The sequence below is a fragment of the Quercus suber genome, unplaced genomic scaffold (genome assembly GCF_002906115.3).
Source record: "Quercus suber isolate HL8 unplaced genomic scaffold, Cork oak 2.0 scaffold_78, whole genome shotgun sequence".
Taxonomy (NCBI): domain Eukaryota; kingdom Viridiplantae; phylum Streptophyta; class Magnoliopsida; order Fagales; family Fagaceae; genus Quercus; species Quercus suber.
In genome coordinates this window covers 1,666,013-1,737,398 of record NW_027069543.1, presented here as the reverse complement: position 1 = coordinate 1,737,398, position 71,386 = coordinate 1,666,013, and the positions used below count along the sequence as shown (strand labels likewise).

Sequence of the window (71,386 nt, the reverse complement as noted above, 5' to 3'; positions counted from 1 at the left end):
ACTCCAATTTCACTTATGCCCAAGAAGTGTGGTTTCTCAATCAGTTTATATGTATATGTTCAAGGAAAAATAAGAGAGTGGCTTACACTCACATACACACCATTTCATTCTCTTACAAAATTCTATATATTTCTCTCCTTATAACTAATTATCTAATTATGCTAGTCTTTGGGGCCATTCTAATTGGATTTTAGTATGTGACTTGGAATGGGACCAAAATAGAACAATAAGACACTAGCTCTAATGGGTTTTGGCTTTTTCTGTCAACTCTTGACAAGCTCAAAGTTACCATTAATTATATTTAATACCACTATATAAATATAATTGCACTCTAGACCTTCTTAATAAATTATATCCTAAGACTTTATTATACATTCAACCCCTTCATTAAAATATTCATAGTAATACAAAGTCATGAATGTTGACTGTCACTTTGAAGATTACTACATCTTAATCCTTGAGTACCCGGTTTAATCCTTTAAGTTATTTATCATATATTTATGAAATCCAATTTCATAAATATATACTTTTGTAACTCCTTACTAAAGTGGTTAGGCCTAACACTTTAAATAACCGAACCCATTAAACTTCTCTCAAAGGTTTATATCTTCGTTAAGAGATTATGAATTCTATCTTGAGAATATATGTTCCTTCAACACTAAATGTGGCTTCTCAACATACTAAGGTTTTGATCGTGAATTTAGATCTCACTCATGATATATCAAAGCAACCCACACCTCATGATTAGGTTCATTATTCTCTTAGGATTAAGAGTTGATGTAAATAGAAGTCGTGAGATTTATTATTCATTTGACAGTCGTTAGTAGAATAATAAATCTTACAGCGGTCTAGTTCAATATGTCTTAGCATTTAAAACATATCAACATATCAACTAGAAGTCTCCACTTCTATGATCAAGACAAATCATCTTAGTTGATATGTTATAGTCTTCGTAGATAAAATGCCTAATTTCATCACTGACTACGAACTAAAATTCTGAGTTTACAAATAATTTGTGACTTATATATTCTGTAACTAAATCACATACTATGCATTTCATGGACTATATGATAATGTCCAAATATTCATGTTACCATCATTTTAGATAATAATAAAACAACTCTATTAACCACAATATATAGTATACATAGCATCATACAATAGGATTGAAGGGCATATATCCTAACACATAGTTGGCACTTGGTGGTTATATCTCAGACAACTTCGTTCAATTAAGCGAAAACACTCCTTTATCTATCAATTTAGTCTTGACTCTTTCACAAAAATAGGAAAACAAAAAATAAATTCTTTTTGGGTGTGATTGACCCATTGTTTAATTGGGAAGTATATGTGGAAGTCATGGGTGGATTTAGTTGTAAATATAGCATTTGATTTGGATCAAATTTCATGTTTAGAACTATCAAGGTGAAAAGAAAAGATTTATTTTTTAGCAATTTGGCTTGAGATGGGGATTGATAGTACAAAATGGGCCAATTTGTTTCTTGTTTGAAAGGAAAATTTGATTTGTTAAACTACTGTAGAATAAGTCAAGTTTTGCCGGTCCTAAAGAATGTATATTATGAGTTGCAGAGAGTTTTTAGGATGCCCAAAAAGTAGTTTCTTTTTTTGGGAAGCATGGAGATGAAGAATTCATTGTTTCTTTTGTTTCATTTGTTGTAAACCTTTAGCTTTAGTTTTATATGTGGAACTCTCTCCTTGGTTATCAATTTGTTACATTGTTGCTAGTCACAACTGTCGAGCCACGCTATTATGGAATGTATTATTTTGATCGGCTACAAATGACAGTGGGATTAATATTTAAATGCTCAGAAGGATGACATATTTGAGTAATAAACCTCTGCTTCCTTATAAAGCTCTAAATCTTATTTTGTCCCTTTGCAAATATAAAAAATGGTCTTAGTTGTTGTTGGTTGTAATTTTTTATGTGGTCCACTTAGTAATTGGATTTGTGTCTTGTGGATGCACATTGAGTCACAAGTTATCTTTCTCCATTTTTTTTTTTTTATTTTAAAGAGAATACAACAAAATGGTGAGAGAATGACTTAGTTGAGCCGAGCTCATTGGTGTTGCCAAGGGATGGCAGCAACAAAAAAGAGTGGTGGAGTGAGAGAGAGAAAGGGGCTGGATTGGCTAAAATAGAGATGGTTGGGGTTTCGTTTTACTTGGGTTGGTTAAGAGAGAGAGAGAGAGAGAGAGAGAGAGAGAGAGAGAAGCTGGTGGTTAAATGCTGATTGTGGTTAACTAAATTTGGTGACTGTTCATTTTTAGAGCCCTTAACACAAGTTATTTAACCTAATATTAAGCCAAGTTGATTAACAAGTTCATTAATAAGATCTAGGTTGAACCAAAATGTGTAAAACAGATGTAATGTAGAAAAATATAGAACACAAACATATGATGACCTAAGAAACTAGACTAGTAAAAAACTTGGAGAGGATTTAACCTAACTATTTTCAAGGTAAAAAGCAAATCTACCATAGAGAATAGAAGTTTACAATAAGACTTAGACCATTAACATCCTATTAATATCACATGTAGAACTTACTGACACAACCAAGTGCAAGTTTCGAATCTACAGACTCCTTCTCTATTAGGCATTTGTAACAACACAAGCTCACCTGCTTGTGACTTTGAGATTCCACTCAAAGGTTTTGGATCTCCTTAGATGTTGATCTTGTATGCAATAACTTCTATAACATTGGATCTTGAGATTCTTTAAGGAATAACACCGATAGAAGACTTTAGAGAGTTTTTGGGTACAAAACCCTAGATCTACAAAAGAGGTACAAGATGCACTCTAATCTCTCTCTAAAAAGCCTTATAAAAACGTGCTTAGGGTTTCCTTTATATACTAGTAGTGTTTTACTTGAAACCCAATATGTTTAAGTAGAGTTTGGGCTGAAGTAGAATTCTGCAGATAGACTCTCGATCGATCGAGTCTAGCTGAAATAGAATTTTGAAATCTTCTTTTTGCAGCGTACTTGTTCTTGAATCTTGACTTGAATTACCTTGAGTATTGTCTAATAATACCTATAGACTCTAGAATTTATATTTAGACAAGTTTGTGTTCACAATTTGTCAATTGTTCTAAACTTTTAGAACGTAATAGTGACTTTGGCTAGTCATGTGACATGCACATGGCCCAAGACACATGTTAACTTCAAAAGTTGCAACATAACACTATTTGCAGCAAATCCTTACCCAAAATTTTTTATACCATTTCATATTTGCATACGCAATTATTAGATCCCCTCTGCTTTATTGTCTAGCATACAGCAAAGATTTTTTTTTTTGGATGAACCAGAAATTTTATTAAAGAAGGGAAAAATAGAGCTACAAGGCCCTCTGGACTCTTCCAAAATGATGGAAGAGAAACAAGCAGGGCAATTCCCAAAATAAAAAAGACCAAAGAAATTACAAGAAAGAGACCATTTTGCTAAAGTGTGGGCTGCTGTATTACACTGCCTAGGCACCCACTTCACAAAAACCTTATCTAAGACAGACAAAGACAACCTCAATTCAGAGCATACAGCAGAGATGAACAAAAGAAATTTATACCATTTCATATTTGCATACACAATCAAAGACAATAGAGATAAATGTACGCTTAAGTGTGCTTAAAGATATTCAAAACTCAAAACGTCAAGGTCTAAACTCCGTTTCAAACAATTTATCATCACTAAAGAACCACCGATAATAATAGATTTTATTCGTAGCTAAAACTTCTTAAGCATTATGATATACTGATGTTTTTTCCTAATTGCCAATATAGATGAATGTTGTGCGACAATTTTATATAGAAAACTGCTATATGTGTTATTTCACATTTATACCTATATACTTGTAGTAACAATATCAAAAACAAAAAAAAAAAAAACAAAAAAGTTTAGGAAGGGGAGAGTGGCAAACCTTAAACTTTTATTTCTAAGAAAATATCCCACGAACTCTCTATATAAAGCAATGAAAAACCTAGGAGTAATGACGGACTCTTAACCCAATCCACAAACTAATTAATTGGGGACGCCAAATTCAAAGTACTGTAACTAACACATTTATTTCATATCACTAAATAAGTAAATACCAAAGACATTCGTAGTTCACCACCACAGTCCAATTACAACTCAATGTCTTCATAACATGACAAACCAACAACATTAACTTAGCTCTGATTTATGAAATCAGCCATGGCTTTTAACAGTGGCCCAACCCTGTCGCTGCTAGGATTGAACATAAAAAACCCATGTCCCTCTTCTTCACTCTCAAAATATCCCACAGAACCATTCCAACCACTCCTTCTCAAAGTTTCACAATAACCCACACCTCTATCTTTCAGCCAATCCTTCTCCGCCACGCAAACCAGCACTTTCTTACCAACCATCTTCGACAACCCAACCCTGTCGCTGCTAGGATTGAACATAAAAAACCCATGTCCCTCTTCTTCACTCTCAAAATATCCCACAGAACCATTCCAACCACTCCTTCTCAAAGTTTCACAATAACCCACACCTCTATCTTTCAGCCAATCCTTCTCCGCCACGCAAACCAGCACTTTCTTACCAACCATCTTCGACAAATTCGGATCCAATTCCGGGTACAGTATCCGATCCTTAGTCGGGTACATATAATCAATCATTTTATCAGGCTCTTTACCCCCAAAATATGGGTGCACTATGATTGACCCAATAACATTGGGACCAGCCAATCCTGTAGCACCAGCTTGGACTGCAACGTAATGGGCTATATTAGCCCCAGCACTCTCACCTGCCAAAAAAACCCGCCCGAAATCCGCATACTGGTTCAACCACGGTTCGGGGCCTTGTCCATTTGAGTGGGCTGAAATCCATTGCATCGCGGCCCAAGAATCTTCATAAGCAACTGGTAGAGCATGATCTGGGGCTAGCCTATAATCAACGGAAATAACGAACACATTAGCCTCTGAGGCTAAGGAAACAAGAAAGTCATGAAAGATTTTCATGAAAGGTGATCCAGTACAGAAGCCACCACCGTGGTAGTGAACGACTAGAGGAAACTTCTGATCTGGGCCGTTGATTTTGGGGATGAAGAGTCTGGCTGATACGCCTGATTCAGGTGAAACGACGACGTCTTTTGTTTGGACCCCGGTTTTGGAATCTAGGCCTGTGGGTACAACAAGGTCTAGACCTCCGCTGCCAAAACGGTCTGGGTACCTTTCTATGCGCCCATCTTTGTAGACTTTGAAGTATGGTGGGAATTCCTGGGTTGTTTCATTGTTGCTTGAATCCATTTCAAGAAATATGTGGTGGTTGACTTTTTTTTTGATAACAGTTGTGGGTGAGTGTTTGAGAGAGAGAGAATGAGATATGGGTTTTGCAAATTGCAATTATTGGGTCTGATCAAAATTAATATAATACTAAGGAGATATAAAATCACCAAACAACCATGTGGATATTAAGGAGAAGAGTAGCATGAAATGGGTAATAATGTAATATTATTAAAAAGTGAGGAAACTCAGGAAAGTTAAAAAGTTGAAGATGAAAAAGAGAGGAAGAAGAAAAGAAGTGGATGACGAGTTTTTGGGACATTCTGGCATTTTACCCCTTTTTATGTTTTTAATTGGCAAAATGCCCCTATTTCGAAACTATATAGGGATATGTCCCTGTTTCAATACTCGATTACCCTAAAATCGAGTTTTAATGAAATACTCGATTTGTAGGAAATCGAGTTATGCCCGATCAAACTTAAAAAAAAATAAAATAAAATAAAAAAAAAAAAAAAAAAAACTCCTTCTCAAAGTTTCACAATAACCCACACCTCTATCTTTCAGCCAATCCTTCTCCGCCACGCAAACCAGCACTTTCTTACCAACCATCTTCGACAAATTCGGATCCAATTCCGGGTACAGTATCCGATCCTTAGTCGGGTACATATAATCAATCATTTTATCAGGCTCTTTACCCCCAAAATATGGGTGCACTATGATTGACCCAATAACATTGGGACCAGCCAATCCTGTAGCACCAGCTTGGACTGCAACGTAATGGGCTATATTAGCCCCAGCACTCTCACCTGCCACAAAAACCCGCCCGAAATCCGCATACTGGTTCAACCACGGTTCGGGGCCTTGTCCATTTGAGTGGGCTGAAATCCATTGCATCGCGGCCCAAGAATCTTCATGAGCAACTGGTAGAGCATGATCTGGGGCTAGCCTATAATCAACGGAAATAACGAACACATTAGCCTCTGAGGCTAAGGAAACAAGAAAGTCGTGAAAGATTTTCATGAAAGGTGATCCAGTACAGAAGCCACCACCGTGGTAGTGAACGACTAGAGGAAATTTCTGATCTGGGCCGTTGATTTTGGGGATGAAGAGTCTGGCTGATACGCCTGATTCAGGTGAAACGACGACGTCTTTTGTTTGGACCCCGGTTTTGGAGTCTAGGCCTGTGGGTACAACAAGGTCTAGACCTCCGCTGCCAAAACGGTCTGGGTACCTTTCTATGCGCCCATCTTTGTAGACTTTGAAGTATGGTGGGAATTCCTGGGTTGTTTCATTGATGCTTGAATCCATTTCAAGAAATATGTGGTGGTTGACTTTTTTTTTGATAACAGTTGTGGGTGAGTGTTTGAGAGAGAGAGAATGAGATATGGGTTTTGCAAATTGCAATTATTGGGTCTGATCAAAATTAATATAATACTAAGGAGATATAAAATCACCAAACAACCATGTGGATATTAAGGAGAAGAGTAGCATGAAACGGGTAATAATGTAATATTATTAAAAAGTGAGGAAACTCAGGAAAGTTAAAAAGTTGAAGATGAAAAAGAGAGGAAGAAGACAAGAAGTGGATGACGAGTTTTTGTAGAGATTTGTTTGAAAGGTGCGGAGCAGATTAAACTTTCGAAAAAGAAAAAAAAGACAAGGTACAGTTAGTGGCGGCCCCATTTAGTAGAGCAGGCCTACCAGGAAAAAAAAAAAGGAATGCCTAACACCAACCCTAAACAATAAATAATAAAACAAACTCAATTTAAAGAAAAAAATAATAAATGGTAAAGCAAACTCAATAGATGGTAAAGCAAATCCACATATTTTCATAAAAAAAAAAAAAAAAAACCCAATAAACACGTTTGTCAATTTATCAAGTAAAGCAAAAACTAAAATAAAAAACAAACTTGACGTAAAGAAAAAAACCTCTTCAGTCATCAACAACGACCAACGGACAGCACCTCTACCTCAAACTCGAGCAACACTGCAGTAGCCAACAGAGCACTCAAACAAATTAAATTATGTTAGGCTAAATAACAGTTAAGAATTTTATAATTAATGAAACAACAATATAACAAATTATAGTTTATAAAAGACAAACAAATTAATGAAACAACTAAACAGTAATAATTAATAATTTTATTTATATTTCAAATGAACTATAGTTTATTGTTTATTCTTTTGATAGAATTATGGACAAATATTTGATAAGAAAACCACGTATCCAAGATTCATCTCTTGTGCAAGATTCATCTTCATTTTCTAAGCGAATTCATGTTGATTTTAACTTAGAAAATCTTCCTTCAGGAACACCATGAGAAAAATTCCTGGAGCCGCCAATGAGTATAGTTGATTTGTTGATGTTGTGATGAGACCTGATGATGGCAGGTGAAGCAAGGAAATAAAAAGGACAAAGTTTAGATGGAAAATGGAAAATTGTCTTATTTAATACATTTTTATTAGAGGTGAATTTTGACAAATCCACCATTAGATTATATCTTCTTCTTAAATCCTCCATGCTTACAAAATTTTTAGAAAATTAAAAATTAATAGCTATGTTATCAATAAATTGTTTAAATTTCAAGTTTTTGTAGTTTAAAATTATACATAAAATATAAGCTTATATATCATATAATAAATAATATTCGATTGACATAAAATTTGACATGTGTATTAAAAGCGTAAATAATATGCAATTCAACAGGTAGATTTTCAAAATATATAGAAAATTTTATTTTATTGAGTAAGGTTGTAGTCTTAGGCTATAACCAATTTTGTAGCTAAACTTTACTTTAAAAAGAAAAAGTTTTAAATTTGTATTGGGTTAGTGCATTCACATCAATGTTTCTAAGAGCATCTTCAGCGGACTCTTTAAATTTTTGTACTATTTAAAGAATGAACAATACATTTTACTTACTTACATTTTTAAATACACTTTCCAACAGACTCTCTATCATTTCTCTATTCTATTTAAATATTATTTCTTCATTCTTTCTTTAATATTTCTTTATTCCCCTTTCAATTTTCCTTCATTCATTCCTAAAAGCTACCTTCATAATATTTTTACAACACTTTCATAAAAAATTATTTGTGATAAGTTGATTTGATTTTAATTTGAACATACTATTGTTGATGCTCATTTTGGGAAGCCCAGTAGAAGGAAGAAGCCCAGCAACATGGGCAAAAATGAGTTAGTAATTGGATAGAAAAGCTATTAAGCTCAAGCAGCAGGAATAATGGATCATAGGCCTCTAAAATAAATAAATGGGCTTTGAGGAAGCAAACTGGCCTAAAGGAGCCCGAAAAGAGAGAAGTAGCAAACCCATGGGCAGCATGTGATGTAGAAAAGTGAGAATGGGCCACAACAAGCCCAAAGAAATGCAAATAAAGAAAGTAAGGGGTTGATGAAAAATCCATAGGCCCCAAGAATGAAGGATAAAGTAATTGGGTCATGGAAGCCTAAAGGAGTTAGTAAAAGCCCATGGGAACACATAATTAGAAAGAGTCGAGGATACTCAAGGAAAGTAAATGGGCTAAGGACGCCCAAGAGGAAATGGGACACAAGAGCCCGCAAGCAATGTAACAAAAAGCCTAATGAATAAGCAGCAGGCCCAAAGAACCTAGTAGGCTTGTGTCCGATAACATCATAGTAGCGATGGCAGAATGGTGCAGCAGGAAATGCAAAAACTGCAGAAAAGAGCAAAAGAATGGGCTGAAGGAGGAAAAGCCCACAATCAAGTAAAACCCAGCCCTTGAAGGGAGTGGGCCATAGAGAATGAGGAATAGAAAGTAGCTCACGCCATAAGAAGTCAAGGACGGGTGGTAGAATGTGTAGAGGAGTCTCTAGACCATGGCAAACACAGCGGGCAAGTTTTGGACACATGCAGAAGTTGAGCACGCATAAAGCCCCGGTTTACCAACTGTACACAGCCAATATAGGAGGTGGTGGGTCATGGGTCAGAGGTAAGAGGTAATGGTATGGCGGTGGGGAGAAGAGAAAGCCTATTCTAGGGTTCTTGCTCAAGCTTTTTTGGGGGAGATGTCCTGCTGGGATGACATACCACCTAAAAGAAGCAAGGATGAGCTGGAACCACTAGGTGCATGCCGTAAGGGATAGGAAGAGATAGAGCACCCACACCATAGCAGGTAAGAGTGGCACGGCAAACAAACAAACAAAATAGTCTTCTTTGTCTAGTGGTACAACCAGCATAGGTAAGTAGTGGTGGCTGGGCGACTNTATTCCAAACGAATACTTAGAATAAACATTGATAACAATTTTTCAAAATGGGACATAACGTGTACTACATAATAAATTGGATTTGAGGTATCTCCTCCGATACCCATGACTTTACAGTTGCAAAGCCCAAGCCTAAAGGGCCCCTAAACAAGCACCAAGGCCCACATCTAGCCCACAAAAGTTTGACTCAAAACCACTTCCATGTGGCAATCTCACTTCAACACTTGTATGAAAAATTGATCAGCAACCCCTATTCCAAAAACCTATGAATATACGCACTATGGACTTTATTACTTTTCGGTTTTCCAGTGAAGTTCATTCATTGATTTAACCTTCCCAAGCTTTCCCAAGCTTAGAACTTAGAGGTTGTTCAATTCTTGTAGGATTTGACTTGGTGAATTTCAGCTTGTTCGCCACCCTCCTGCCTGATGGGGATCCTTGGTGTGGTTTAATAAGCACTGTTGGATTCAAAAAATAAAATTTACTACCATATATTATATATACCTTTAATATAGGAAAGCATATCACTTCCATACTCTTGATTCAATAAGCAGTGTTGAATCTTTTTTTTTTATTTAGAGGGAAAGTTTCAACTTATAACGTTTACTCTAGATGTTTGTCATATATTATCAAACCAAAACACTAATTAATTTATAGTATAAGCAGAGAAAGATAGGACCCCGGATCTTTTATTTGATCGCAAGTGACTTTTTCTTATAAAGAAGATTGAATAATGTCACTAAATTATGAGACTCTTAACTGCTTTTTTTTTTTTTTTTTTACTTAACACCATAGTTACATTTAATTAAAACTATGAATTATCCATCTATTTCGCCCTTGGAAGCATTATCTCCATAAGAGATTTATACAACATTGGTAGAAATCTTGTGATTTCTCACCGTTATTATTTTTCAAGAGTGATTAATGACATTCTTCAAGTGGCTTTGATAGTGTTTTGATATTGACATTCCTTTGTGGGTAAAATTTCAATATAGTTTTTCTATTACCCAAAAAATGATACAATTCTTCAATTACAAATTAATTTAAATACATGATTGTATTGACTAATGAAACATGAACATAATTATCTTTTTTTTTTTTTTTTTTTGAAATGTATTTGAATTTAATTAAATAATCAAATGTATTGCACTGAAAGAATTACACCTAAATTTTACCATTTCTTATCTTAATTAAGCTTCCCTTGAAATATGTTGGCTAAAAATGCTGATATTTAGGGTTGTCCAAATTGATTAGGTAACCTGACCCACCCGAAGAACTGACCGAACTCGACCTAAATCCAGCCTACTTGATTGCTCCGACAAGTCTTAACCATTAGAAACCAATTCCAACAGGTCGATTTCAGTTTTCCTCCCATAAAACTCGAAAATCCCAAATCAACCGAAAGATTTTCAAATTCCGGCCAAAATTTCCAAATCCCAGCCAAATTTTCCAGATTTCGGCGATAGTTTTCCAAAATCTGGTGATAATTTTCTAGAATCTGACGAAGAAACCCAGATTCCGGTGATATTTCCCTTAGATCCAGTGAGATTTTGACCGAATCTAGCGAAATCTCATCAAATCCGATGAGATTTTCGCCGAATCTGGCTAAATTTAATCGAATTTAAGGGAAATATCGCCGAAATCTGGAAAATTATTGCCGGAATCTGGGTTTTTTCACCAATTCTATGTTTTTTTCACCGTTTTCTGCCATCTTCTCAAATCTATGACTTCGACCGACTCACCCGCCACCCGTTGATGGTCTGAATCGCCCGACCCAATTACTCTAATGGGTCAGCGGTAGGTGCATTTTTTTCCCACTCGATTCCGGCGGGTTGATTCTAGGTTAGGCATAAACCTGACCTGGACCGACCTATGGACAGCCCTACTGATATTCATATCTAGATTCAGGTGGCTTTGAACATAGGTTTGACCTCGTTTAGAAATTGTAAATTTAAACCCATGATATGACCCTAAGGTGGGTGTTGATACTCATTTTGGGAAGCCCAGTAGAAGGAAGAAGCCCAGCAACATGGGCAGAAATGAGTTAATAATTGAATAGAAAAGTCATTAAGCCCAAGCGGTAGAAATAATGGATCATAGGCCTGTAAAATAAACGAATGGGTCTTAAGGAAGCAAACAGGCCTAAAGGAGCCCGAAAAGAGAGAAGTAGTAAACTCATGGGCAGCATGTGATGTAGAAAAGTAAAAATGGGCTACAGCAAGCCCAAAGTAATGCAAGTAAAGAAAGTAAGGGGTTGATGGAAAATCCATGGGCCCTAGGGATGAAAGATAAAGTAATTGGGTTAGGAAAGCCCAAAGGAGTTAGTAAAACCCTATGGAAATGTAGAATTAGAAAGGGCTGAGGATGCTCAAGGAAAGTAAATGGGCCAAGGATGCTTAAGAGGAAATAAATGGGACACAGGAGCCTGCAAGCAATGTAACAAAAAGCCCAATGATCATCCTGAGTCATTGAGAGAAGAATAAGCAGTAGGCCTAAAGAATCCTATCAGGCTTGGGTCCAATAACATCACAGTAGGAATGACAGAATAGTGTAGTAGGAAATGCAAAGACTACAGAAAATAGCAAAAGAATTGGTTGAAGGAGGAAAAGCCCACAATCAAGTAAAACTTAGCCCCCAAAAGGGAGCGGGCCATAGAGAATGAGGAATCAGAAAGTAGCTCACACCATAAGAAGTCAAGGGTGGGCGGCAGAATGTGAAGAGGAGTCTCCAGACCATGGCAAACGCAGCGGACAAGTTTTGGACACACACAGAAGTTGAGCACGCATAAGGCTCAGGCTTCACCAACTTGTACCCAACCAACACAGGAGGTAGTGGGTCATGGGTCAGAGGTAAGAGGGTATGGTCTGGCAGTGGGGAGAGGGAAAAGCCTATTTGGGGTTCCTGCTCAGGTTCTTTTGGGGGAAATGTCCTATTGGGATGACATACCACCCAAAAGAAGTAAAGATGAGCTAGAATCACTAAGTGCATACCATGAGGGATAGAAAGAGAGAGAGCACCCACACCGTAGCAAGTAAGAGTGCCACAGCAAACAAACAAACAAAATAGTCTTCTTTGTTTGATGGTACGGCCAGCACAAGTAAGTGGTGGTGGTTGGGCAACTGATAAATCAATGGTGATCGGCAAGGACACTCAGACCAGATAAAGGTAGTTAAAGGCTAAAATAGTAAAATCCGGTCACGACATGCATTATATAAAGGACATTTGTCGTGCATAGGAAGGAGGGCGGTAATAGTAACCTTTGGAAAAAAAATCACGAAACAGAAACAAGTATTGAGAAAAGAAGAGAAAAAGAAAGAGAAAAGGAAAATTAGAAAATAAGGAAAGAAAACAGAGCAGACATGCACCAATAGGTTGATCCCCTCTCTCCCTCTAAAGGTCCTGCTCTCTACCAAAAGCAAGGTGATTCTTTTGGGCACAAGCCATTCAGGTCTGTTTCCCTCAAAGTGATTAATTTCAATGGTAGGATTTTTCCTCGGAGATTATTCACATTGAGGAAAATGGTTCCCTCCTTGATCTTGGTCCTGTGATACAACTTGGCATAACAGATTGACCTTTTTCTTTCTTTAGATAACTCATGTCTTACTTATTTATCTCCACCATTTTCTTTATAAGATGTTTCTAATCATTGTGATTATCATTTTAATTGGGGATTATTTATTCACTTTGTCTAAAGGCAAAAGTACTTTCTTTTATTATTATTATCATGTCTACTTACCATGACTCATCCGAAGTAGCTTTGCCTGCCATGGGCATGCGAACGAAGTTTTTGACAAACGAGACATAGTTTGTGCATAAGCTGAACCAAAGTGTATTATAGTTGGACCAGTCTCAACTCCCTTACTCAAAAAACTTGGGCCCAATACGGCAGGAAGTAGCCCAACCCAACATTACAAAAAGGCCCACCACAGTGGGTATACAACTATACTGTATACTTTCTTCAGTTAACCCCCCCTCCCCTAAAAAAGAAAAAAAAGCCCACTAACATATTTATATTTAGACTTGGCCTTAAAAAGATTTAACGAGCTTTGCAAAATTGAAATCACAAAAGTCTTGATCAAGCTCAACTAGCTGAGTCTTTTGGCTAAATATTGCTAAAATTAAAACAAATTTGCGTTATAGGTACTGTTTGAAGTTATTTGTGGAAATAAGGAGAGAGATTGAATTTCGGCAACAGTGTTGTCGAAATTCAACAAAAAGTAGGAGAGAGAATGAGAAAAAGGAGGAAAGAGAAAAGCCTAATGTTAGGAACAGTAAATCTTGAATTTTAGCAACAGTATTGCCGAAATTCATCTGCCCAAATTTCCTACGCTGCCCGGACGTGTGAGAAGTGCAATAATGAGTGGGTGCCCAAAAAAAAAAAAAAGTAATTGTGGCAATGGTATTGCCAAAAATGGTAGGGGAAAAAAAAGTGAATGCGGAAGAATTAAAGAAAAATATATAAAGTGTTATGTACACAATATTTTCACAACAAATCACAGGTAACTGGTTATTATTAATTCAAATTTAAATTTAACATTGAGATTACTATTTTAATTCAACAATAACAATAAGTAATAACCTGACACTTAGAATTTGTTGTAAAAATATTGTAAAAATTGTGTGCATTTCATTTCTAAAAAAATATTTTTTTTTTTTCAATTGTGGCAATGGTACTGTCGAAATACCATTGCCACATTGTGGCAATTTTATTTATTTATTAGAAATGAAGTGCACACAATTTTTACAATATTTTTACAACAAATTCTAAGTGTCAGGTTATTACTTATTGTTATTGTTGGATTAAAATAGTAATCTCAATGTTAAATTTAAATTTGAATTAATAATAACCAGTTACCTGTAATTTGTTGTGAAAATATTGTAAAAATATTGTGTACGTAACACTTTATATATTTTTCTTTAATTCTTCCGCTTTTACTTTTTTTCCCCCTACCATTTTCGACAATACCATTGCCACAATTACCATTTTTTTTTGGGCACCCACTCATTATTGCACTTCTCACACGTCCGGGCAGCATAGGAAATTTGGGCAGATGAATTTTGGCAACACTGTTGCCGAAATTCAAGATTTACTGTTCCTGACATTAGGTTTTTTTCTTTCCTCATTTTTCTCATTCTCTCTCCTACTTCTTGTTGAATTTCGACAACACTGTTGCCGAAATTCAATCTCTCTCCTCATTTTCACAAATAACTTCAAACAGTACATATAAAGCAAATATGTTCTAATTTTGACAATATTTAGCCAAAAGACTCCAACTAGCTTGTTCTTTTTGTAAAAGAATAGGTGTAATTTTTTTTTTTTTTTTTTTTGCTGAGAATAGGTATAATAGTTAAGTTGTTATAAAATAATTTATATATTCTTTTTTTTGAAAAAACTCACAAATAAAGTTATATACATTCAATTTTGTTTCAACTATTTTTCTTTTAGAACTTCTAAAGATGCTAGTTTAATTTCATTCATTCTACTCAATTCCATTCCATTCTATTGTATTTCATTCAATTCTTTATATTTATTTCATTTTATTAAATTTCTTTATAATTTACTCATTCTGTTATATTAAGTTTCTTTATAAATCTTCTAAAAAATTAAAAAAAAGGTTTCCTTATAAAATCCTAAAGGAAACTAAGGACCAATGCACACTTTCTTTGTGGATCATTGGGCCATTCCAGTCGTATGATTGGGTGTGGGAAGCTACACTAACAATTATGTAAAAGGTAAAAGGTCCCAAAAAAAAAAAAAAAACAACTACGTAAAAGGTAACACAACTATTTATCTATTTCAAAGTTTTGGTAATCAAATAAATTTTTTTTTTTTAATTCTTCTCACATGCTCTTCCTCGACTCCCACCGTTCTTATCCAAATCCCTACCACCGTGTGTCAGTGAGGGCACTTTTGGGCACTAAAAACAAAACCAAAAGGCAAATCCATAAAGATTTCATATAAAATTATTATCTGATATATCTCAGTGAAAAGTGAAAACCTATTAACATATTTCTTAAAATAACAAAAAAATTCATTATTAAACTAGTTCTTTAGATTTTACGGCATTTGTACTTTTTTTTTTTGAGATCCCATTTATTAATGATAGTCAAAGCTAAAATTATTTTAAAAATTTTAGACTATTATTTTAAAATTTTTAGACTCTTAGGAAAATGATTATCCTAAAATGGATCTATTTAGTTCAAATCAAACTTTAGCAACATGAGGATGATGTTAGTTACATATGTGTTTGCACTTCAAAGGGAACTTATAAAACCAAGATGTACTTAGTAATGTATATGATGTGAGATTTAACACAAGTTTGCACAACACACATTTTAACAATCTAATCTAATCTTTTTTTTTTTTTTTTTTTTTGAGAAACCAATCCAATCTAATCAAATTCAGATAATTCAGAATATCACAATTTATATCTAATCTTAACCATATAATGAATGAAATAGAGAAGACTTGAAATAGAGATGATTGTTCTCCAAAATCTTAATCACACGAGACACATATCCTTTCCATTTGAAATAAATTCATAATTTATTTCATGGTTTAAATTAAATATTATAAATTTAAATATACATTTAATGTGATGTGGTATCATGTACACAAAAAAAAAAAAAAAAAAAAAAAAAGCCACAGCCCATCACCACCACAGCCACCTCCACCACAAGCCATAGACACCACTGTGGCATCCACCAAATCTTAGCCACACACTTACCAATACCATTCCTATCCACCACCGAATCACAATCAAGCACTCACCAGTGCCCAATCTAACCCACTGTAGGAAGAAATAAAAAAACAAAAAAACAAAACAAAGCAAAACCACAACCATCCACCAAAGACAACTAGCCACCAAAACAAAATTGTAATCGAATGATCCAACTGACGCACTAATTGATCTCACCACAATGCCTTATGACCGATCTCACTACCATTTCTCCAAATCAGATCCATATACCACCACCACCTTGACCCACTGCTGAAACTCACTAAAACGAATGGGAAGCCATAAAAAATCGAGATCAGAAAGAGAGTGGATACAAGGAAAAAAAGAGAGGAGAGAAACGGCAAGTGTGAAGAGAGAAGAAGATAGAAAAAAAAAATTAAAGGGAAGAAGACAGAGAAAGTAGTAAAATATTATTATTATTTTTAAGTTATAACTATAGTAAGCTGTCAAAGATGGCAGTTTACTGTGGCTAAGTTGTTATTTTTTTTAGCTGTAGCATTTTTGTTGTAACCCACATTTTAGTGTTTAAGTTACTAAAATAACATTTTAACATTTATATCACCCTTAATGTGAGTGCTCTTAGGAATTAATGTAATGTTACTTTTCCACAATATTTTCACAATATTTTTTACAACAAATTCTTGTACTGAAGTAGTATTTAAAGTAATGTTACTTCTACAATTTCAGGTGAAAATATATTCATTTGCAAAATAAATTTCTATATATCTTTCAATTATTTTAGTCAAATTTTAAATTTTTACTAATTTATATTTTAAATAATTATGACATTATCATGGTTCAATCTCAGTAGAACCACATTTTATCATCTTCCATACCCCCAAAATATGGGTGCACCAAAGCCACCCCAATTAATTTAACCCTAGGTAAATTAGTTAACCCAATATAAATTGCTACATTATGTGAAATATTTTCCCTGACACTATCACCCGCTAAAAAGACCTGCCGAAAATCCGCATGGTTATCAACCATGGATTCGGGCCATCACCATTTGCACAGGAAGCCACCCTACTTAAGTATGTCTCATGAGTTGTCGTTAGAGGTGTGCGTAGTTCGGTTGGCTCGATGTTTTCCTAAATTTATCACAATACCGATAGGGATCGATTTTCTCATAATTAAAACCAATACATACTGCTTATGGTTGGTTTTTAGACCTATAGCGATGCGGTTTCTTGTGGTTGGTTTAATCGGTTTGGTTGGTTTGAAACATTTAAAAGTCTGTTTGTTTTTTTAATTAAAAAAATTGGGCTTTTAAGCCCAATACACAATATGTTCAAGATTTCAAGCAAAATGTTCACTTGACAAACTATTTACAGTTCACATAAACCTGTTAAATACATCAACCTATTCACACAAAAAAGAATGTCCAAATTTCATAAACTTAATAAATTTGTTCAAATTTCACACATAATTTATTCAAATTACAAATAAAAAATGTTCAAATTTCACACATAAAATCTATTACTGTTTACACATAAAATCAGTTCAAATTTCACACATAAACTTCATACAAAAAAATTTGATCAACTTGTTCACACATAAAATCTATTCAATCTTCTCAGAAAACAGCAACAAAATTTATTCAAAATTCACACATAAATTTCATAAAAAAATCTATTCAAACTGTTCACACAAAATCTATTAAAAAATTTGTTCAATCTATTCAAAAACCTATTTAATCTGTTCAAATCTATTCACATGTAAACAATCTGTTCAAATTTCATCATTTCATTCACACATAAACAATCTATCCAAATTTCATCATTTCATCATAACCTTGTCCAACCTATTCACACATTAAAAATCTGTCTAAATCTCTACATTTCATTCCCCCTACAAAAATATTTTGAAATTGCCTTAATAAGAGTTCAACTCCCAAAACACTATCATGTAGCATATAATATCAGTAGTGTTACTGTGTTTGTCAGTGTCAATAACAATAAGCGTTAATATATCTACTTAATAACGTATTACAAAACCATTTGTCGTTGTCCACAAATGCCAAAATAACGATATACAAATTAAATTAGCATTTCGGCAAAAGAATGCTAATTGCTTGTATCTCTAATGATAATCCCACACATGAGTAACTAAATAACTACCATTAGTGAAAATTCCACTACTAATAACATGTACAAATATAATTAGCATATAGGCAAAAGAATGTTAATTTCAGTAAGTCCATTTTTCCAGTAAGTCTATGTACTATGCATCATTCTAGAACTTCTACAAAATACTAAACAAAACAAAATAGACACGTGTTAATAACAATAAAACGTTTATAAATAATAAAATATTTATAATTAGCACAAACAAATGTTAATAGCAAGTATACTTACATAATACTAACTACTAACTAACTCCAAGTAAAGAGTAGCATATCACTCATTACCATCCAACACAATGGTGCTTGGATCCTCCTCCATAAGCATTGGGCAAACTAATGCAATTTCTACAATCCCATTCAAAAAAAAAAAAAAAAGATTCTTAAGCATTGTGTCGATAAATAAACAATTGATGCATACAACAAACAAAATGCACACACACACACACACACACACACACACACACACACACACATATATACATATATATATTTCTTTTACTGGTGTCAATCTCAAAACCATCCATATCCTCCACATTATTCATGCACTCTCAAAGCTTTATTGGCCTTTTTTTTTCTTTTTCTTTTTTTTTTTAATTTGCATCCTTCAACCAAATTTGGGTACAAATAAGGGCTTCAACTATATTAGGAGATAGTGAATTACATAATGAATTCAAAACACGCCCCTCCCCCTGGTACTAAAAGCAGACTTGGATGCAACTATAGAAACAAGAATAGCTAACACATCATGAGCAATTTGGGAAAGGACTCGATATTTAGAAGAATTCATTCTCCACCACGTCAAAATGTCAAAATCTTTCATATCAGTGTCTTCAGAAGATTCCAACAAATACGTATCCAACTCAGATTTACATTCCACACTGTCCTCATTTGCCAAGTATTGCTTAAACCTAGTATTATAGCTGTTAATGCAATCAGACAATGAAGCATTACCAACACTTGGCCTGGAGTCCCTAGACAATGAAGTACTGCTACCACTACCACTAGAACTCAAGACTCCATTTTGACCAACTTTCTCCATATACAACCTCTTTAACGCATCTTGAACCCTAGAGCTCATTGCATTCCCCTTGTCCTTTACATACCATTTCCTAAACCAAAACTTGACATACTTCAATGTATACCTTAGGTCAAGAACAACATCAATAAAAAGTATCAAATTGATATTATCTATACTTCCCCAATAATTATCATATATTTTTTTCATCTCTCCTGCTATACTCCTCGAAAGAGGATCCCCATCAACACTACATTACTACTGCAATTGATCTTCAATGCTAATTAACTCATGGAAGTATAAATTAGAAGTGACAAACAAGGACCCAGAAAAACTAAGTGTCGCTTCATAAAATATGCCAAGAAATTTCACAAAGGTCTTAACATTTTCCCAATCAAGATAGCTCGGAGAACCAATGGGCTTTTTCCCATTTCCATCCGTATCGCAAAAATAAAGTTTATAATGTTCATCCTCCTCTTTCAACCTATCAAATGCTCTCATGAATTTCAAAGCACAATCTAACATGAGATAAGTCAAATTCCACCTTGTTAGCACATCAAGGGACAACAAAAAATTTGCTTTAATTTTATCATTTTCAACACATTCTTGAAACTTCTCAAATCTTGCGAAAGAGGCTCTCACATATCCACTACATTTTAAACCTTGGCAATTGATTTATGAATGGACTTCAACCCACTTTGCACTATCAAATTCAAGATATGTGCACAACAACGCATATGCATGAACTCACTACCCAACGTGCTACTATCTCTTTCTTTTGTTTTCTTCTCTACATAATCAATTGTCCACGGTAATTGTAAACAGCCAGTCTATACCCCATTTCAACAAACATGACTCAACTGCCCTACCTATAGTGTCCCCTTTGTGATTAGGTATAGGGTAAAAGTACAAGATTTTCTTTTTTAAGTCCAATCCCCATCAATGAAGTGTGCGGTGACTAACATGAAGTTCAAGTTTGGTATGGAAGTCCAAGTATCTGTTGTCATACAAACCTGTGCGTACCCAAATTTACCTTGATGGACAAGGCTAGTAATTAGACTCACAATCTATTTGCATTATGGGCTACCAAATGACACCTCTCTATTTTCACAAATTCTCTCCATTTTCTTCTCTAAGTTACTCTCACTCACTCTCGTTATGGCATCAACTTTCTCCTCGCTTCTTTCTCTCTCTTTTCCACAGAATTGCCAACCCCCTTTTCTCATTCTATTCTCCTATTTATAGCTTGAGGTAGGTGAAGACATTATGATTACTTTCTAATCTCACTCGTGTGGTTGGGGTCTAATCTGATTATTCCTGATAAGAATATGCTCTGTTAGGAATGGTGGTAATGGCATTGGAACTAATTCTAGCCTCCAAAAGACTGCTTGGTAGCGATATTCCCCAAGGCTATACCGGGCTGCCGAGAACATAGGCTGTTCTGAGCAAGCACATTCTCGATCAAGTTATAATTGATTGGCATAGGCTTGCTTTTGATACGTTTAAGACAAGATGGACTCATTATTGTATTTGGGCTCCAATTGGGCCTTAAAGTGTGTTCGGACCAAGGCCAAAGATCCAGTGGGCATGGGATCATGTACTGTACCATAAAGCCAAGGCCCAAGGTTCAATGGGCCAAGGATCATACCCCGTACAAAATCCATTGCCCAAAAAAGCCATTCTCAAAAAATGCACCTTACTAGAATAAATCTTCATACAAACCCTTGCAATAATAATGCGATGGGGAATAAGAAACCTAGACTCAACTTCCATAAATTCTTGAAAGCATTGACGCTCCACAAATTTAAAAGGTAATTCATCAATAATGATTGTCCTTGCCAATGCCAACCTTATCCTCTCTTCATTATAGTTTGCAACCACTAGCACATTAGAACCACTTTCCCCTTCCTTCTTAACTTGGAAAGAGAATGTTTTTTGCTTATAATCATGGGAAAAAGGCCATTTCTTACACCCATCCATGTCATACAACATGCCCGAAGTACCATTTGTCATACCATGGCAATTATATTGATTTTTACAATACTTGCATTCAGACTTTGGCTTCTTGGAATCAAGACCAGCCAACTTAATGAAGTGCTACCATACAATAGATGGGTTTGTACCACCTTGTTTAGGTGGCAGTGGTCCTGCAAGTTCAGGTGGGTTAGGGTTAGCACTACCAGGAGGAGGTGGGTTAGGGTCCCCAAGGGCACCAAATCTAGTTGGAGCATCAACATCCATCTAATAAAAAAAATTTCTAACCAATAAAAAAAACTAAGTTTTCACAACAATGTCAAATTATAATTCTTCTTGTAAATACAATATAAAAAATCTCACTCTCAATCAATGAATGTCACAACTAGATCCAATATGAGCAATAACTAGTCAGTTTAGTAACAACAAGGCAACAATAATAGACTAACAATCATTATTCATTACTCAACAATTCATGTCACTAAAAAGTCATTATGAATTCAGTCAATAAGTTTCTTCTCAAAATCAAATTTATTTTTTCACAACCAGCCAACCAATGTATCATCCCAAATTCAATAATTATATAAAATAATTAAAAAAAAATAAATCAAAAGCATAGTAAAACTTAATGTTAACATCCCTATACAATTCTCTTTTACATACAAAGATATGAACATAAATTAACATGGAAAACATTATATTATTCTCAATATAAATAAAAAATAAAAGCTAATTATATATATATATATATATAAACTTAAAGGAATTCATTAGATTATTCTCAATATAAATATTAAATAAAGGCTAATTATATATATATATATATAAACTTAAAGCCGTTGTTACTAAGTATTAAAAATTTAAAATCAAAACGTTGTATTAAAAATTTAAAATCAAAACGTTGAATATAGTGAGTGATTACCTCTCAGTGAAGGATTGAAAGTGAGAACTCTCTCAATCTCTGTCTTCCTCAAAAATCAAAATGTTGACGAACAAAAAAAAAAGGTTAGTACTTAGTAGACTGTGACACACTGCGTCACTGATTAGCTAGCTCATGCAATGCAATTATACAAGTAAGTTACTTAAACACTAAAGTGGGACTAAAGTAACAGTGTAACACTCCAAAGTCCAAACAAGTTTTGATCAGTGATCATCAATTTCATACATAGTAATAATAAAAACTTAGTTTGGACTTTGGAACCAAAGAGAGAGAAAGAGAGTTTAAAGGCTGAGGGGTGAGAAAAGAGAGGGGGTTACACCTATCGGTGGTTTGCTGTGGTGAGTGTCTACTATAGAGGCCAGCCAAGTCGAGCGACAAGAGCTCAGAGGTGACTAGTGACCGGCGAGAGGTGCAAGCGAGAGAGAGAGTGAAGGGTTATGAGAGAATAAAATGAATTTATACTAAGGTATAAATCTTAAAACCTAGCATAAAACGACACCATTTTTTTTTTTTTAATAACACCCAATACTACTACATTTTCTTTAAAAAAATTAAAATAAAAACTTGGTAAAATGATGCCGTATCCAAACCATTAAAACTATATGCAGGTGTCGATTCAGTTCGAACTATCTCGATTTCGGAATTTTTGCTCTAATGACTGCACTACACCGACATTGGAACTCCCTTTGCACTCCAATTGCCGGCATTGGCTCTGTCGGTCTGTTGTAGTGGTGGTATGGGATGCTCGGCATTGGTCGGTTGGACCAGTGGTGGTGACCTTCTCTTCAACCCTAGTCGTCGTAGCACGCTAGAATTGGGTGCTTAGGAGCTAGCCGGTAGTCCATGGAGATGGCTATGATATCGGCTTTTGCCATGAGAGCACTAACATATTTGTGGTAATGAAAGAGGAAGATTAGAATCAAGTCTAGAAACTGAAACAGGAAGAAGAGATCTTTTGAAATTAAGCCCAACGGGTAGCTAACATTAACTAGCCAAACCATGACGTTTCTCATTAAAGGGAAAATGGCATCGTTTGGCTTAGCGTGTCTTTAAGATGAGGTTTTGTTTTAAAAACTCAACACGACACCGTATTGAACATCAACCTTAGAAGCTCTCTTCCACTGCTCTGAGGCTGATGTTCAATACGGTGTCATGTTGAGTTTTTAAAACAAAACCTCATCTTAAAGACACGCTAAGCCAAACGATGCTGTTTGGCTATGATATCGGCTTTTGCCATGAGAGCACTAACATATTTGTGGTAATGAAAGAGGAAGATTAGAATCAAGTCCAGAAACTGAAACAGGAAGAAGAGATCTTTTGAAATTAAGCCCAATGACCAACAAACGGTAACTAGCCAAACCGTGACGTTTCTCATTAAAGGAAAAACGACATCGTTTGGTTTAGCGTGTCTTTAAGATGAGGTTTTGTTTTAAAAACTCAACACGACACCATATTGAACATCAACCTCAGAAGCTCTCTTCCACTGCTCTATCTTCATCTTTTCCATTTCTCTGAGGTTGATGTTCAAAATGGTGTCGTGTTGAGTTTTTAAAACAAAACCTCATCTTAAAGACACCGCTTTGTCTCCATCTCTTCACTGGTAGCAAGGGAATCTTTCCTTCTAGATTTTTCCAGTCTCAAAGTGTCACAGATTAGATATTTATAAAGTTAGTTAGGAAAGTTTGTTTGAGATTTGTTAGGGATATAATCCCACGTGCTCAATTATAAGTCTCTGTAAATAGAGACAATGTGTAAAATGAAATTTTTCAAGGCTTGAATAACATAATTCTCTTATTTCATTGATCTCTCTCAAGCCTCTCTTCCTCTCTATTTTCCATAGTTGGTTTTTCAAGCATTCTTGTTTTCTTTCATGGTATCGAAGTCATTATCCATGGAGTCCACAACTTCAACTACAACTTCCACTTATAGTACTAATTCTCCATTAGCAACTCACACTTCATCAATTCAATCTCCTTTACTATTGCTTTCCAATATGTCCAACCTTATGTCAATCAAGTTGGAATACACCAACTATATTCCATGGAGACATTAGCTTATAACCAAAGGAATTTGCTCACTTCTGTTTAGCAATACGCACCAGAAGTGATCCTATTATTTATGAGCAACTTTCTTTTATGTTGCAATTTGCTCACTTCCTTGAGCTTGGTTCAAGAGATTTTCAACTCAGCTATTACATTTGGGATTTCAAGCTTCCTTGGCTGATTCATCCTTGTTCATCTTTAAACAAGGCAAGCTTCTGGCTTTTCTTCTTGTCTATGTTGATGACATAGTGCTCACTAGCAACAACACTATTTTCTAAATACCTTGATCAAGCAACACAGCTAGGAATTTGAGCTTAAGGATCTTGGTAATCTGCATTACTTCCTTTGTCTTCATATAACAAGGAATCCCAAAGGAGTGTTTCTCAATCAAGCCAAATACACTCATGAATTACTCACTAAGCACAATATGCCTACCTCTGAGCCTGGTAAAAAACCTTGTACTCCTTATCTCAGACTTATTACTAATGAAGGCACTCTTCTCTCTAATCCTCATCCTTATCGCAGTCTTATTGGGTCTTTGCATTATCTGACTTTTACTAGACCAGATCTTAGCTTTGCTGTGCATCAGGATTGCCAATTCATGTCAAAGCCTACTGATGTACATCTGGTTGCTGCTAAAAGAATCCTCCATTATCTCAATGGCACTGCTGATTTTGTGATTTTTCTTCAACCAGGTCCCTTCAGTCTTTCTGCTTTCTCAAACTCAGATAGGGCTGGTGATCCCTTTGGTCGGCGTTCCACAACTAGTTTCTTGGCCTATCTAGGCTACAGTCCTATCACTTGGAGTACCGAGAAGCAACTCACTGTCTCACGTTCCTCCACTGAGTCCGAATACCGAGCTCTGGCATCAACAACAGCTGAACTGTGTTCACTTCGTCAGCTTCTAAAGGATCTGGGGCATCTTTTTGTCTACTTCCCCTAAGCTTTGGTGTGACAATGTGTCTGCCCTCGCTATTGCTTCCAATCTTGCTTTTCATGCTAGGACGAAACACATTGAAGTGGATTACCACTTTGTGGGTGACAGAGTTCCTCGAAAGGATCTTCAGGTCAAATACATAGCCACTGCAGATCAGTTAGCTAACATATTCACCGAGAGTCTTTCTACGAGGTCGATTTCATTTTCTCCATTCCAAAATCATGTTTCCTGTTACCCCCATGATTTTGAGGGAGGATGAGAGAGGAAGATTAGAATCAAGTGCAGAAACTGAAACAGGAAGAAGAGATCTTTTGAAATTAAGCCCAGCGGCTAGCTAATGGTGACTAGCCAAATGGTGACGTTTCTCATTAAAGGGAAAACGGCATCGTTTGGCTTAGCCTGTCTTTAAGACGAGGTTTTGTTTTAAAAACTCAACACCACACTAATAGATCATCAACCTCAGAAGCTCTCTTCTACTGATCTGTCTTCATCTCTTAACTGGTAGCAGGGAATCTTTCCTTCTAGATTTTTCCAGTCTCAAAGTGTAACAGATTAGATAATTATGAAGTTTGTTAGGAAAGTTTGTTAGAGATTTGTTAGGGATTTAATCCCTAGTGCTCAATTATAAGGCTTTGTAAATAGGGTCACTTTGTAGATAAATTTTTCACGGCTTGAATAACAGAATTCTCTTATTTCACTGATCTTTCTCAAGCCTCTCCTCCTCTCTGTTTTCCATTTTTGGTTTTTCAAGCTTTCTTGTTTTTTTTTTTTTTCAGTAACCCTGGAACCTCCACCGTACATGTGAACTAGGAAAGGGAGCTTCTTATTCGGGTTGGATATCTGGGGCATGAAAACACGGGCTGACACCGCAGGTTTGGGTGATCACCCATATGTGGGTCATCTTTGGATCGAACACCCATGTGTGGGTCATCACTGCGGGCCACATGCTCAGCAACTATGAATTTTTCTACGCGACCATCTTTGTATACTTTGGAAAATGGGAAGAATTCATGGGCTATCTCACTGTTGCTTGATGGTTCCATTTGTGAATTGCGAGTAGGATGTGTTTAATGAAATTACAAAAAGAAAGAATGGGGAGGATGCTGAAAGAAGTAACTGGTGCACATATAATATAGTGTGTGAAGTTTGAGCTAGTCAATATGTCTTATTTCAGTTATTTGAACCTAGTGTCTTTTTTTCTTTTTCATTTTTTTTTTTAAATGGGAGAACTAGTCCATTTGTTATTAATGGCACTAAGCAGCCCCTTCCCTAAGTCAATATCCGTTAGTCTATGAAACTTAGAGATGGCCACGGACACCATACGAATTAGGTAAAGATTGGTGGTTCTCTATATGGTCAATATGAGAAATACAACGACAATTTCGTGTTAGAAATTTCCGAAATACAGATTCGAATATGCTAATTTTTCAGATACAACTTTGTATTAATGTATTATACTATAATTCAATTAACAAATATTTTGTACAATTTTTTAAAATTTATTTAAGTTTTCTTCCCTCTTTAATTTATTTACGTTCTCTCTCTCTCTCTCTCTCTCTCTCTCTCTACACTGTTGCTTGATGGTTCCATTTGTGAATTGCGAGTAGGATGTGTTTAATGAAATTACAAAAAGAAAGAATGGGGAGGATGCTGAAAGAAGTAACTGGTGCACATATAATATAGTGTGTGAAGTTTGAGCTAGTCAATATGTCTTATTTCAGTTATTTGAACCTAGTGTCTTTTTTTCTTTTTCATTTTTTTTTTTAAATGGGAGAACTAGTCCATTTGTTATTAATGGCACTAAGCAGCCCCTTCCCTAAGTCAATATCCGTTAGTCTATGAAACTTAGAGATGGCCACGGACACCATACGAATTAGGTAAAGATTGGTGGTTCTCTATATGGTCAATATGAGAAATACAACGACAATTTCGTGTTAGAAATTTCCGAAATACAGATTCGAATATGCTAATTTTTCAGATACAACTTTGTATTAATGTATTATACTATAATTCAATTAACAAATATTTTGTACAATTTTTAAAATTTATTTAAGTTTTCTTCCCTCTTTAATTTATTTACGTTTGTACAATTTTTAAAATTTATTTAAGTTTTCTTCCCTCTTTAATTTATTTACGTTCTCTCTCTCTCTCTCTCTCTCTCTTCTATACTTCTGTGAGTTCGGATATTATAGAGTTCTCTGCCTCTCTTCCTTTTTTTTTTTTCTTTGATATTTGTCTTTAGTTCATATTATAAATCACAACTTAGATTATGAAATCGGCCAACAAAATTTTAGCAATTTTTTACTCTAGAGATTCAAATATTGCTACAATTAAAGGTGTTCATGGTACGGTGTGATGCAGTTTTTGGCCATTTTCCGCAGTGCAATTTATCCAAAACCATAACTGCACCGTACCTTATTTTTGTGATCATATTTGCAATGCAGTACAATGTGGTGTAGGTTAGAGTTTAGCCAAAACCATAACCACACCGTACCTTATTTTTTTTGGTCATATGTGCAGTGTAGTGTATAAAATGTGGTTTAAACGATTTGAAGCTGGTATGTTTTTCAAATTTTGGGCTTTTCCTGCCTAACCCAAAACTGAGTTTTCCCCTTTTTTTGACTAAGTTTTAAACTATTGAACTAGTTTTTCTTTATTTTGAGTTGACTTTCCTAATCAGCACTTGCTACAATTATTAATCTATATATATATATATATATATATATTTTTTTTTTGTTAAAAACTAAGGTTAAAATAGAATAATATTATATTCATGCCTTTAGTATACTAAAAATAATAACAAAAAGTAGCTATTTAGGAGATTCACAATTCTCAGTGCCTTTAGCAAATGTTGCCAATCAATATTTCAAGAATTTTGATACATGTCATATCTTTAATAAACAAATCAAATAAAAGCATCATAGTTGATATTCCAATACAAAAAGGGTTTTTTTTTTTTTTTTTTTTTTGTAATAGGATTGATTTTCAATACGAAACAAAAACTACACACTATACTAGAACCTTATAGAAGTGTTCAACATGCTTTTATGTCAAAAAGTGGGATATGCATACACAAGTAGGATGCCTATCCCAAAGAAGAAAATATAAGAAATCATTTCTTAAACATTTGGCAAAGGAGATTGAACTAGCACCCTATATGCTCAACGGAACATGAAAGAAGTTTCAGACTTTAGTGGCTCTTTCATATTTCTTGCCTGCAATCCAAATAAAAAGTTAGTTATTTGTTTTTCTCCGGACTATAAGGAAAAACCATTAAAGTAGAAACAAGAACAACTATTGCATCTGTTGAGACCTTTAAAAAAAAAAATAGAATATGAAAGAACCTTTCCTAAGGTTTTGGATCTAAAAGTGAGAAAAATTTAGTCTAAAATTTGATGTTGGTGAGAATTGAAAAATAATACTATTTATAAATTAAATCATTTATCAAAATAATAAAAGACGTCCAGATTTAAAATAAAAAATAAAATTGACTCCACCACGATTTCTTTATGCAAAATTAATAGGAAACAAAAGATTGTAAAACTTAATGGCCAATCTATAACTCTTAAGATGGTCTTCAATCATTTTAGTAGATCCATAATCTCTCCTTAAAGGTGATAGTATAGATATAAGAAAAATATTCATGTAGAAAATATTAGTATTGGAAAATTGACAATTTTTTTTTCTTAGAAAGAAGATCAATATAAAGGCATGGGTCAATATTGATAACGTCACCAATCTATATCTATATATCTAAAAGCTGAAGCATAGCATTTATTATTGCTACGCTCTTGTTGAACTACATTAGCAGCTACATCATCTACTTATTTTTCATTTCTTAACACTACTTCCAGCCATAACTTCTCTTTTACCTTTTTATCTCTCCACTACTCTCAACTTTAATGTCACTTTTCATTTTCTCTTCCTTTTCCTTTTATTTTAACTATTCTTATCCTCATTCTATTACTACAAATATGATATTCTCTCTCCCATTCTATACATATTTTCTCACATGAAAAAGTTTATTCTCTCTCTCTCTCTCTCTCTCTCTCTCTCTCTCATGTTTTATTTTTGTGTGAATTTTTTATTTTTTGTATCTCTACTTTAGATTGATGTATTTATGTGTTCTTTAGAATTTTACTTTGGGTTGCAATTTGGTTTTGTGTTTTTAAGTTATCATCTTTTTTTTTCTATGATTGTTAAATGTTATTCTATTGCATATAAATATAGTTTACAAATTACAAGAATATAATGTTATTCTATTATATATCATGGGTTGGATAATTTGGTGTTTGACTAATGACTATATATTTTTATTTATTTTGATGCTTCTTTTTCTCATTTTATTTTCTATTTCTCTCTTGAAAAAGGTGATTACTCTCTCTCTCTCTCTCTCTCTCTCTCTCTCTCTCTCTCTCTCTCTCTCTCTCTCTCTATATATATATATATATATATATTATTTATTCTTTTATGCAACTTTACTTTAGGTTAATGAATTATTGTATTTTTTTATATAATACTGTAGGGTTGGGATTTGTGGCCCAAGCCCAAAACAATTAATTTTTAGAGTATGGGTGAAAGACCTAGGTTAGGTATGGGATCAACAACAATGAATCACAACTTTTAAGCACAAACCAACATGAGTTTACACGTAAAGAAGGAATATCCGAAGAGCTATCTTATTGATTATCTGATGAACACAGATATTAGGGTTACAGTCAAGTTCTCTCCTTTTCTCTTTTTCTTCCTCCCCCTTTTTACGTTAGGAGCTTCTTTACTTTATATAACCTCCCTTCTCTTCATCTCCATCGTCCACTTGTACCTCATCTGTGAGTCTACTTGAGTACGTGTCACGTCAAGCATCTTCTTTAGCTCTGTGTGAGTGGCGGTAGGTGAGGATACACTGTTCAGGGGTCTTCTCCACATAAATGCGGCCAGAAAAGTTGCTGCAGAGCATTAAATACGGTGGTAGCAGCTTTCCCTTTAGATATTTCTCCATCCTTATCGTTTCCCAGTATACTCAGAGCTTATCTTGATCAGGTGGAGTCCTCGAAAGATTATTTTGACCTTTTATATGCTCAATTGATCTATACTATTCGCGTCAGAGGATTATAACTTCTTCGGACAGAAGATGTCCTCTTCGGATTGTAATCATTCTTCCCTCTGAGGGTCCCACTTCCAGATGGGCCCTGCCCTTACCATCTCCTTTTTCTCGGTCGTACAATAGCTCTCATATGGGCTCTCGGCCCACTATGTTGGACTGGGCTCTTTTCCCCCACAAATACTATTTTGGGTTAATATGATTTGTTAGTGTGTTTAATTTTTTAAGTTTTCCATCACAAGTCTTCTCTCTCCCTCTTTTAGCTTTTGTTTGATTTTTTTTTTTTTTGGACATAATACTTAGTTATTTTGGAAGTGAGATTTTGAATTTATATCAAAATACAATGTTAGTTGTGTATTTGAATGTGTCTATCAATTATTAAAATTAAACCGCCCAAGATGAATATGTATAGGCAATATTTTTATTTTTATTTTTCATTGATTTATTATTTAGTTTTATCAAAATTAAAGTAAATGAATATATAAAGCTAAAACTACCTAAGATAAATTTATAAAACCAATATATTTATATATTTAATATTGTCAAAAAATTAAAAGTAAAAAATTAATAATAATAATGATGTTACCAATGATATGACGGATGAGAATGCTTAACAGGAGTGTAGCAACAAAAATGTAATATGAAGATTCAGTTAAAGACAATTAAATCTTAATAAATAAAAGTGTATGTAGCCAAAAAAAAAAAAAAAATTTAGATGGTGTTCGCTTTATGTTGTAATACAGATTTTTTTTTCTTTCATTTTGATAGGCGAGGTGTTCAATTTTAGACATAAAGTCTACTTTTTTCCTACATATTATTTTAAATATTGGATTTATAATAGGGTATAGTCTCTTAGGAATGTCTAAGAATATGCAATTCCAATCTCGTGTATCTATATTAATAAACAAAACTCAATCAATAGTTCGAAACTATTCTTGCGATAAGAAAAATTAAAAATATAGTAATCTCTTTTTAAGAGAATGAAAATTTTGAATAATATATTTGAAACTCAAACAGTTTAGTTATACAAGAAAAAAAAAATTAGGAAAATATAACGCATGATAACATAATTTATCAAAATATGGACCACCTAAAAAATGAATAATATCAATCAAATAAATCCAAATAATAAAATGATGACATATTTTTTGAGATAGATAAATGAAAAATAATTTTAGAAATTGTTTAAGTTTTTGGGAGAACAAATTATTTTCCACAAAATTTAGAGAACAAATTATATATTATACCATAATTAAAATATAATTAGCTATTCTCACGTATCGCGTGGATCTGTGACTAGTAGGAATAAAAATAATAAGATTGAGTTTAATAATTATCAAATAATTGATAAAATTGATAAGAAAGACATTTTTTCTCTAACGATTCATCAAGATCAGAAAATTAATCCATCCAATAAATAATTTAAAAAAAAAAAAAAACTTGTTGATTGGATGTAATTTTCATTGATGATTTTATTATTTAGGCAAATTAAAATTTAAAATATCAGGAAGTACCTTAAACTTGGATTCTCCTAAATTCACGTCTGCACATAGCAGAATCAACAAAAGCACTTTTGATCAAATGTAGCTCCCTGGTAACTTCCTTCATCTTCATTCTGTCTTTTGGTGACTCCATTGAACATGCAAGTCCAGTTTCAAGGATTGATACTCAGCATTTATGCAAATTGGGATCCATTTGGCACAAGTTTGAAATACCTCCAGCTCCCACGTCTACTTGAATTTCATTGCCATTATTATATGCTCTAGCTGCCACTACTATAGCTGTTGGAGCTTCATGAACTTCTCTTGGAAGAAGGATTGGATCAACAATTTGAACAAGCTTTTCAGGCAATGCCATCTTAGCGAAATTGTGGAGATTGAGACCATCTTTAAACATGTCATTAGTGGGTCTCTTTCCTAAGAACATCTCCAACAGTAATATACCATAGCTGTACACGTCTGCCTCTATTGATGCCTCACCACCCATGCCATACTCTATAATTTAATTATGATATATAAGGAAATATTGTTAGTTTCCTACAATGATATTTGGAATTTAACGCAAGTACAACTTCATTTGCTTGTATATTCAAAATAGCAAAACAAATGTTGAACCTAAAGAGGTACGTGAAGACAAAATCCATCAATTCAAATTTTCAAGTTAGAAGCATTGATAATTAATTTGTGCGCGTGTGCATGTTCTAGTAAAATGTGAGATTAACAAATTCACTTCCTTCCATATCAGTATCACAATTCACAATCTACATTAGACTCATAACAAGCAGGCAATATTTGTGATTTATGTGTAGCACGGAAAATGTGGTCAATGGTTTGGACTAGTTGGACTCCTTAGGTACGAATGCCTCCTCTACCCCATGTTCAACAAAAATCATGGTTCCTATTAGTTTCCATTACTTCAATAATGTATGTTGACAACTTCTTCAGTATAGGACACATGATCAGTTAATGTCACACAACTATAGCACATAACTGTTTTGAGAACAGATCTACCATATTTGCTATAATAAATTAACAAGCTATCATCAATCAGCACAAACATATAGTGTTGGGGAAATAAATGCCTGAAAAACGAAGATACTTAGTAAATGGAGAAAGCAATGTCTCAACTAATCAAATTTATCAAGGCTTAAAACCTGCTTAATGCTTTTGTTTGCTTTTTTTTTTTTCCTTTGTTTTTTGATTTTTGTTTTGAGAATCTGCTTTTGTTTCCTTTAAATTCTTCAATTAAAATAAAATTGTAAATTGAGTGGCTAGGTGGGCTTCTATGTGTGCATGAAGAGAGAGAATTTGTGTATCCTCTCTTCATAGGAAGGTAATTTCCTAAAACAAAATAATCCAATACATGTAAAGATGTTTTGAAAGTTAACTACAAGAATTCAAAAGAAGTTACTTGGAGCAATGTAACCAATTGATCCCTTTATCCCAATTGTACTAGTTTGCTTTTCAGAAGAATCATTGGTGATTGGGAGGAGCTTTGCTAAACCAAAATCGCTTACATGAGCAACCATGTCATTGTCTAGAAGAACATTGCTTGGTTTTAAATCACAATGAATGATAGGTTGCATAGAATAGTTGTGAAGATAATCTATTGCACAAGCCACATCAATTGCAACATTTAGTCTTTGAAGAAGGCTCAAGTTCCTTGATTGGTTTTCATTGTCTAGCTCTTGATGAAGCCAAAAATCTAGGCTTCCATTTGTCATGAATTCAAATACTAGAGCTTTGAATTCATTCCCATTGTAATCCATGCTAGAGCAACAAGTTAATATCTTAACAAGATTTTTGTGCCGGATATTTCTTAAGGCATTACATTCAACCATAAAGCTCTTGGAAGCACCCTTTTGTTGAAGATTAAGGACCTTTACAGCAATTGATCTTTCTTCCGAATGAATAAGTCCTTTGTATACAAAGCCAAAACTACCTGATCCAATCAAATTACTTGGAGAAAATCCACTGGTTGCCTTATAGAGTTCTTTGTATGAAACATTTAGAAGGAGGTCCATTGTTGAAACCATCGAAGGTGATTTCTTTCTTGATTTTTTCATCCAAACAAGAAAAGATGAAAACAAAAGGAAAATTTGAACAATAGAAATAATTACAATTGCTAGTTTGAATCCAATGGATTTTCTTGGTTTCATAAGATGTACAGGGCATTTTGGCAACTGCAATTTTGTTATACCACCACAAAGTTTAGTATTTCCAATCAATGATATGGCACTTATGTTTTTGAAAACCCCTTCGATTGGTACCTCACCCTCAAAATTGTTGAATGAAAGATTCAATTTTTCTATGAAAAGCAGCTTCTCTAAACCCTCTGGAATGGATCCTGAAAGGTTATTTTGTGAAACATCTAAAAGTCGAAGACCTTTCAAAGAAGCCATAGATGATGGTATGGCCCCACTAAAGGAATTCCCTTGCAGGTAAAGATATTCCAAGATCAAACAATTTCCTATAGATGTAGGAATTTCACCAGACAAATTATTGTTAGAGATATCCATTTGGTTGATATTTTTCAAATTACCTACTTCAAATGGTAGTTTGCCCGTGAATGAGTTGTGAGATAAATTGATGAATAGTAGTGGTAACGAAGAAGCACCAATAAGCTGCTGGGGTATGGATCCATTAAGGTTATTTTGTGAAATGTCCAAGCTTTGCAAATTTTGGCAATTTATTAAACTTGGGGGTATGGTTCCTTCGAATCTGTAATCTTGTAAGTAGATTTCAAACAACTGAGTAAGGTTGCCTAAGGAGGCTGGGATTTCTCCCAATAGTCTATTTCCAAATAAACCCAAACGTTGCATCTTCTCAGACTTCCCAAAAGTAGTAGGAATGACGCTTGTGAAGTGGTTGTCATTTCAGCCCAAGGCAATTAATTTAACGAGATTCGTTAATGATCCAGGAATAGTTCCAGATATTTCGTTTTATCCAAAAAATAAAAAATTGAGTTCGTTTGATACAGAATTGGGCAGGACACCATCAAATTGATTTTCATCTAAACCCAAACTTTGAAGTCTACTACAGTTTGTCAATGATGTTAAGAAATTGAGGCTCTTTCCTAGATAATTAATACTCAACCTAAAAAGAAAAAGATTCAGCAGATTTCCCAAATTTGTTGGAACTGATCCCAAAAACTTATTATCACTTAAATCAATTAGTTGAAGCTGAGTTGTATTGACTAATGAAGTAGGGATTGGCCCAGAGAACTCATTTCCACCAAAATGGAAAAGTTGGAGATTTGGAAGATTTAGGCCTATGTTGGCTAGAAGTGTGCCATTAAATTGGTTGGATGAAACTGAAAAGATTTGGAGAGATGACACATTGTAAAGAGAGGAAGGGATTGTACCTGACAAATTATTATCCGAAATTGAGAAAGTTACTAAGCCATTTAATTGGCCTATGGCATCTGGAATACTTCCCACCAAATTATTTTCCGCTACATTAAACTGTGTGAGTGAAGAAAGATTTCCTAGAGAAGATGGGATCCCTCCTACCAAATTGTTCTTGCCAAGCCAAAGTAATTCGAGTTTCATTAAAGATCCAAACCCCTCTGGAATTTTTCCTACAAGCTTATTCACACGAAGATATAAGAACCTGAGATTGGAGCAGTTGGACAAGCTGGATGGTATTTCCCCTTCCAATGTGTTATTGGAAAGATAGAGCTGTTGCAGTCGGAACAAATGACCGATTTCTTGCGGAATTTCACCATAGAAGCTATTATTTTGGAGGGTGATGGACCTTAGAAAGCTGAGGTTGCCGATGTAAGGTGATAGAGTTCCTCGTAACTTGTGGCCTTGTAGGTCTAAGACTGTGACTCTTTGGTGCCGACGGCCGCATTTGACTCCTAGCCAGTTGCAGAAGTGCATAGAGTCATTCCATGAGCTCAATATGTTATGGGGATCCTGACGCACAGATTCTTTGAATTTGAGCAAAGCGAAACGATCAGTCTCGTTTGTTGGAGCGGTGGCAGTAATGGTGGGTTGCATGCAGAGTAGGGAAATGAGAAAGAGAAGAATCATGAGATGAAGTTATATGGAATAAGACAAGGATGCACACAAATTGGTTTGGTGAAGAGTCATTTGGTTTGGAGATGGATAAAGGAAGCTGGTGATATATTTGGTGTTGTATTGGCAAACTAGTGGAATGCTGGCTCACTTACAACATATATACATATATCAACAAATTGAAATGACCACTATATCCCCAACGATATAAAAATGACAAGTTGGATGGTGGGGTGGTTTTGTAGCCATTTTCATTGTCTAAACATGTCAATGTGAAATCCTGGACGGTGGTGTGGTTTTGTTCCCATTTTCATTGCCTAATTATATCAACATAACAATTTGGATAGTGGGGTGGTTTTGATTCCATTCTCATTCGTAGCAAGGAAAGGTTAATAGTTAAGTCATCAATTAAATGTTTAAATTTTAAGTTTTTGTACTTTAAAATTATGCATAAAAATTAGGTTTTTTAATCGAGTTGTAAATAACATCTAATTGATATAAAATTTGATATGTATGTTAAGAATATAAAAAAACATACAATATAATTCTAACAGTTACATTTTAAAAATATGTAGTCTTGTTAATTTTTTTTATTGGAAATTGTAATCAAACTTTGTCCAATTGATAATTTGTCTAGACTTAATTCGTAGAAGTAATTATAAGAAAAGTAATAATAAAAAAAGACATGTTAATTAGGGAAGTAATAGAGAAAAACTTTAGATAGGATAAAATTGAGAAAAAGAATTCATGTAGCCAACCCAATCTAATCAATTAGGATCCATAACCGATTTCAAATTTTGGAACTAAGGTTTTGTTGTTGACTTGTTGTTTTTGTTTAGGCTTAATTAGTGTTAAATATTGGAGGGCTCTTAATTAATGATCTTAATAATTTCACGCTTGAATTTGGATGGAGCCTCGGACGGTTATATTAGTTTCACACTAGATGTTAGGAGCAAATAATTTTCCGCTGTGTCTGACACTTCACAAGATATTAAATCTTCCTGCCCTATTCTCTACGTTGCCTTTTACACATTGGATGAACTTTGGACCATCATCATTTCCACCGTGTTTGACACACAACAAGATTTTTAAATTTTCCACTCTATTTATCACTTCATTATATCCTTGATTCATGTCTAAATTGAAACTTTTTTATTGAAGCACCACCTGGGGCGATATTATGGGCTTGGGCATTTATATTATATAATTAGGAGCAAAGTGTTTGACACTTCACAATATATAAATTTTCCACCACCTTTGCTACGATTATTATATAATTAAGAGCAAATAATTTTCCACCGGTTATATTTTATATAATTAGGAGCAAAGTGTTTGACACTTCACAAGGTATAAATTTTCCCTTGCTACATTGGCTTCCAACTTGGGCGGTTATATTATATAATTAGGAGCGAATAATTTTCCACCTAAGGCTGCGTTTGAATCGGTGGTAATCAATTTCCGGAAATCATTTTCCACGTTTTCCGCGCGTTTGGCAGTTACGGAAAATTCCATTTTTCGGAAATTCACTTCCTACTTTCCCTTAGACAACGGAAATGCATTTCCGTTCCTATTTTCACTTCAAATCTCATTTTCCGGAAAACCCAAAAGCAGAGAGCACGAAGAGGGAGAGGGAGAAAGAAACAGAGAGCACGAAGAGGGAGAGGGAGAAAGAAAGAGAGAGCCCAGCGCTGGAGTCGATCCAAGCCCAGTGCCCATCGCCGGCGGCCTTGAACCCACGAACTGCCGATCCAAGCCGAGAGACCATTGTCGGCGACCACGAACCCTCGAACCCAGTCCCCATCGCACCGCGCCGATCCAGTCACGAGCAGATCCAGTTCCGGAAAATCGATTGCACCACGCCGTCGATCGTCGAACTCCTTCGAACCCGGCACTCTTCGCACCGGCGAGTCGCGCCGCGCCGCGCCGTCGATCTTCGTCTTCCTCGATCTCTCCAGTTTTTTTTTTTTTTTTTTTTTTTTTTTTTTTTTTTTTTTTTTTTAAGTTTGATTGTTGTTTTTGTTTTTTTTTGAGGAACTAATTGTTGTTGCTGTGGTTGTTGTGTTGTGGTTGTTGCGTTGTTGTTGCCGGAATTTGGTGTTGTTGTTGTTGTTGTGTTGTTGCCGGAATTTATTGTTGTTGTTGTTGTTGTTGTTGTTGTGTTGTGTTTTTATTGCCGGAATTTGTTGTTGAATTAGTTGTAATATTGAAATTTTTTGTAATAAAATTTGTTTGGATGCTGAGAAAATGTGAAAAATTTTCCGGAAAATAACATTTTAGAATACATCCAAACACATAAAAATATTTTCCACAACAATTTTCATAATTCACCCAAACACTTAAACATATTTTCCTTTTCCGGAAAATAACATTTCCGGAAAATATGTATTTTCCGGAAAACGTTTTACACGAAACAAACACAGCCTTAATTACATCCCAATTTCCGACACAGCATTGTGTTTTATATCTCCAAACATGACTATATACAAACCATTGCCATTGTGTTTTATTAAGTGTTTATTTTAACTAGTAGGTTGTCTGTGCGATACACGGATAATTTTGTGATATTTTATGTAAAACAGTTTTGAATAATGTTGTACATAAATTATAAAGAAAAAGTAAATTAAATTAGAATAAAGAAACATATACATTTTGAGATATTAAAATTTTGGTATAGTAGCTTCACTGCATATTTGTAGCATTCTTAAGGTAAAATTATTACTTTTTTAAATCATGAAACCAAAAATAAATGCAAAAGAGTAACGGGACTATGAAATAAACTAATTTGTGTTGTGTTCACATATTTCATACTATGAAATAAAAGTATACCCAACTCTTTGACTATCTTCCAATCATCAATCGTGCGACATTAAGACATAGTGTGGACAAGTGTATGCATGTGTCCTATAGTTGATTTAAAATTAAACCATGGTAGAATATGACTTTACATTGCACACCAAATATTCTCTCTACTTATATACTCAAAACAAAAACTAACTAACCAAATTACCTAACCTAAATTATATTTAAGCCCCTAATTTAAGAAGAAAAAAAGATTACCCGTAAGGGTTTCGGTGTCTTGATGGTGGTGGGAGGTCAGTATAATGGAGGTGGTGACCCCTCAAATTCCTCTTTCTCTCCCTTTCAAATGTTTTGTTAGTCTTAGGTCTTTTATTTTGGTAATATATAGTGAAATAGTGTCTTTTATTTAACAATCCATAACATTTTTGTATCTCTCTATCTCTCTCTAGAGTCTTATCTCATTAGTTATTACTATTAGCCCTTATTTATTTATTTATTTATTTTTTTAAATACTAAAACAGTGGGTATGCTAAAAGACACGAACAATAGTGAAAGGTATGGTGTAAGCTCAAGCAAATAATGAGATATTAATGAGATAACAATAAAATAATATAATGTGAACTTTTGGGTAACAATAAAAAATAAAAACTTAATGAAAGAGGTAAAAAAATGCTAAGTGCAAAATTAGAGTGCCACTTAGCAGGACCTCATGCACTCTCGCATGAGGTCTTTGAGAGAGAGACATTTTGTAATAACTTTTATTCTACAACATTCCTCCAAATTTTTTTTTTTTTTTTACTCATTCCTTGAATTGAATAATTATAATGGTTGTAGGGTCTGTTTTTGTAGCCCTAGCCCAAAGGATATGGGTTAAAGGCCCAACGAACCCAGGACAATGAATTTGTAGAGAGTGGATCAAAAGAGCTGGGCTGGATATGAAGCACATAATAGTTGGCTAGGCTATGTGCGGTGATGATAACGTGAACTGAAGCTTAGATAACTCTGTGAATGAATGTCTGAAGAGGCGTCTTATTGAATGAACTGTGATTACAATATTCAGAGTTACAGTAAAGCTTTTCTCTCTCTTTCTCTCTCTTTTTTCCGATCCCCCATTATCAGGGACCCTTCTTCTTTATATAGCATCCCTTCCTATCATCTTCATCGTCCACTTGTTCTTCATCCATGCATCCACTCGAGTGCATGTCACGTCGTGTGTCTACTTTAGTTCTCTGTGAGTGGCGGTAGCTGAGGTTACACTGTTCAGGGGTCTTCTCCACATAAATGCGGCCAGAAAAGCTGTTGCAGCGCATTAAATGCGGTGGTACCAGCTTTTCCTTCAGATATTTTTTAGTTCTGATCATTTCTGGATCCACCCAGGATCTGTCATGGCCGTTGGGACCGTTGGGAAGATTAGTCGGATCCTCCACACGTTCGTTTGATCAAGGCTCATCATAGCCGAGGAGAAAGACATCCTCGGACAAATGGTGACCTCTTCGGACAACACTCCCCTTCTGCTTCTGGGCTTCTATTTTTTAGTTCTGATCATTTCTGGATCCACCCAGGATCTGTCATGGCCGTTGGGACCGTTGGGAAGATTAGTCGGATCCTCCACACGTTCGTTTGATCAAGGCTCATCATAGCCGAGGAGAAAGACATCCTCGGACAAATGGTGACCTCTTCGGACAACACTCCCCTTCTGCTTCTGGGCTTCCTGCTTTAGATGGGCCGTCCCAACCACCTATTAATCCTCGGAAATGCAATAGTCCTTAACAGGCGGTTCCAGGCCCGTTAGGTAGCTTTGGGCTTTTTCCCCCCACAATGGTTATGTGTGTGTGCAATTTATAACTGTTGTTTCACTGCATATTTATAACATTCTCAAGGTAATATTAATTTTTCACCCTCGAAAAAAAAAAGGTAAGATTAAATTTTTTTTTTTTAAATCATGAAACAAAAAATAAATGAAAAAAAGTAACAGGACCGTGAAAATCAAATAATTTGTGTTGTGTTCACATATTTAATACTATAAAATAAAAGTATATCCAACTCTCTCACTGTCTTCCACTTAATGGTAGTGCGACATTAAAACATGGTGTCGGCAAGTGTGTATGCACATATCTTATAGATGATTTGAAACTATGGCAGAATATGGCTTTACATTGCATACCAAATATTCTCTCTACTTATATACCCAAAACAAAAACTATCCAATCAAATTATCCAAACCTAAATCATATTTAATCTCCTAATTTAAAAAGAAAAAAAAAATACCCGTAGGGGTTTCAGCGTCTTGATGGTGGTGGGAGGCCAATATGATGGAGGCGACGTCCCCTCAGATTTCTCTTTCTCTCTCTTTCAAATGTTTTGTCAGTCTCTAGTCTTTTATAGTGAAACAATGCGTTTTGATTTTGTAGTGAAACAATTCGTTTTATTTAACAATCCACAACATTTTTATGTCTCTCTATCTCTCTCCAAGGCCCTATCTGGTTGGTTATTACTATTGGTCCTTAATTACTATTTATTTGCTTTTTTAAAAATATTAAAATGGTGGGTATGCTAAAAGACATGAAAAAGAGAGAAATGTGTGATGTAAGCTTAGGCAATTAATGAGAGACTAATGAGATAACAGTAAAATAAGTTAATGTAAATTTTTGGGTAATAGTAAAAAAAAAACCTAATAAAAGAGGTAAAAAAAAATGCAAAATGCAAAATTAGAGCATCGCTTGACAAGACCTCACGCACTCCCGCATGAGATTTCTGCTTTTATATATATATATATATATATATTGATGATTATTCCTTTATAATTTCTAATTACTAATCAACATGAGTCTCAAAAAACTTTGTAATAGGACTTTATCACACGTACAAAATAAGTATAGATTTTTTTATCTTTATTTTTTTTTAAAGGATATTGCTATTGTGTTCATCCTTATAAGAATTTAAGCATAGATTAAATTTTCATTATTTTTGACAATTTTTCTTTGATTCTTTTATAATTTATATATTATGTCGGTTTAAATGAATTTTTTCTCAAACTTTAAAAGGATGGACTTTAGATAAGATGTTCAACTTTTATATGCCAAGCATTGACTATAAGTCTTGTACATGGAACAAATAGAGATAAAAAAATTAAGAATATAGTCCATTTTGGTTGGCCTTAGCTTGATTTGTCTAGACGTCAATTTTCTCTCTTACCAAAAGTACGACTTATTTTAGATGGAAGTTTTCATGATTATTACTTGTATACAAAATTCCAGGATCACTAAATTGGAATAGGTCCCTTACTAACCTAACCAATTGGAATAGGATGAAATTTCTTCCCATCCACACTAAATGTTGTGTACACTCCAAATTTTTTCTGCATCTCATAGTGATACGTTGTTGATAGGTGTCATCCAAGTCCAACATGATTGAGAGTTGTAATTGAGACTATGGCCCATAAGCTTTACTAGTCAATACTTTGCGAATTAAACACTCATTTGATGTAACAGGAGACTATGAAATTTGACATTATATGCACTGGGGTTTGTTCTTGATGTTGTGAAATTGCTATAGGTACTAAAAACTCTAGTTTGATTAGTTGGCAAGTCATTTTCTTTAATCGTGAAAAGTCTACAATAGAAAACTTTTGTGTTCCTACAATAAATGTTTTGGAGAGAAAATTGTTAGCCCTCTCATCCCATTGGGACCCCACTATTTATGCAAAGGAAAAAGGGTCCAATATTCCTAAGTGTGACTTAGTTACATGGAATTTTTGTGCGAATGTGCCTAGATTTCTTTTAAAAATTTAATTATAATTTTAAAATCTAATTTGGTGATTTTTATATGATTTTTGTGGTTTGATTTTGATTCAGTAAAGACATATTAGCCAAAAGAAACGAAGGTAGAGCTATTAAAGAAATTTGTACTTTCAGATTAGCAATTACAGATAGCTAATACGCAATTAACCATATTAAAAGGGATTAGCAACTTTTTCTTTCTCCTTTACCATTTGTGGTATGTATATGCCTTTTTCACACATGCTCAACTTAAGTACCCATTAGGATTTCCCTTAATTATGATAAATGTGGGGGCATTTTTTGCTTCAAGGAAACTCATGTGTATTCCTAGGCAATTTTTGCTTGTCCCACATTGGAAGAATTGCCTCCCTCTTTGCACCACATAAGGGATGAACCAATGGTTGAAGAGTACCACTAGTTTGGTGCCAAACTAGTGGTACTCTTCAACCATTGGTTCATCCCTTATGTGGTGCAAAGAGGGAGGCAATTCTTCCAATGTGGGACAAGCAAAAATTGCCTAGGAATACACATGAGTTTCCTTGAAGCAAAAAATGCCCCCACAATAAACATATTAATTTTTTTTTAAAAAGAAGTTTTATATTTATTAAATGATATATNTTTTTACATTATCATTTTTTTAAGAAGTTAAAGTTATTTCCAATTATATTATAAAAATCTTGTAAACTAACATGGTAATGAATATAATTAGTGTCATGTCAACAAGGTAAGAAATTAGTTTCCTAATTATTTTCTATTTTGTGTTTAAAAATTGATACATTCATTTAATAAAAGTAGTGTGTAACCCTGTGCATATGCACATGTACATTTAAAAACAATCACAATTATATATATATATATATATGATTTAAAATTTAATTGGATCTAGACTCTTCGGTTTTTGTATGAAATAATTCACTTGCTACAAAAATTAAAATATTAGATGGGATACATGGCGTAAAATTGAACTCTAATTAAAATCCAATTTAGAATCTAATTGAATTTAGACTCTTTGATTTTTGCACCTAATAATTCACTTGACACACAAATTTAAAAATTAGATGAGACACATGGCGCAAAATTAGACTTCAATTTAGAATTTAATTAAATTTTCTTTCAGTTTTGGCTATATGTGTGTGTGTGTGCGCGCGCGCGCGCGTGCGCGTGTGTGCGTGTGTGTGTGTAGCAACCATCAGTCTATTTAAAATTACATGTGGTTCATGAAATCACAGTCCCATATATGGCCCTTTTTTAGGAGCCACTATCTCATCAAAAAAACTATCTCATCAAAAAAATATTGTAATGTATTTGGAATGGTGAGTCCATCTGTATTTGGAATCATTTAAAAAAAAAAAAAACCTTAAATTGGACACGTAACACAAAATTAGACAACAATTAGAATCTAATTGGATTTTCTCTCAGTTTTGGCTTTAACTATATATATAGACTGGTTATTGGCCTATGCGTTGCACGATTTTTTTTTGGTATGATCTTTTTTGGTAAATATTATAACTGGAGAACATTTTTTTGGAAAAAAACTTCTTTTATTTTTATGTAGTGATTTTAAAAAATACAATTAAGGGTTTTATGATAAATTTTGTTAATTTTATGAAATACATTTTTATAAAATAAAACTCATAAAATGCATAAGATATACGTAAAGATATAATTCATTACTACGCATGAAAGTTATTGTTTTTTTTTTTTTTTTTTCTATTAGCTAGATCACATTTTTTAAATAAACTGAACAACCATTTCATCACCCCGTTATACACGTAATGATTGGAATGTTGTTAGTTAGTACATGATTGCTTGATAAACAATATTGAGTAAAAATTATTTTAATTCTATTTAAGAAATTTTTTGTGAAATTTTCATTTTCATGTTCATTTTTTAATCTAATAGATTTAATTTTTCACGTTAGTTTAATTGAATAGTATTGTGTTTATACTTTTTTTCTTAACTACAATTGATAATTCACAAAATGAGTAAACAACCTATTGAGTATTGCAAAAGATACAAATATGAACATCAACATGAGCATGAACACGAAGGGAGATTTCTATTCATTTTCTTGAAGAAAAAATTTACTTTCAAAAAATTCCAAACTTTATTAGGTAAAGAAGAATCAAAGTTATAGATAGTAAAATCAATAAACCAAAAAATTTTGGAGCCTAAGAGGAGCCATTACTCATTTGAAACAATCCAAAATACTCAAGGACTAAAAAAAAAAACCCATCCACTCCACACTTCCATCGCAACTGCTTTAGCTCAAGGAAAACAATATATATCTCTATATCTTTTTTTCTTTTTTCTTCTTAAAAAAATGATAATGTAAAAAATTGACATCTGGCTTTTTTTTTTTTTTTTTTTAATTTTCATTTTAAAATTAGGTAAATACTATGTTTTTTAGATGATGTTCATGAGCACTTTAACTAAAAAGTCAAGACTTAGACCCCATTTAGTTGCCGAGAAAGCAAAGGAAAAGAAAAGAAAATAAATTTTCAATTTTTGCTAATAAAATGACATCTCATTTACTTATGGAGATGCAATTAATATATTTTCAAATATTTTATTTTATTTTTTAATTAAGGACACATGATAATTCAAAGGATAAATTAGATGGCATAAATATATTATTTTGATATTAATGTTTTTTTATATATTATTTTGATATTAATGTTAGATACATCAATTCTTTTCATGCACCGCTTAATAATAAGGATTATTTTCACACAATACCAAAAGTTTAGAAACAAAATTGACACGTTTAAGATCTTAAAAACCATTTTGATACATAGTACAAGTGTTAAAGACTAAAACGGTTATTAAACATGTTTTTTTACATATTTTTATTAAAGATTAAATTCTATAAGGATGTGGTTTAAAACCCAAGTTTTACACCCTCCATTTATAACATGCCACATCATCTTATCAAGTATTAAAGAATAAGAACAACCACACTCAATCAATTATAATGCTCATTTGAAAATTCAACCAAATTGAGAGTTTAATATAGAAAAACTTAATGAAAGACTTAATGAAAGAGGTAAAAAAATGCTAAATACAAAGTTAGAGCGCCACTTGGCAAGACCTCATACACTCCCTCATGAAGTCTCTGTTTATATATATATATATATATTGATTTTTTTTTTAAGTATTTTAATGTTCTTAATTTTTAGAAACTCGACGCAAAAGCCACAGCCACAGAGGCGGAGACCATAATAATAATAGTACCTTATTGTTACTTCTTCAATCTCAATATAATATTTATTACTTCAATTGATCTTGAAATTAGTGTTTATTCACCAATCTAGACCCATTTCATCTATAATTTGTAATAATCTAGATCGTTAAAAATGTTTTTGTAAAGACCTGTTTTTGACTTCTCATCGTTTTCTTACTCATTGATCGTTGTACGTGTAAAATTCTAATGCATTGTGAGATTTAAAAAAAAAAAAAGGTTTGAAAAATTCAAGTGCTCCTTATTATTTATCGCGACAAAGACATTTTTCTTTATTTTAATGATTTGTTATTGTGAAGTTATATATATATATGTGTGTACCTTTATACAATTTTTTTTCAAACTAGTATATTAAAGTAGAAGTAGAAATGAAGTAAAAAGAAAATCTAATTAAATCCAAATTAAATTTTAATTGAAGTTTAATTTTGTGACTGTGTCCCAAAATTTCTCCTCAATTTTGATGTCAAAGGTGAAGACGAATATTAACTCTCACCTACATAGGTAAGACTGCCCCTTCCATAATTCCATTTCTCTCCCCCATGGCCGTGTGCGTGGGCTACACTTCAAATGGCCCCACGGGTCCTTCACTTACTTGTGTAAGCTCCTACCAACTTATTATCACTCCACTGCATTTACACTTATTTTATGGACATGCTATTTCTTAAAAAATCCAATTCTTAAAAAAAGAAAGAAAAAAAACTATAAATCTTTAGTTCGTGACATAAAAACCAAGTACCAAAAGGCCGATCTTATGTTAAACGCAAGGGCAATGTCGTTGCTGATAAGCTAGCCATATTGGCCAAGCACTCTATTGTTTATCAAATTTGATTAGAAGGCATCCACAGTAATGCTACCAATCTTGTGATCGCTGACAGAAGTTTCTGTCAATTCAATAAAATTTCAATCAGAATTCTTAAAAAAAAGATACCAACCTGAACAACTCTTTATCAATAAGGAGATGTTAAAGCTGGCATTTGCGCTTTTTGATTGGTCCCATAGCACTGTTCATAGACTAAGCACAAAAACGTGTGAACAGTAGTAAGTGAACAGTATTTTATTTTTTAAAAATATTTTGCTACAGTGTTTTCAGTAATAAGTTTTCAGTTTTCAGCAAATAAGTGGTATCCAAACAAACTTTTAGGCTAAGTTGGTTTTTTAGTTTTCTTTTTAACAAAATTAAAAATAGTAATAGCCAAACCTAAAATCCAAGAACTCCCTTTATTTTATTTTCTCTTTACTATCTGACTAAAACACCAATTAATTTTTGGTAGAAGAGATTGAAACCCTAATCTCTTATTTAATTATAAGAAACTTTATTAGTTGAGTTAAATGAAACACTCTTTTATTTTATTTTCTATTTAGTTTTGTGTTTATCTGTTCGATCTGTTTATCTCTCAATCCATAAATTTCACGTTTTAAAAGAACAAAAAGAGGATAGCCAGGGCCCAGGGATTATAATTAATGGTCAATAGTGATATATGGGGAATGAAAATTAAAGAGAATTCCAGATTTGTATAAGGTGTACGAGATGTTTGAGACTCTTTCTTAGCCAATCACTACAAACAAAATTAACAATAATTTGGGGACACAAATTTAAATGTGTGTTTCCTTGTTCCTACGTTCTTCTTTGTCTCCTCCTTGGTCATCTTTTCCCACTGAAACTCAACAACAATGTCACTGAGGCCCACCTTATTGTACCAACCTAACTTCAACTTCTTTCCCAGCAACACTCCTAAGCTCAAGCCTATAAATTGTTCGAAGTTGTTTGTTGATTCATCCGTATCAAAGTTGAGTTCTTTAGGTGGGTTTGTCTCAAACAAAGGTTTTTCTGACATAAATTATAGAATGTTAGGTACCAACAACATGGTTCAATTGAATTCAACTTGTGCTCTCAAAGGTAACGAGGGCGATGAAGGTGTTCAAGTGCTTGAACAGGAAACAGTTGTGAATGGGTTTTCTATGTTAAGTCCAGAATTTAAGCCTGATGGGCTGGAAGCCACCCTCAATCGATCGGTTGGTATTTCTGGATTCTCTTAAATCATGGTTTTTTCTTTTAATATGTTGTTGTTGTTGTTGTTGTTGTTGTTGTTGTTGTTGTGTGTGTGTGTGTGTGTGTATAAGAAGCTATAACTTTTTATAGAATTATTTTTGGATAATTTAAAGTAATACTGTTCTAATTTTTTTGTAACTTGGTTAAGTTTGGAGCTTAGAGGTTAAAATTTAAAGCTGCCATTAGCAGTTCTTGAATTTGCTACAACATCTTGTAATTTATAGCTTCAATACTTCAATATGTTTGGTAATTAAAAGTACTTACGTGAAAATGCATTGAAGAACAAAATATTCGCCCATGATGGCAGTTGTGAATCATTAAGCAGCAACGAGGAGTTATAATTTCTTTCCATTATCCTATAAGCAGCGTTCTTTCTAGTACACTTGCATCAAATATGTGGAACACTTAGATGCTAGGATAGAATCCAAATTCTCATCACATAAAAGTGATAGTGAATCAAACATCTATTTGATACTTTGATAGGAAGAATTTATAAAAATGGTATGCCGCTGCCATTTTCTCTAACTGACTACACCTACTTGTTCGACACTACACTTCAAACCCGACACTTTTACCATTCAGCCATGGATTCTTATTTGCTTAGTGGGTATCCTCATTATGTCTTACATAAAACATATTACTCTGTTAGAAATTTACTTCCATTCCAAATACACAGAAGTTATGGAATTTTTCGCATGATAATTGCAGGATGTTGGTAATTGCACATATCTGTGATCTCATCTAGTGTTCCTTTCTTCCTTTTTGACTTCATTTAGTGTAAAATCATGCTTACAATTTTTTTTTTGTATTATACTTTCATTAAAAATAAAATAAAATAAAAATATGTTTCTGTATTGTAGATTTACTTGACTCTTATCCTTGCTCCCTTTTCCACGTTCACGTCTTTGCAAAAGAAATCCTTTAGCTGTATTTGAGGTTCCTAAAATGGAGATTGATGTGGGATTGAGCTGAATAATGGGAGATTAAACTTAGTTTTCCTGAAATTCTAGGGCATATTAGTATTAATATACTTCTGTAGATACCACACTGTTGGGTCTTGCAACCGTAAGGTGATGGTTTGCTCATCTTCTCAAAGGTGAGATAAAATAACATTTTTTATGATCTTAATGCTTCATTGCTGTTGGTTTACAGAGCAAGTGGCTTGTAGCTGCCCTTTTTGGCGGTGTCATTCTTTGGAGGCATGATGTAGAAGCTATGTGGGCTGCTATGGGGTCTGTTGTAAATGTGATGCTCTCACTTAAGCTCAAACGTATACTTAACCAAGAGCGACCTGTTTCCACACTGAAATCTGACCCTGGGATGCCATCTTCACATGCACAATCCATTTTCTTCACTGTCACGTTTACTGTTCTGTCAAGTAATTTTCGTCCATTCTCTTTATTTTAAGATCACTTATGAATGAAAATAACTTTATGATTTATTGTATAACTTCATGAATGTACAATTTTGTGATGCTACATGCTAGGCTTAGTGTACAATGCATGAGACCTTGTAGCATTTTCTAAAACATATGCTCTGTAATCAAGTTCAAAGGATAATTTAGGAGTTATAGCACCAAAAAAATAAAGTAATGTGAGCATGTCATTCTATTGTTGGCAGCCTAACATACCGAGTAGAATACCTCTCTTATTTCCTATTTTAAAAACTTTGAAATGATATCTCAAAGTGGGTTGATGTTTATTCTTCATAGGATGTTATAGGATATATTGTGTTGCCTGTAGAAGAATTATTTTCAAATTCCTTGAATTGATGCTCTCTCTCTTCTCATCATTTCTAGTGATGGCTCTCTCATTTGTATAACTCCATTTTAGCAGATTGTGCCTTAAAGCGTATGCCTAAGAAAATGGAATGATCGCATTTCTTTAGAACATCCTATTTAGTCTCTTTATATCTTCCTTCTGATTCCAACATGGGCTTGTTTGAAGAAAACATGAGAGCAATTTCCTTGTTGGGCTTAGAATATATTGTTGTGCAGTTTCCTTGTTTTTTGTCGGTAAAATATCAATATACGTTGGCTCTATTGTAGAAAATTAAAGTTTGTTTTTCTGCTTGCTGTTGCAGTTATTGAATGGCTAGGGATAAACGTAATCACCATAGCAATTGGTGTTCTTGCCTTGGCATTTGGTTCTTACCTTGTAAGTATTCTCATCTGGCTCTTATTAAAGTCAAATGAAGCATATTATACCTGCTTTTAGCATAGGTTTCATATATGAATGTTGATATTCTTAAAATTTAGTCACAGGTACTATGCTAATCTGGTACATTCCTTTCCACTCCTGTTCAGAAAACATAGGCCAGCTTAGTATAGACCCAGTACAGTATTCTAGCTAAATTTTTATGGATTGTGCCATAGTGACTATCACAATCCTCCAAATTTTGAAACCATGTATTTGGCGCAGTTTCACCTTGATATGTTAATGGGATCAAAGGGTCAAATTGACCAGGCGGCCCCAAATAAGCCCAATGGATTTTTATTTTTTTGTAAAAATTAATAAAGTACTTACGAACTAATCTCAGCCTTTGATAATTTTTTTTTGTTGGGTTGAGGGACAACTTAAGTCTTCAATAATATACTCCTTGTAGAATATTCAATAGTGAAGACTTGTTGACTGGGGTTGTGTTTGGGATTTGAGAAAAAGTTAGCTTATTTTTGCTCCTAAAGTGGGCCCCATTGCACTGTTAAGTGGGTCTCATTGCTCCAAAAGTCAGCTTTTAACTTTTTTTCTATATACTTTCAGCAAAAAGTTTTTAATTTTTGCAAAATAAGCGGTTCCCAAATGGACCTTGGGTGTAGAAAATAGGAAGTCACAAAATTTTCACTTGATTATCATGATTTTGCATGTTATATAGATTATAGAGAACTAAATTAATTCATGGACTAATGACCAATGATGATTGCTTTTGTTCTACAGCTGTAAGTTAGCTTTTTATAATAGATTTGCATTGTGACAACTCAAAGGTGTGATTGAGTAGGTGGATATTAGAAGAAATATTGTTCAGCTCATGGTTAAGTAGAAACAAAAATTCCCAGCACTCGTGGAACCTGAAAGGATTTGGGAAAAAGGAAAAAAGAAAAAAGGAAAAGAGAAATGGTTACTGAAATATTCTTCCCATGCTGATGTTTATCTTTCATTGGTTTTTGCAGTCATGGCTACGGGTCTCACAACTCTATCATACAGTAAGCCAAGTTGTCGTGGGAGCTGTCTTGGGAACCATTTTCTCTATTCTGTGGTATTTGTCTTGGGATGCTATTGTGCTAAAAGCATTTATCTCCTCGTTCTGGGTTCAAGCAATTGTTGTTCTGGGAGCTGCTGGATTTTGCCTAGGCTTTCTTGTACACGTAGTTCGTTATTGGCTTAGGGACGAGGATGAAATCTCTAAATAGAAAGATGCCTTGCAAAGCTGAGATTCAAGTTTTATAAGTAGCTTAAGTAATGAAGCATGAGATGTGGGCATGTGTGAGCACACACACAAGTGCACACATCATGCAGTAAAGGCCTGAGCCTTTTTTCTTACAAATTAGATGGTAGCGGCAGAGAACTGCCAACTGCTTGGAATACTCCTTGTACATCAGAGTAGTTAGTGTCATACTCTCATTCTTGCTGTGATTGGTATTTTCATTCTTGAAATTTAAGTTAACAAAGGAAAATTTCATTAATTCAGAGTATGTAATTGTATCACAGACTAATGGAACTTGTTTGGGGTCTGGATATACCAAGTGATTCAGACTTCAGAGTATTTTATTGTATAAGTTGTGGCTCCCCCACCCCCTTTTCTCCTAATGACTCCGTGATAACCAAATCCAAGGCCATTCTCTCTACATTCTGTATCAACTTATCAATTATCATTCCTTAAATTCCTATGATTGAAAAGTGGCGACATTACAGGGGAAACCGCCCAGCATGTAAGACAAAAGAAATTGATGTGATGTATGTTAAAAGAGTGATCCTAGAAATATTACACATTTGACTGGTTAAGGCTTACAAATTGATGTGTCATTTATCGCATAATAGTAATTAAGATATTTATTTACTATGTATTGAATTGGTATTAATCATATGTATTGAATTGGTATAAATCATATTCATTGTCACGTTAATTTTTTAATTATATTTAGATAACTACAGTTTAATGCTGAAGGGCCAGCTCGGAAGCTCCTATAATAGAAGATTTGTGCTCGGGTCGCTGAGACTAGAAAAAAAAGGAAAGAGAAAACTTAAAATGCATGTTTTATTGTTTTCTTCTCTCTCTCTTTTTTCCCCCTTAAAAATGGTATGCGTACAAAAATGTCAGGCCAAATAATGTGAGTATACACAGCGGAAAAAAAAAAAAAAAAGGATCAGTACGACCTCCCACCTATACAAAACATAAGAGGATAAAATTTAAACACGTAAGAAAAAACATCTTCAGATAAATCAGTGAGAACTACTGAATCTTCTCCATCAGCTCAGGCTTAGCCTATAATTATTAATCTTATTCAACCTACGTTCATGGACCTGTTACCACATCATCCAGGAGCAAGGTTACATTCTTCAAACTCCCCATCTCTGCTTGGACCTTCATACATTTTTGAGCTCCTATCTCTTCTGAAACATCCTTCCAATTTTATATATCAGGATTACTCATGATTCGCCTTCAACATCTCCAAAATACATGTACCAAATAAGTCTAAAATCCCATAAAGAAACAGGGGAGAGCTTAGTCTTAAGAACCAACATACTTGTACTCAAATGCTGCAGCACAATGCTCTCTGAAAACCCTGCTAAAATTAATGTTAAATTTGTCATGTAAACGATAATGGACAAAAATCGTTAGTCCTTGGAGTTAAACAAGTGAACAATGATATGGCTCACTTTCACAGATGGGCACAGGTCCATTAGAGAATACCATACTCACAAAGTCTGGTGTCATTCTGTCCCTGAGACAGATCATTCGATGTGGCATGGGGTCCAGTTTTGCAAATTATCACAATCTTTGAGCTGTATCCAAAGATGCCATCTCATTTGACTTTGTATATTAATTCAAGGCACAACCAGCCTTTTTGTTCACCCTCTCACAACCAGATAAAACTATATCTCATCCACATACTCATGAATTGTTCAATTTATATTTGATACAAAAATTGGCTTCTGTTTGCGATCTGTATAACTGAAAACTGGCTCCATGCTATTTTTTTGAGAACTGAGATTCTTGAATAAGTAACTGCACCATGAAGAGATAACGTTAATCTGTAATGTGATAGTGAAGCATATGTCTGCCTTCTGCTAATCTTCCACATCATTTAGAAGGGAACCCACTTCCTGAATTGCAATTTCTGTCCTTGAAGCTAGTAAGTCCAACATGCAGTATATATCTTCACCTTGAGGATGAGACCGATCCCCAGCAACAAAAGCAGAAAGCAGATTCTTCACCTTTATCCAAGACCATCCTGGCTCCTTAATCACTCCTTTTGATTTCATAATCTTCCTTACATTTGCTGATTCACTTAATCTCCCTTTGGAAGCATAAATGTTAGCCAGGGTAATGTGAGTTCCTGCACAATTTGGATCTAATTTAAGAATCTCCTCTGCAGCGAGTATTCCACGGTCAACATCTCCATGTATCCTACATGCTCGAAGCAGAGTAGACCATACAACATCATCCCGTTGAAACGGCATACTTCTGATCATGCGCTCTGCATCATTTAATCTTCCAGCTCGGCAGAGGAGATCAATCATGCATCCATAATGTTCTTTTGAAGGAGTTATCCGGTACTCATTAATCATCAAATTGAAGTAGTGGAAGCCAAGATCAACAAGTCCAGCATGGCTACAAGCAGTAAGAACACCGATGAAGGTCACAGAGTCTGGTTTTAAACCACCTGTGTGAATCTTCACAAACAAATCAATGGCTTTTTGACTGCACCCATGTTCAGCATAACCATTAATCATGGCAGTCCATGACACAATATCTTCATTTTCTGCCACATCAAAGATTTTTGAAGCATCTTTTATACTCCCACATTTAGAGTACAAATTAATTAGAGCACTTTGTATCATGGCTGTGTGTTCTAAGCCAATGGACAAGACATGAGCATGTAGTTGCTTCCCTTGCTCAAGAATTGCCAGACTTCCACATACACTCAGCACGCTAGCAAAAGCAAACTCATTTGGTTTAGGTCCTTCTCTTCTCATCCATGATAGATATTCAAAGGCTTCTTCCCCATAACCTCCCTGAGAATATGCTGCAATTATAGTACTCCATGAAACAATGTCTCTTCTGGTCATACCATGAAACACCATTGAAGCTGACGTCAACTGCCCACATTTTGAGTACATGGTAATGATGGAATTTGCCACTGACAAAGAATCGACAAGACCTATACGTAAAACATGGGCATGTAATTGTTCACCACATTCTGTTATTGCAAGATTGGCAGCACCAGAGATAATGGCCGCAAAAGTGTACTCATTTGGACTAACATCTGATTCCTTCATTTTCATAAATGCTTCAATTGCATGCTCCTCCTGACCCATCTGAACAAGTGTTGTTATAATTGTTGTCCATGAAACCACATCCTGGGTCCTCATTTTTTCAAACAAGCGCATCCCGTAGACTAATTTTCCGCATTTGTTGTACATGGTAGCAAGAGTATTAGCCACAAATGAGCTCTCATTGAACCCTTTTTTCATTGTTTTTGTGTGGATTTCCCTCCCATAATTCAGAGCACCAAAATCAGCACATGCTTTCAATGCAATAGCAAATGAATATGAATCATACTCCACCTTTGATCTCTGCATTTCAGAAAAGTAAACCAGTCCCTCCTTAGCATAACCAGCTTGAACAAGCCCAGTTATAACGGCAGTCCACGATACTACATTCCTTACCGGCATCTCATCAAAGACTCTACAACCTTGCTCAATTTTACCAACCTTGGTGTACATGTCAACAAGGGCGCTTCCTACAAAAACTGAATTCACAAAACTAGATTTCACTGAATACCCATGTAACAGTTCCCCGTAATACAAGTTCATATTGAGAGCACAAGCCTTGAGTGCAAGACTAAGCACAAAGTGGTCCATTCGAACTCCAGGCTGAACCCACATATTTGAAAACAAAACCAATGCTTCACAAGAATCCGAGGCATTGACATAGCCAGAAATCATATTGGTCCATGAAATCTCATCTCTATGAGGCATTTTATCGAACATCCTACGAGCAGCATTCAAATCACCCGCTTTCACTAACTGCTTCAACTGAGAATTAACTTCAGGCATATCTACATGATTAACTAAATGGGTTTTCTGAACTAACTCTAATGGGTGTGGTTTTGTCTCCGAAAACAGGAGGTCTCTGCATTCAGTGTAAGCAATGGTTGATGAAGTAAATAATCTCCTAAAAATAAGAGGCCTAACTGATAAAACCATGTTTATGCCTTTTCCACCGCCATGCAATGCAAAGCATTTACCTGAACGAAGTTTGAGCTTTGAAATGTTTCATGAGCTTCATTTTTGCAAGACGCTAACCAAGGATTTCTTCATTCTTTTTTTTTTTTTTTGGGTTGCAAACTACAAGCTCCAAAGGCACCTCGTATCATTCTCTTCAGCGAAGACGAAGAAAAAAAACAGAGAAAAACAATGCGTAAACGGTCCATTTAAAAAATGGGCCTTGTCATATGACATAGGCCCAAAAACTACAATAGCGGATTTGCAACCCAAACAGTCAATTTCAAAACGTAGTTGAGGAGAATGAATCTAGTGTATCGGATATATGTAAAGTTCTCCTCTAGCATAGGATGTGCCCAATACATATGATACTTTTTCGTAGTTGAGGATGAAAATAACCACATTGATAGCTAAAAAAAAGTATTTATGAACATAGCCGCCAATGAGAGCATGCCAAGCGGATGGACTATAGAGAATTATAGTTTCAATTTCTCCCGTGTTTAGTGTCATATATTTTGTTTGTAGTTGATTTTAATTCAAAAAAAGAAAAAGAAAAAAAGAATAGGTTTGCTATAAATTGACACCCACTCTATCATAAATATATCTACTATAGTGTTTTTTTTTTTTTTTAATATGTGTGACTGACCATGATTAGTTTGTTGAGAATCTATAGCTAACCCCAAAATTTTATGATTAAGACTTCGTTGTTATATATGAAATTAACATCAAGTTACTTTCTTTAATCTTCTCATTTAACGAAATTTTCAAATCCCACTGTAAACATTTACCTCTTTCTCAACTTGAATTTCCAAACATAGAGAAAGAAACAGATCCACAGCAAGCAAGTCTCACTCCCATATGACACAGAAAATTAAACCAAGTTGCCTTGTCAAAGAACTATTGCCTTTCCAGCTACACTTCTCTAACAATCAGATTATTCAACTTAGCATAGAATTTTCTATTCCATTGTAATATAGATAGGATTTTACAATTCATGTTTGTATAGTCTTGTTTTCATCTCTCAATGAAAATAAGCAAGTACCATAAGTCTCCAGTTTGTTACAAACATAAAGCTCCTTGAGCTACTCAAACTACAAAATTATAGAAAAATTACATTACCTAGTACTAAAAGCTACCCTCCTGGACGAAAATTATTCATCTCTAAGAGAGTAACCAGTTTTGGAAACCACAATAGTCACGACTACACCATCAAATAGGTTTACTTTGACGTTGAACATGTCCACAAACTTAGATTTCATGCAAGCTATGCATATCCTAGTTTCCAATCTGCTTGCCTCCGTTTCTAGCCAACCATTGAGCCCTTTTGATAGCCCTTGCCCTCTTCCACCTCTCCATATTTCTCATTCTTGCAAAAATCTTCCTAATCTGATAAAGCTTGTGAGACTGTTGGGCAATAACATTTGCAGTTGAGGGGCTTTGGCTCAGAACTATCTCATACCCATCACGGAACGAGTCCATGCCTTCAGTTAGAAGTTGCCAGAACAGGCCTCCAGCAGCTGCACCTCCTCTTTTAGCTGATGAGTATATCTTGTAGTACACGGTATTGAACAAGAGGTCTCTTTGGTGGGTGCTGAAACCAGGGTCTTTTGTGGATTTCCCAAATTCTGTAAGAAGAATTGGTTTACGAAGAATGTACTGTGCATCTTGGATGTGAGCATTTAGCCAATTGTTCAAGAAAGAAAGCTGGTATTGGTCATTTGAGCTGGACAACCTGTGCTCATAAAACAAAACCATGCAAAAATTCAATTAAATAGTGTCTTAATTCTGTAACCTGACCAGACTCTGTAACATTCATTAAGTTTGCTAAATGTCTAAATGTATTTTGCTAAGAAGCTAAAAAACATTTAAACCTCAATTTTTTAGGCCAAGATTTCATTTTTCACAACTTTGCTTGTTCTCATAAACAGTCCAAGAAATAACATATTCATGAATTTGATGTATTTTCTATATTTCAAATAATAGTTACCATTGATCAGGATATGTGTGGACTGTTGCAAAATCAATGCCAGGGATCCGGTTATTTGCAATGAAATCTGTTCCTATTTCAAGACTAGGATTGAGTCCCTTCCTCTGAGGCGTCGAGTGCCCATAAAATCCTTCTAAACCAGCTTCCAGCAAGTGATTTCTGTCTATGGACTTTACATGGGAAGCCATTTCCATTATCCAAGCCTATCACACAATTGCCAAAGGAGAAAGTTTAGCTTGAATACTGACAATAACAATAAAAACCATGCCTAGACAAACACATTTAAGATGTGATGTTGTAGTAATTATTAAGGTTGCCTGACTCCAGAAGGAATGGAGGTTGAGTCGGTGGTGATTTAAATACCCTTAATGGCTAACTGAATTGCACATGCAGGGCACATTGAAGAAAATTTAATAGCAAACAAACTTCATTTGATTTGCTAAAGTTACTACCAATTTTACTACAAAAAATTTATAAACATAATAAATAAATGTAATTAGTGTAATTAGTGTCACATCCATAACATAGTAAATAAATTAGTGACAATGAATGTAATTAGTGTCACATCCATGATATAATAAATAAATTTCTTAATTACTTTTTTGTTGTGTTTAAATGTTGACACATTAGTTTGTAAAGCATATCTAGTAAAATTTGTATTGTCCTTAGCATATCTCGTAGACTTAAACTTCAAAGAAAGGAGTGAGAAAATTTTTTATAGCAAGAAATACTAAATGTAAAATCTTGAAGATAGATCCATGTTGGGAAAAAGATAAAAAGCAGAGAGAAAATTATTCTAACCTGAATGGTCCTCCCTGAAGGATCTGATGTGCACCTAGGCTCGTTGATAAGCTCCCAGGCCATTATTGTTGGGTCATCTTTGTAATGAATTCCAGTAAAGCTGTTATACCTGTTTAGAACAGTCTATGAAAGGGTAAAGGAGAATTAGGGTTGGACATCATCTATCTCAGATCTCCATAATGAGCAACTAAATCCTTCTTAGAAAGTGTATCTGGTTTTCTTTTTGGAAGAAATAAAAAATAACATACCAATAGAAAAATATAAAAACTATTATAATCAGCTGTTATTGTTTGATTTCATTACAAAAAAATCATATAAAGGAAAAAATTATATTGTTTGGAAAATAAGGAATACAGCTAGAGTAGTAATTTTCATAGCAGTACAACCAGCTCCTCTTTGATTTCACTAGGAATTTATACCAATTATCAAAAAAACAAGAATATATCTAAAATCAGTGAAAGAAAATTAAAGAATGTGTGCCTTTCGTTTACCTTAATATGGTTCTTGTAGTAACCCTTAACAACAGGATTCCTAAAGAAGTCATCATCAGAGGTCAGGTACTGCCCCTGATTTCTAGCCCAATTCACATACTGTTTTTTACCTCCAAAGCTGTCATAGTTGTTAGCCAAGCTCAATATGAGCTTGATCCCATACCTCCTGGCCTCAGCTATAACAAAATCCAAGCCCTTCAAGAACCCAAAACAAAAAATCATCAGCTTTTTGTAAGTCTAAAAATTGAAAGAAGGGACAAAATGGCAGAGATTTAATTGTGAAAAGAGACCTTAAACGCTTGCTCATTGTAGGAGCCAGGAGAGTACTGTAGAGCTCTGTAACCTCCATCATTGAAAGCCCAAGTTCTAGCCACAGTTAGACCATGCCTTGAGGCTTCACTAAAGGCAGCAGAAACTTTGGATCTTTGAGATGGGTCAGAAGCCATATACATCAACCAGTAAGCATTGAAACCATTGGCATAGTAAGGGTTTCCATTCAGCAGAAAATGCACTCCTCTGGTTCTGATGAAACCATCTCCTGCTTCAACATGAATGTGAAAGCACTGCTGGTGGATCAAAATGGACAATAGAATAGCAAAAGCTAGATGCTTCATCTTTCTTTCTCACTATGAAGGAAATTTAGATAGTGTTCATAAACTGAGCATAGAAGCAAGGCTTGTTTATAGCAGTTGTCTATAGGAAAAAACACAACAGTAACTGTCAAGGCAGTGAAACCGACAGAGATACCTCAGTGAGGTGAAAAAAGCTGAGGCAAATAGCACAAATTTTTTTACTTGTGTGACTTCACCTAGTTGCATAATAAGCATGTACATATTGATCGTTTTGGCAGTGTTACAGAACAATAATTATATATATATATATATATTTAGATAAACAACAATAATTATATTGATTTGATTGTAAACTGAAAATAGCAATAATGATATAAATTGTGAAGCTTCCTCAACTGTCCATGTATGTGCAATATTATTCATCGTACCATGAAATTAGTGTTGAAAGAATGTGAAAGCTAATAAGCAATGGTCATGTCTTGTGACCACTATAGAAATATAATTTCAGGCATGGCAAACATGCAGGGCTCCATGAAAATGAGATACTATTGCCGGTGAAAAAGATGGATGGATAATTATTATGTTAGAGATCAAAATTTACTATAGGATTTCATTTTGTTTTCCAGATGAATGAATGTTTCACATTAATATTATTGAGCTCACATGGAAATCAAGCAAAGTTCTTAGAGTCATTTAAAGAGACATCAAAAATTTATGAAATTCACTATTTATCAAAAAAAAAATTGTCAAATTACAATATATTTTTTTAATGATAGAATTTGACTGTAAAAACTCTCACTGATTATAGTTAATCATTATACCAACTAACCATTACTTGAAAAAGCTGTGGCAAGGAATATTAACCTAGAAAATATGGACACTTCGTTTGGGAATATCATGTATACAGTGTTATACTATCATGTTATAATTTTTTTTAAATTGCTGTAGCATTGTGTCGTACTTGTACCCGTAACGCGTTGGTGCCTCCTAGAATATCATAGACACTTTTCGGACCTACTCAAATTGATGCAAATTAATTGCCATCGCACAATTGCAACCGACAATATAGTCGTACCCAAGTAGCAACTAGTACTACTCAGTACTGGCAACGTTTCAAAGGTCAAAAAGATCATCGTGCCTACCAAAAAAAAAAAAAAAAAAGGTTAAAAATCATGGTGTCACAGCCATTTGTTCCAAACTCCATTAACCTTTTTCCTTGTCTGTGGTCCTGGATTCCAAATTCTAATAACCAAAACCTGTTGAAAAGGAACAAAAGAAAATTCGGTCCTGGGTCTCCCGCGCATAAAGCTTTAGACCTTATCAATGAAGGTAACCATACTAGGTGCAAAAGCTTCTAAAAAACTCCAATTTATTGCATAGTAATACAAACAAAAAATGTGTAATTTGCTATGCACCATTGCTTTTGAGTTTTGACCCAGTGTAAAGGCCAAGATAGACGTTCTATTCCACCTCCACTTTATTATTACTGGTTTCTTTTCTCTTTTTTTTAGTGATTTCTATTTCCTTTGGTGTCTCAATCTAATCCACCACTCGGCTGAATTTGGTGAATGTGATAGTTAAACCAACCCATGTGAGGAGCAACATCTAGTGCCCTTTACATGGTCCTACTCATACCTCAGCGCTAGGCGGTGGGGTTCTACAAATCTCAATGGCAATCTCAATTCATTTCTTGCACTCTTTAATGGGTATCACTACTCAACTTTTTGTGAGCATCTTCTATTTTGTTTGCTTCTTCTTCTTCTTCTGCGATCTATAATAAGTCACCGTTTTGTAAAGAATGCTTTAGTTTTTAAATGGTAACGGAGTGTAACTGTAGGAGACCAGGCCAACATGTAAAGGGTAAGTGGAGAACTGAAGATCAGTGGTAAATAAGGACACTTAACCAGTGAACCTTAGGCAGGATGCTGGGATTAATACATTTTTTCAACCCAAGTTTTGGGTTATTTTCAATTTGGTTCTTTAAGTTCAAGATTTTCCATTTTGGTCCACCAAATTTTGGGTTGTCTTACCATCAAATAAATTTTAGATTCAAATCTTGAATACACCGAAAACTAATTGATATTTTAACTCGATGATAAAAGTAACGTAGTAAGTTCAAATCTATTCAATATGTATATATAAAATTCATAAATATCTTATAAGTTTAGGAATAATCAGATATCCTATTTGACCAATGGACTAACAGGCAAGCATATTTAATTTGAAACAAAATGATTTAATTACAAACCACCACTACATTATAGAATTTAAAATGCGATCCTTTAAAATAAAATAAAAATTCCAACTATTGTGTTAAAGATCAGTACACCTATCAAGATAACTTTTTGTTTCTCCTCAAGTCTTAGTCTTGCACTGTAGTAAACTAGTGACATTAATTAGCGTCATTCGCGCTCTCCTCTAGTCTCTTCCGACATTTAACATGTAACATGAACACGGTTTCCTTAACCTGTTGACTGAAAATGACAAGACTGAGTCACAATTCAACGAACAATACATGTTGCACTTGCACCTCACATTTTTAGCATATTATTATAGATGATAAAAGCGGATACATGACACCCCCTTCTTCAATTATGCCACTTCTTAGATCACATGCATATCTCAGTTTCAGTTCTTGAAATTTTACTTCGACACCTTATTTGATGAACAAAAAAATGACTCATACGGCGCGGTATTATTGTCCTGCCCCACTTAATCAATTCTCTCTTACATCTATATGAAGGTGATCAATTGTTAACAAAGGTGCATCATATAATATTCACATGTTTACTTTTATTTATATAAAATGTCAAGGTAACAACAACAACAATATAGTTTTAGTTCCAAAAATTTTAGGGCCAGCTCATCCTTGAATGACCCAAAAAAAAAAAAAAAGTGGGGGGGGGGGGGGGGGGGGGAGAGAGAGAGAGAGAGGAAGAAGAAGAAGAAGACACTTATACCATTATCTTTAATAGCTAAAATAATTTCAAAATGAAAACATAAAATCTAAAAATATTCTTTACATCGTTTGAGATGTTAAAAAAAGTGTAATATTTTCTAAAGTCACATAATTATTAACGGTATAATGAATAGAAGGATGTAATTAAATTATGAACCATAAAAGATGTGATTAAAAAACAAGAATAAAATAAAAATAAAAATAAAAATAAAAATAAAACTGAGGAGAATTAATTAAAAGATAGCAAAATGGGAATGGGGTCTGTACATTTTACCTAATAAAAACAAATAAAAATGCCGACATTGGCATCCTCATTCTGTATAATTGGTCCATGAGCCCTAACGCAAGTAGTACTTATCTTATGCATTTATAACTCTCTCTCACAGTGTGTGAGTCCCACACGATGTCTAAGAGACGATGCATATATCCACAAATGAAATTCCTTCTCCTAAAGAAATCCAAGCAAGGCCAAAAGTTTACAAGTCAGTTCCAAATACTGGACTCAAATCTTTCAAGTGGCCATGCGGGTTACAAATTAGAGACACTGACAAAGCCATGCATGCCCTTCCAATTCAGAAATCTACACAGATTACCTGGTTAACCTGACAAAGCTCTGGAAATTTGGCTTCAGGTTAATAAATGAAGGAATTAATATCCTGATAATGTTATGATCACTTTTTTTATTTTTAGGTGATAATGTTAAGATTACTTAAAGACTATTTTCTTGTTGCTAATTAATAATTGAGTGAGTAAAAGGTATTAGGAAAAAGCATTAATTAAGACTAATTACTACAAGTTTAGCACCAAAAAATAAAATAAAAAAGACTAATTACTACAATGGAGATTACAATTTACAACTACTCAATCTACCATGAATACAAATGGAAGGCTTCTACGTTAAGAGATCATTGTACATTCAATTAACTGATCTTCACTTACATTTTACGGTACAGTGGATATGGGATACTGTCTTGATAAAACTTGAAATCACATTGCTCGAATTTGCCCTCCATAGCCGTAGTACTTCAAGAGCCCTTCATCTTGCCGCCAATTCTCTTTCACCTTCACTTCAACCTGTTCAGACATGGTTTGCCTTAAGGTGAATAATTTCCTAACAGAAACAACAATCATCAAGGTTGCTCGAAAACAATGCAGCGCCCAAGTTACCAATAGTGGCAGAAAATGCATAAATTATTAAAGCCCAGTTGGAATTAATAAGATAAATTACACAGCTAATTATTATAGGGGTTGCACCTTAAGAAAGACTTTCTTCTGTAAGAAGTCTTCAATATCAAGTCGGGCAGCTGTTGCAAGTAGTTTCAGAGCCTTCCCTTCCTGTAGAGTGAGATATGAGACATAAAATCAGATAAACATATCAAAAGCACGGTGTGCTCATGTCTGTGTATACTATACTCAAATATTAATCTTTCTTTGGGTAAAATTCAAAATGAACCAAAATTGACTTTCTCCAGAACGATATCAATATAAAAAAATTTAAAAAAAAGGTTATCTCCAGTACAAAAATAAATCTACCAGAAGTCCATTGATCATATAGCAATGAAACACAAATCTTTAAAGGGTCACCCATTGATGGAAGGGATTAAAAGACCAGTGTTATTTTCCTCCACAATGCTAATGCCCCCAACTGCTATCCTCCTTGTCATCCTCCCTCTTTGGGCTGTCCTATTTTCTATACCAGCCAAGGTCTCAGTCCATCGATATACTTTTAGCTCAAATGATACCTCCTCCCCAGGCCCCCTTTAGGAGAGGGAAAGTCATGGTTTCAAGACCCAACGGGTACACATCACTTAGCATTAAAACATAAATAAAAAGACTCATCTGGTAAATCCAATAAGTATACTCAGTACTCACTTTTCCAATGAGGATGATCTTCTGAGAATTCTTTTCAACAACAACTTCCACTTGTATAAAATCTTTTGCAGCTGGCCTGGATTTATAGCTCACAACATTCACCTGATAGATTCCAACTCAAAAGCACCACCCAAAAAAAAGTATTAGACATAAAGTTTTCTTTTTTACGGAGGAATACCATGCTTCACAAGCTGATCATGATGTTTCCAATTATATACCTGACATGCGTAAGGAACTTCACGATGATATTGCATAAATATTTTTTCTCTAACAATTTCAGAAACAAAGAATCTTTCTGGGTGCTCACTAACAATATCCTGAGAATTCATAAGCAACAAGGTAAGTGATCACATGCAACAAACAATTCATATTACAACATGAAAGCCTTATGAAAAGTGCAGGAAAGATTAAACAAAATGACAATTAGCAGCTTAAAAAGGACAGGCCATGCAACTAAAGCAGAACCATCTCAAAAGGCAAAAACCTTCATTATGGAATGTTACTTCATGCAATAGGTCTGAAGACGCCCATCTCACAACCAAGTACCCTCTTAGTTTCTACTGTGCTTCTTGTACATTCCCTTCTAAATATATATTTAAAAAAAAAAATCCAATCATTGTGCCAGCTTAATATGATATAATAGCCCACAAAAAATTATCCTAAAATTTTAAACTGATCCAAAAGAATTATTGATTACATCAGTATTAACAAAAAAGACTATGCCAATGACTAAATAGACATCCCACTTCAAGTCTCTTGTTATATCAGTAGTCACACCAATTCTCATCATGGGAGAATGTAGAATGAAGTCCTTGAAGCTTTTCACCTTTGTTAGATGTTAGTACCCTCAAGAAGCAACCAATTTTTAATCATGCGTGCTTATCAGCCATGACTAAGCACAATGTCAAAGTTGGCAAAGCCAAATGGATCACTGGTTTGGTGGCTTAAATGATTAGATCAATGTGAGTTTCCAACTGAGCAGAACCAAAATGTAATTCAGCACTGGGAATTTAGAATAATTAGGAATAGAACACATAGAACAGACACTAAGAGGTCATCATACCTCATTATCCTAATGTTACATAACATTGATCTACATATGTTACAAACTTCAAACATTTCAAGGGTGAACTCTATGATAAAACAACATATGAGTAAGAGATTTCTGAATGCAGTCAACTCTCATTTTTGCTTTCAAATCATATATAATCACTATTTTCTTGTATTGAGCTCTTATTAAGTGACCAGCCTGATGCAAACTCAACAAGCAACATTAAAATAATCCGAAGAACTAATAATATTAAATCTGCCAGAGCTAGACAATTTTGGTCTAGATGGCCTCTTTGAATGTGAATCAGAACCAAAAACTTCGCATAGATGTTTGGGTCAATCTACTTCCATTTTTTAAAATCATATTCCAGTAATTGTACTCTGGGAATCAGCCTCTCTAAAAAATGGAGGTAAGGCTTCCTATCAACCACCTTTCCCAAACCCTAAAATAGGAACAGTAGCCTTGTGCATTGGGTACAACCTCCCCACACACCCCCCCCCCCCAAAAAAAAAAAGGAAATTCTACAAAGCAATATTATCTTGTACTTTTGTTTTGATTCCATAAAAACTGGAAGCTTTCATTAACAAAAAAAGAAAAAAGAAAAAAAAAGAAAAAGAAAAAGAAGAGCAAAGGCCACACATCTGCTAGAATTGTGGTTTGGGATCCCTTCTTTATCAATGGCCCACTCTTTCATTCAAAGCCATTAATGGTCAAACTTACAGATATAAACTGAGTGCCATTTGATGAGAAAGAGAAATAGAAATATGGAAAGAATGAAGTAATGAACACAAGTATAGTTTGCTTCCTTTTAATGTAGATCAAACTCAAAAAAAACCCCAAAAACTTGACAGAGACATTCATGATCTGTTCTTAAATTGTGTAGTTAATGCCAAAGCATGGAATTAGGTTGTAACATGTATCATGACAACAACAAAAACCAAGCCTTAGTCCCACAATTTTGAGTTTGGCTATGGATCCTCAACAGACTAGTCAAGGTCGGCCATGTGCATTCTCTTCCACAGTTCCACCACTCTATTCTATCCCAGTCATACAAAATTTGTGACAACAATGATAGATAATAATATACCATCACAACTCATAAATGTTCATTCCTAAATAATCATACCAAAAAATGAATTTCTACATGCCTTTGGATAATAAGATGGCCCAACTGGAAGTTTTGATAGTATCCAAGCCTTGATATCTTCCACTCCATTACCATATTTTGCACTCACAGGTATGACCTCATCAACATCAGTAAATTTTTCATACCACTGCAAGGAACATGAAACTTAAGCCAGGATAAAAATTTAATGATACTTTAATAATTAATGCACTTATACATACCAAACGAATATCAACAAACAAGATCTCACCTCCAGTTTCTTTGCAATTTCCCCTGGTTTAATTAGGTCTTTCTTATTCAGAACCAGCAAAGTGGGTGGCTTATCTTTGAGGTTTCCTACACCTTCTTCCAACACTTCATCAATCTAGAAACAAGAAACTGAATTAAGGAACAAGGACAGAGGTTAAAAGGCAATTCTACACCCCAAAAAAAATGGAAAAGAAAAGAAAGCACACTTTTTGGGGCATTTTACAGGCATCAACAAGAACTAGTACACAGTCTGCATTGATTGCAGCGCTTCGGACATTATTCATCATCATAGAGTCCAACTTGTGCATCTTCTTCTCAATAACACCAGGTGTGTCATAAAGTATCATCTGCAAACAAGCCTTTACGTCAGATGTATGAAAGCCAGAAAGAAATGCAGCCCTAAAGAGGGCGAACTTATCAACAAAGCCTATTCCTTTGCAGGGATCTAGAGCAGTACTCACAATACTACATATAAGTTGACTACATGCAATTTACCGTGAATGAGATATTAGGATTCCATTATCAAAAAACAGTGTTTTAACGAGTCTGTCTTCAACTACAATATTAATATCCAGGACATTCTATAATTTTTTTTCAATGTTCCATTTTTTCTAACTCATTCTGTATTCTTGCATTCAGCACAATAAATTTTTCCTAAAATGAATGAAAGGCAAGCCATTATAAATCAATCAGTAAGAAATTTCAAAGTGAGTATATTTAACTGCAAAAAGCTTTACTTATTGCAACTATATCAGCTTTTTTTAGAAGTCCACTAGGACAAGAAATCAGCACCAGTACAGCCCTCAACAAATACTAGAGAAAATTAGATTAATTGTTTTACTAATCTTTTATTCTACTACTAAATTTATGAGGGAAACAAAGCTGTCATGATGACCAACCAAGAGCTAGGAACATCTCACAAAACAGATTCCAATGCTGGAACACTGACAGGAATCCATAAGTGCAGGTAACTAAGATCAACATAAGAGAATTAGATATAAATAAAATCAAACCTGATACTCTGGGCCAGAACATACACCAAGAACTCGGTGTCTCGTCGTTTGAGGTTTATCTGTAACTATCGACAGTTTTTGGCCTACCATTTGATTTGCAAGTGTACTCTTCCCAACATTTGGCTTCCCAAGTACAGCCACATAACCTGCACTTGATTCATTAAAATTCAGAACCACAATGGAAGAAATTATCCAGAAAGCTTCTCAAAATAATATAGAGCACTCAAGGCACAATCCATGAATAACAATATGGGAAAGGACTCCCACAATGAAAATTTTTACTACAACATTTTTTGTAATCTCATCTCAATCCTTCCTAACAACTAGTGCCAAAAATTTTGTCCCTGAGTTAAGCTCCTACAAAACAATTCACAAATGAAAAATACAAGATATAGAAGCCCAAGACAATATCTAAAATTAGCTATGTTGTAAAGCTAACATTCTATGCCTGTTTCATGCTTTATCGCAAGCATATGAACTTGGAACACAAGTGTGACACAATGCAAAAGGACAACAATAAATTCAAATTTTGCTTATAATTCATTGATTATACATATAAAATTATCTTCTGATAAAACTATTATATTTTCCAGCTTCCATTATTTCTAAAATGAAAAAAAATCCCTAAAATTGGTTTTTTATTTTATTTTATTTTATTTGAAAGTGATATTTACAAGCTTTTCTCTATGATTAAAAATAAAAAATTAGTGTGTCAAATCTATAATAGGAACATATCCAATCATAAATGACATAAAAGTTTGGAAACCATTTAGCGCTCCCGTAAGTTCTTGCCTGTGCCATAAATCAATAGTATGCAACTTTTTTTTTATCATAGACGGAATCAAAATTTGATCCTCATATCTATTAACTATGGTAAAATTGGGGGAAAGGCTGCATATCACGACCTCATCCAAACCCTACAAAAGTGGGAGTTTTGTGCACTAGGATATACTAGCTAGTAAAAACACTCACGAGACTAGAAAAAGAAGACAGTCCACATAGGCCGCCATTCTCCAAGCTTGTGATTATTTGACTAACACACCATTCTTTAGTGAATGGTTAAAAACACACTAGCTCATGAATACATTTGATCCACCAAAATTTTACTTATTGGAGTCATAAGAATGCAAAGTGTGGAGAGCATGACTTTCCCAAGTACCTTTCATGAAGGTGCCTACATTAAGCGGTTCTAGGAATGCTTGCAATTTAGGCCACTCCCTTTGTTAGATGCATTAGACCCCATTGGGCCTATACTTGCATGACAAGTAACCTGGTCCTACTAGGATCAGAATAGGGTTAGGCTAGGTTCTCTTTAAAAATTCTCTAATATGTAGCACTGTATAGTGAAAAAAAATTTAATTTGCTTGAAATTAATAAAAGAGAATTCACATGTTAGCTTGAGTGGTAATGATTCAAAGGGCTAACTGAAAGTTAAACAACTAACCATTAACGACTATGATTCAAAACCAACATATATCATAACAATTATAGCTCATCTAAGACTCATAAGCTTACAATTTCAAGCTATTCACATTTCTTAATTCTTCAACCATTTCAAACAAGTGGGGATGAAAAAAAAAAAAAAAACTTGGTACCCAAAATCACAAAAGAATTAAGAAACAAAGTAAACCCAGTAAAATTTATTGAATGGGTATAGAAAGAGACGAACCGCTTCGATGGTTAGCGTTGGAAGCATAGTCCAGCTCCTCCATTTCATAGTCGTCGAGCAAGGCCACGTTCCTGTCAGGCTTTTCACTCAGAGACAAGAAAGACGAGTCGTCATCCGAATACGACGTCGTCTCTGCTTCCTCTTCGGTTTCATATTCGCGTTCGCCAATTTGGAGCTCTGATAGTTCCTTTTCTGACAAGATAAGGCTGTGGTTGTTCCCATTCCTGGAAAAGTTTCTGGCTTGGAATTGGAATTGGAATTGGAATAATGGGTTTTTGGTAGAATGTGGGAATAAAGTTTTGTTGTTAAATGGAGCTGTGAGGACTTTATCGAAGTGGGAGTAATGAGTATTACTAGGAAGAGTTGGATATGTGTGTAGTAGAGCTAGCTCCATTGTCGGAGCTCTGCACCTTGGGTTGGTTCTTTTCAATCTTCAAAAGATACTAGATAAGTTCTTCTATACGTTGTCGTTTACGAATTATGCAGGGGAAATGTTGGCCCACAATATTTTCACGCAGTATTTTCACAATAAATCTACCCTTATTGAAAATACTTTCTTTCTTACCAATAACAAGTAATAATTTGCTATCTAAAATTTATTGTGAAAATATTGTAAACATAACATTTCTCATTTTAAAGAGTCTACTTTAGTCAAGATTTTTTTAAAACAAATAATAATAATAATTTGATAAAGTAAGAATGAGTAAAAGATGAGAAGATGCTAGTCAAGCTATAAACCTCTTGACAAGTATTTGCTATTGATAAAGTTAGGGTCATAACAAAAATTCTATGAAGTATTTATGTGTTTTTTTTTTTGGGCATATTATATTATTATGCTTGGCTAGATTGTTAATGTGTTTTTTTTTTTTTTAAGGCGAAATTATTTGTTTTGTAATATTGGGGACAACTCTTTTTTCACAATTGTTGAAATGGTCTATTATGATTAGAGCAACATCATTTTCATCCCCTCTCTCTCTCTCTCTCTCAACCAAAATGCATATCAGCTCCTCTAACTATCATCACCACTATCACCTATAGCTACCTTAAAATGCCTCTAAACTCTAAAGTCCAAACTAAACACCACATAACTCATAATGCTGGTACCACACACGACTCATATCATTGGCGACTTTGACCCAATTCCAATAATGCTAGTATTACACACAAACACACACATTTTGTCACAACTGTCTTATATTGCATACTATGAGTGGTAGAAAAAAATGAGTTGGTCTATGTGATAGTGACACTTAACCAATCAAATATGTCATGTAAGACAGTTGTGGCAAAATAAAGTATGTGCCGTGTGTGATACTAGCATTATTGGACCCAACCCTCATGGCCTATGCCTCCACCTATCCATAGCTAAACAAGCCCACAAGCTGAGGCCCAAAGGCCAAACTATCCAAAAGTCCCATACCTATATTTCACCTGATCCACTCCATTACATTGTCTATCATTTAGAAAGATTACTTTCCTCTCAGAATTTTTCCATAGGTAGCTTAGGATGAGGGTGGAGTACAGATTTGGGTTTTTATTGAGTGTTTAGTGTTTGTTCCTTAGTTTGGCGGCAAATGGTGCTCGTTTGGGAACTTGGGTCTTTTGAGTCATGGTCTTTTGAGGACTAAAAATATGATTTACCCATATAAGAGCATTCTCATCAAAGATCTTAAAAATTTTAGCATTTAATATGTAAAAAACCAACTTTATAACATGTAACACATTGGCAACCCTCTAACCTGAATTCAACCGGCAACATCAAACCCACCACGGCAAACCCCCACAAAAGCAAACACATCATGTTGATTTACTGCACCATGACCCACCGCCTCAAACCCACTACGACCCAAACCCACAACCTACCATCCCGCCGCCACCAAATTCGACTCAAAACTACAGTTATCAGACCCACGACCCATAACTATCGGACCACAACCCACGATAGCCCACAATCGTCGAACCACAACCATCGGCAGACCACAATTGCCGTACCACAACCATCGGCGGACCACAATCGCCAAACCATGGGAGAGAGAAGAGAGAAGTGAGAGAGGAAAGAGAAAGACAAAAATGAGAAAAAGAGACGTTGGGACTGAATAAAAAACAATTTTTTTTTAACAATCCCGTTACAGTGAGCTGTTATTAATAATAGCTCACTGTAGCTCAATGCTAAAAATTTTAGGATTTAGTATCTTTGATGTAGGTGTGTTTTTTATGATTTGAGGTGTTAAAAATGCTAAAAAAAATAACATTTAGCATTTTTAACACATTTGATGAGAATGCTCTAACAATGACAAAATTAACAGTAATCCATGCAAAAAAGTTTAATTTTTATAATGAGGCTGGATTTGATGAGTTCCATCACATAAAATTTTAAACGCTTTTTT

General features: G+C 34.4%; 8 protein-coding genes across 9 annotated transcripts; 1 reads left to right on the top strand and 7 right to left on the bottom strand.

Moving 5' to 3' along the window:
* Window positions 1–3,922: 3,922 nt before the first annotated feature.
* LOC112015710 (probable carboxylesterase 4, mitochondrial) lies at window positions 3,923–5,483 on the bottom strand. The gene is made up of 2 exons (XM_065773671.1): window positions 4,528–5,483; window positions 3,923–4,341 (listed from the first exon to the last, which is right to left on the bottom strand). Exons 1-2 carry the CDS (start codon window positions 5,282–5,284, stop codon window positions 4,181–4,183), a joined length of 918 nt encoding a protein of 305 aa, XP_065629743.1. The 5' UTR covers window positions 5,285–5,483; the 3' UTR covers window positions 3,923–4,180.
* Window positions 5,484–5,627: 144 nt separating this feature from the next.
* On the bottom strand, window positions 5,628–6,910 carry LOC112015709 (2-hydroxyisoflavanone dehydratase). The gene is made up of 2 exons (XM_065773686.1): window positions 5,782–6,910; window positions 5,628–5,656 (listed from the first exon to the last, which is right to left on the bottom strand). The coding sequence occupies exons 1-2, from the start codon at window positions 6,566–6,568 to the stop codon at window positions 5,628–5,630; spliced, it is 816 nt and encodes a 271-aa protein (XP_065629758.1). The 5' UTR covers window positions 6,569–6,910.
* A 26,352-nt stretch (window positions 6,911–33,262) lies between these two features.
* Window positions 33,263–34,796, bottom strand: LOC112011940 (putative receptor-like protein kinase At3g47110). The gene has a single exon (XM_065773669.1). The coding sequence runs from the start codon at window positions 34,693–34,695 to the stop codon at window positions 33,271–33,273; it is 1,425 nt and encodes a 474-aa protein (XP_065629741.1). The 5' UTR covers window positions 34,696–34,796; the 3' UTR covers window positions 33,263–33,270.
* A 19-nt stretch (window positions 34,797–34,815) lies between these two features.
* LOC136067591 (putative receptor-like protein kinase At3g47110) lies at window positions 34,816–36,017 on the bottom strand. The gene has a single exon (XM_065773685.1). It carries the CDS (start codon window positions 35,908–35,910, stop codon window positions 34,816–34,818), a length of 1,095 nt encoding a protein of 364 aa, XP_065629757.1. The 5' UTR covers window positions 35,911–36,017.
* An 11,204-nt stretch (window positions 36,018–47,221) lies between these two features.
* Window positions 47,222–51,567, top strand: LOC112016001 (lipid phosphate phosphatase epsilon 2, chloroplastic). The gene is made up of 4 exons (XM_024048474.2): window positions 47,222–47,727; window positions 48,917–49,142; window positions 49,847–49,920; window positions 50,931–51,567. The coding sequence occupies exons 1-4, from the start codon at window positions 47,386–47,388 to the stop codon at window positions 51,168–51,170; spliced, it is 882 nt and encodes a 293-aa protein (XP_023904242.1). The 5' UTR covers window positions 47,222–47,385; the 3' UTR covers window positions 51,171–51,567.
* Window positions 51,568–51,937: 370 nt separating this feature from the next.
* Window positions 51,938–55,540, bottom strand: LOC112016000 (putative pentatricopeptide repeat-containing protein At3g47840). Its single transcript, XM_024048473.2, has one exon. It carries the CDS (start codon window positions 55,189–55,191, stop codon window positions 53,050–53,052), a length of 2,142 nt encoding a protein of 713 aa, XP_023904241.2. The 5' UTR covers window positions 55,192–55,540; the 3' UTR covers window positions 51,938–53,049.
* Window positions 55,541–56,143: 603 nt separating this feature from the next.
* On the bottom strand, window positions 56,144–59,327 carry LOC112016006 (mannan endo-1,4-beta-mannosidase 7). Its single transcript, XM_024048481.2, has 5 exons — window positions 58,779–59,327; window positions 58,489–58,683; window positions 57,998–58,120; window positions 57,197–57,399; window positions 56,144–56,941 (listed from the first exon to the last, which is right to left on the bottom strand). The coding sequence occupies exons 1-5, from the start codon at window positions 59,100–59,102 to the stop codon at window positions 56,485–56,487; spliced, it is 1,302 nt and encodes a 433-aa protein (XP_023904249.1). The 5' UTR covers window positions 59,103–59,327; the 3' UTR covers window positions 56,144–56,484.
* A 2,029-nt stretch (window positions 59,328–61,356) lies between these two features.
* LOC112015990 (GTPase ERA-like, chloroplastic) lies at window positions 61,357–69,444 on the bottom strand. 2 transcript variants are annotated; one of them, XM_024048464.2, is made up of 10 exons: window positions 69,000–69,444; window positions 67,331–67,476; window positions 66,524–66,664; window positions 66,319–66,432; window positions 66,091–66,216; window positions 64,110–64,208; window positions 63,892–63,993; window positions 63,274–63,354; window positions 62,959–63,093; window positions 61,357–61,534 (listed from the first exon to the last, which is right to left on the bottom strand). In XM_024048464.2, exons 1-9 carry the CDS (start codon window positions 69,391–69,393, stop codon window positions 63,007–63,009), a joined length of 1,290 nt encoding a protein of 429 aa, XP_023904232.1. In that variant the 5' UTR covers window positions 69,394–69,444; the 3' UTR covers window positions 61,357–61,534; window positions 62,959–63,006. The 2 variants fall into 2 exon arrangements, with proteins under 2 accessions (XP_023904232.1, XP_023904231.1); XM_024048463.2 differs by lacking the exon at window positions 61,357–61,534 and having other exon boundaries at window positions 62,831–63,093.
* Between the last annotated feature and the right edge of the window lie 1,942 nt (window positions 69,445–71,386).

Coding starts and splice junctions, on each gene's coding strand:
- LOC112016000 (XM_024048473.2), bottom strand. CDS start 55,191: ATGGTTTTATCAGTTAGGCCTCTTATTTTTAGGAGATTATTTACTTCA.
- LOC112015710 (XM_065773671.1), bottom strand. CDS start 5,284: ATGGATTCAAGCAACAATGAAACAACCCAGGAATTCCCACCATACTTC. Junction 4,342..4,527: donor GGATTGGCTGAAAGATAGAG/GTGTGGGTTATT, acceptor TGAAAGATAGAG/GTGTGGGTTATTGTGAAACT.
- LOC112016006 (XM_024048481.2), bottom strand. CDS start 59,102: ATGAAGCATCTAGCTTTTGCTATTCTATTGTCCATTTTGATCCACCAG. Junction 58,684..58,778: donor ACAATGAGCAAGCGTTTAAG/GTCTCTTTTCAC, acceptor GGGTTCTTGAAG/GGCTTGGATTTTGTTATAGC. Junction 58,121..58,488: donor ACTACAAGAACCATATTAAG/GTAAACGAAAGG, acceptor ACCCTTTCATAG/ACTGTTCTAAACAGGTATAA.
- LOC112016001 (XM_024048474.2), top strand. CDS start 47,386: ATGTCACTGAGGCCCACCTTATTGTACCAACCTAACTTCAACTTCTTT. Junction 47,728..48,916: donor AAGCCACCCTCAATCGATCG/GTTGGTATTTCT, acceptor GTTGGTTTACAG/AGCAAGTGGCTTGTAGCTGC. Junction 49,921..50,930: donor TGGCATTTGGTTCTTACCTT/GTAAGTATTCTC, acceptor TGGTTTTTGCAG/TCATGGCTACGGGTCTCACA.
- LOC136067591 (XM_065773685.1), bottom strand. CDS start 35,910: ATGATTCTTCTCTTTCTCATTTCCCTACTCTGCATGCAACCCACCATT.
- LOC112015709 (XM_065773686.1), bottom strand. CDS start 6,568: ATGGATTCAAGCATCAATGAAACAACCCAGGAATTCCCACCATACTTC. Junction 5,657..5,781: donor TTGTGAAACTTTGAGAAGGA/GTTTTTTTTTTT, acceptor GTATTGAAACAG/GGACATATCCCTATATAGTT.
- LOC112011940 (XM_065773669.1), bottom strand. CDS start 34,695: ATGCAACGTTTGGGTTTATTTGGAAATAGACTATTGGGAGAAATCCCA.
- LOC112015990 (XM_024048464.2), bottom strand. CDS start 69,393: ATGGAGCTAGCTCTACTACACACATATCCAACTCTTCCTAGTAATACT. Junction 66,217..66,318: donor AAATTGCAAAGAAACTGGAG/GTGAGATCTTGT, acceptor TGTTCCTTGCAG/TGGTATGAAAAATTTACTGA. Junction 63,994..64,109: donor AAGTTCCTTACGCATGTCAG/GTATATAATTGG, acceptor GGAATCTATCAG/GTGAATGTTGTGAGCTATAA.